This window comes from Tursiops truncatus, chromosome 11, assembly GCF_011762595.2.
Source record: "Tursiops truncatus isolate mTurTru1 chromosome 11, mTurTru1.mat.Y, whole genome shotgun sequence".
Taxonomy (NCBI): Eukaryota; Metazoa; Chordata; class Mammalia; order Artiodactyla; family Delphinidae; genus Tursiops; species Tursiops truncatus.
The window spans coordinates 85,763,293-85,830,028 of NC_047044.1; the positions used below are offsets into that span (position 1 = coordinate 85,763,293).

Here is a 66,736-nt window from a genome sequence, read left to right on the forward strand (position 1 = left end):
TATTATGTGGAGCTGGGAGGTCTCTTGTGGACCAGTGTCCTGAAGTTGGCTCTCCCATCTCAGAGGCACAGCACTGACTCCTGGCTGCAGCACAAGAGCCTTTCATCCACACGGCTCAGAATAAAAGGGAGAAAAAGTAGAAAGAATTAGTAGAAGTAGAAAGAAAGAAAGAAAGAAAGGAGGGAGGGAGGGAGGAAGGAAGGAGAAAGGAAGGAAAAAAGAAAGAAGATAAAGTAAAATAAAATAAGATAAAATATAATAAAGTTATTAAAATAAAAAAATAATTATTAAGAGAAAACACGGATGGATGGAGCCCTAGGACAAATGGTGGAAGCAAAGCTATACAGACAAAATCTCACATATAAGCATACACATACACACTCACAAAAAGAGGAAAAGGGGAAAAAATCATAGATCTTGCTCTCGAAGTCCACCTCCTTAATTTGGGATGATTCGTTGTCTATTCATGTATTCCACAGAGGCAGGTACATCAAGTTGATTGTGGAGCTTTAATCCGCTGCTTCTGAAGCTGCTGGGAGAGATTTCCCTTTCTCTTCTTTGTTCTCACAGCTCCCAGGGGCTCAGCTTTGGATTTGGCCCCGCCTCTGCGTGTAGGTCACCGGAGGGCGTCTGTTCTTCACTCAGACGGGATGGGGTTAAAGGAGCCGCTGATTCGGGGGCTCTGGCTCACTCAGGCCGTGGGGGAGGGAGGGGCACGGAGTGCGGGGTGGGCCTGCTGCGGCGGACGCCGGCGTGACGTTGCACCAGCCTGAGGCGCGTCGTGCGTTCTCCCGGGGAAGTTGTCCCTGGATAGCGGGACCCTGGCAGTGGCGGGCTGCACAGGCTCCCGGAAGGGGGGTGTGGATAGTGACCTGTGCTCGCCCACAGGCTTCTTGGTGGCGGCAGCAGCAGCCTTAGCGTCTCATGCCCGTCTCTGGGGTCCGCGCTTTTAGCCGCGGCTCGCGCCTGTCTCTGGAGCTCCTTTAAGCAGCGCTCTGAATCCCCTCTCTTCGCGCACCAGGAAACAAAGAGGGAAGAAAAAGTCTCTTGCCTCTTCGGCAGGTCCAGACTTTTCCCGGACTCCCTCCCGGCTAGCCGTGGCGCACTAATCCCCTGCAGGCTGTGTTCACGCCGCCAACCCCAGTCCTCTCCCGGCGCCGCGACCGAAACCCGAGCCTCAGCTCCCAGCCCCGCCCGCCCCCGGCGGGTGAGCAGACAAGCCTCTCGGCCTGGTGAGTGCCTGTCGGCCCTGATTCTCTGTGCGGGAATCTCTCCGCTTTGTCCTCCGCACCCCTGTTGCTGTGCTCTCCTCCGCGGCCCGAAGCTTTCCCCCTCCGCCACCCGCAGTCTCCGCCCGCGAAGGGGCTTCCTAGTGTGTGGAAACGTTTCCTCCTTCACAGCTCCCTCCCACTGGTGCAGGTCCCGTCCCTATTCTTTTGTCTCTGTTTATTCTTTTTTCTTTTGCCCTACCCAGGTACTTGGGGGTGTTTCTTGCCTTTTGGGAAGTCTGAGGTCTTCTACCAGCGTTCAGTAGGTGTTCTGTAGGAGTTGTTCCTCACATAGATGTATTTCTGGTGTATCTGTGGGGAGGAAGGTGATCTCCGCATCTTACTCTTCCGCCATTTTCCCGGAAGCCCTCATTGTAGTTTTGATTTGCATTTCTCTAATGATTAATGATGTTGAGCATTCTTTCATGTGTTTGTTGGCAATCTGTATATCTTCTTTGGGGAAATGTTGTCATAAGGTTTTATGATAACTAAATGAATTGGCAACTCTAAAGCTTCTAAAACTGTGTCTGGACTATAGCAAGTAGTATATAATGTGTATATGTTGTATTATTATCTCCAGTTATATATAGTTTTACAAAAATGGTGTCACATTTTATGTAATATATTAGGGTTTGTGTTTTTCTAATCTGGTCATAGCCCTTTAGGACAATCTGCGTCTACATGCTTTTCTTGTATGTTGGAGTCTTTGAGAGTGTCCAATCAATAAATACCAATAAGTACCAGTGCCCCCCCCATCCTAACTGTGAATCAATTGAAAAATAAGAGACACGTATGACACACAGATTCCAAAACATCACTTCTAGCACTGACAAGCTGATGTGAGGGAATGTGCCTTATTTCTTCTGGCATGCAGGCTTTCTTACAGTTAACCTCCAAATAGATCAACCTCCCCACGTCAGCCAGAATTCTCCACATGGAGTGAGTGAGGGTATGGAAAGGAAGGACGTGTCATGCTCATGGAATTCCATCTATATAGAAGGAAATAATAAGAATGAGGAATAATAATATTATCCTTTTCCCTTTTTCTCCTCCCACCATGGAAAAGTTTTCCTTCTGACTTTAATGTACTGTTTTTACTCTGCTTGTTGAAGCATTTTAACAAAGCACTTAGTGGTAATTGAGACTATGTATCTCGAATTTCTTTGGACATTTTCCCCACATATAACTTAAATAAGAAAGCTAGATATACCTTGGTAAGTTAATAATTGGTGACAATGGCTGTGTTTTACCTGATGCGAAAGCAGTTGGTTAATATATCTGACCAGTTAAAAATCAGTTGATTTGATGACAAAATCTTATTTGGTATCACATAGAGATTGCAGGGTCTGCATATGCAATGTCAAGAGCTGGCCAATTATGCAAACTAGTTAAATCTCCTGAATCTTCTATTACTGAGAATAAAAAGAGCATTAAGGATTGAAGGTATAATATCAGTAACATCAATAGGTACCCTTCACTGAATGTTGATTGTGTGCTAGCATCATATTACACACTTCTTATGTATTATCTTATTTAATTTTATTGCAACTGATTGTTGTTGTCGTGGTCACTTGTATTGGGCCCTCTGATCCTTTCTGTCCTCCATGGGACTGACTTCAGAAAATTAAAATTTCCAGGTTCCCTGATTTCCAGTTAGGTTGTCAGTGGGAGGTATTGGTGTGAGACTGGGGTTGTAGAGGGGAAAAGGCATTTCTCCAGCTCCATGCATTAAGTGGTGCCTCTGGCAGTGGCTCGAGCTCCTGCAACTCAGCCCTTTTCCCTTTCTGATACATTCACAGGAGTGAGAGAGACTTGCCACTGACATAAATCTCTGCGTTGTCCACCGTCTGCCCAGTTTGGCTTTTTAACTCTTCCGATGCCTTTAGAACTAGTTTCCCGTAATTAAATCCTCTATTGAACTACCTGTCATGGGTTCTGTTTTCTTGTCTGAACCTTGATTTATGTAAAGGTAGAGATTATATTCATTGTATGGGTAGATTAAGTGACTTGTACAGAATCACACAACTAGTTTAAAAACAGGCTTTCAGGACTTCCCTGGTGGCGCAGTGATTGAGAGTCCGCCTGCCGATGCAGGGGTTACGGGTTCGTGCCCCGGTCTGGGAAGATCCCACATGCGGCGGAGCGGCTGGGCCCGTGAGCCATGGCCGCTGAGCCTGCGCGTCCAGAGCCTGTGCTCCGCAACGGGAGAGGCCACAACAGTGAGAGGCCTGCGTACCGCAAAAAACAACAACAACAAAAAAAACAACAACAAAAAAAACGGAAAAAAAACCACAGGCTTTCAAACCAGTAGTGCCTCCTTGCGAAGCCCAAGTCCTTAAACTACTATGCTGTATCGAAATGATATTCCAAGTGAATGTCCAAATGAATACTTTTCATGAATTGCTTATTTTTATTACTTAGTTCAAATTGTCTGCATGATGGCACGAAGCAGCTATTATTATCCTTTAATTGTCTCTCTCTCCCATTAGCTTGTGAGACTGCTTGAGAGCGAGCACATATGTTATTCATCTTTGTAGTCTTAGCACCAACTACTGTGCTTGGAATGTAGTAGAGCCTTAATAAATATTTGTGGAATGAATGAATAATAATCACTGTCATTTACAGAGCGACTATTTCATTCCAGCAAGCATGCTAGGGGTCTTATGTAAAATTTATAACTCAGTCTTCATAACAATCTTGCAAGGTAGGCATAAATATTCCAACATCATAGGTAAGGGAAAATAGGGTCAGAGTTTAAACAATTCACAACTAAACTAGAATTAAACCCAAGCTAACTGGGCTTTAAAGTCTGACCTTTTGTCTACATCTAGCTGCTTCCATTAGTATGAAGGAACAAATATATAAATAATTGGGTTGGAAAAAAATCTAACATCTTATTGGATTTCCAGTTATTAGAGGAACTTCATAAACAGGTGAAGTCTTATCTCTATGAGAAAAAAGAGGAGTTCTGTATTTTCTTGCCATAATTAAATGAAGAAACAAGTTTTTGTATCTCAAACTACGCCTATTCAGGCAAAAGGAAGAGAAATTGGGATAATAATCTGAAATATGAAATGGTTTAAATTGCCAATGTGGAAAACATTGGCTATTCCCATAATTACCTAATCATTCTCTAGAGTTACTTGGCATGAGATGTAACCCTGATGATATTCACAACTAGCTCTCCTAAAGACTTAGAAGTCAGGTTTTAGCTTTACTTTTCCATGTCTTGGTTTATTATCCAGCACGAGCCAGTAATTTTCCAAAGTACCTGGGTAGGTATTTTTATTGCTGGATTGCTGATGATGGTTTTCACTTGTGTTTCTGTGTGTTCCATACTTTGCTTTGCACGGTAAAATCATATGCATGAGTCTATGGCCCAGTTAAGTTTCTCCCTTAGTTTTACCAGAGTGATGCATTTCTAGTAACTCCTCTGAGCTTGGACTTAAAATAATACCTATATTTGTAAGGCTGATTTGCAGAATCCATGTCTTATTCTTTGATTTCTGATGAAAAGTAACTAATAGAAGCAAAATAATTTGGTAGGCGTCATACAAAGAGTCATTGTTAATTCTCCACGTGCTTCTTTGGCACATACTTGCTTGGTTTGGTATTGGTTGAAATTATTTCAGCTGGATACCACCAAGAGGCTGTTCTCTTCTTGCAGAGCTAGGAGCCAGTTGAAGATTCTGGAAATAAACAATTTTCATAAGATCTTTGCTGGCGTGACCCTGTCTTTTTTCCCAGGGAAAGGATGTTCTCCTAAATCATCTTCATGTATGTACTACTAGTTTTGCCATGATAAAGTAAAGCCTTTATTTTGTTAATTCAATAGGAGAGATTAATATAAAATTAAATGTAGGCATTTTCCCAGGTGATTTATAATCATAAAAGCTATGTCTATGTATTTAATACTAGGGAAAGAACACAAGAAGACCGTTTATTTGTTTGATAAAAAATTGTATTCTCTTGTCGTTGAGTCACGTCATTAAGGACTGGAAACCAAGGGGTGTCAAAAACCCCAGAGTGTTGCTGTTGCATGGGTGTAGAGTTTCAGTCATGCAAGATGAAAAAGTTCTAGAAATCCACTAACCAAAAGTGTGCAGGGAGTGAACAATTCTGTAATGTGCTTTTACCACAATTAAAACAAAAATAAAAACAAACACAAAAAGCAGAGTCGTGACCAGTAGACATGGAAGAAACCCGACTACATTTGTGCTGAAGAATTACCTGCTCCCATCTGAATGTCGAGAAGGAGTTAGAGAAATAAACTGATTCTCTGCTTCATAAAACTGCAGCAAGTCGTTTTCATTAGCAGTGATGACTGATGGAGATTGTCGGTGATGCTGTGATCCCAGGAGCAGAAGTCACCGTGTAAACAAAGCTGTGCTGACAAAAGGGGACTGTTCACAAAGCTGACACTAGCGCGGCGTTGAGAATATGAAGAAACAACGTGTGCATTCGCTGATTTGGGGCCAAAGTGCTCAGTAATGATTGTGACATTAACTATTGGAATTTAGAAATTTTAAGTAAAAAAGAATAGATCTTATTCATTCATTTATTTATTTTCCTCCGCTAAAATTTTTCAAAAGTATCTGAAAAGCTAAAATGTTTTCACTGTATAAGTTGGCAAATTAAGGAAAGTTTAGTGTTAATTGAATCGCATTTAATTCTTTCCAAGTGCTTAGCTTTAAACACTACAGTGAAAAGACAACTGTTTAAAAACTTCTTTCAGGGCTGGAAACACATTTTGAAACAAACCTTTGAGACATGATGATAAAACCTGCACAATATCACAATGCATAGAAGGAAAAACAGAATTCCCTGATGTGGTGATTTTCTGTGTTACCAACTCCAACTTCTATGCCTCCTCAGGTATATAGGAAAAATAGGCATTTAGAATAGGGATTTTTTTTTTTTACATCTTTATTGGAGTATAATTGCTTTACAATGGTGTGTTAGTTTCTGCTTCATAACAGAGTGAATCAGTTATATATATATACATACGCTCCCATATCTCTTCCCTCTTGCGTCTCCCTCCCTCCCACCCTCCCTAACCCACCCTTCTAGGTGGTCACAAAGCACCGAGCTGATCTCCCTGTGCTATGCGGCTGCTTCCCACTAGCTATCTATTGTACGTTTGGTAGTGTATAGATGTCCATGCCACTCTCTCACTTTGTCACAGCTTACCCTTCGCCTTCTTCATATCCTCAAGTCCATTCTCTAGTAGGTCTGTGTCTTTATTCCTGTCTTACTCCTAGGTTCTTCATGACATTTTTTTTTCTTAAATTCCATATATATGTGTTAGCATACGGTATTTGTCTTTCTCTTTCTGACTTCCTTCACTATGTATGACAGACTCTAGGCCCATCCACCTCATTACAAATAGCTCAATTTCGTTTCTTTTTACGGCTGAGTAATATTCCATTGTATATATGTGCCACATCTTCTTTATCCATTCATCCGATGATGGACACTTAGGTGAATAGGGATGTTTTTAGCCACTAAGATGAGTGAAGACAACTTTGATACCAAGAGGAATATGTTATCTCCCTCTCTTATCTTGACTGGGTAGCTATATTGAGCTCTAATATATTGAAATATAAGCAGGCAGGAGCGGGGGAAGAAAAAAACATAAGGGAGAGAGATTGAGTTCTAAATGTATGAGAAGGAAAAACTGAGAGCAGTTGAGAGGTTTATGATAAAACCAGAGGTATTATAGATGAAGACCAAAAAATAGCAGTTTCCACTCTTGAAAAATTATCCTATTCTATGGGTTTTTCTAAAACTAGTGTTATGTACTTGCACTATACTTAAGGTGACTTGGAATTTTATGGGAGGGATTTCAGCTTGAGTTCATTTGTATTGTCATTCAGAATTGCCAAGAGTGGTCTCTCATAATTTTCACTTATGACCTATGGATTTTTTCACCACTTACATACCAAACAATTTGTATTTGATCATACACTGTCCAGTTCTATTCCAATGTGTTTATTGAAAAGTTTTACCTTTCCCAATAAAAGTATAATTTCCTGGGGATCTGGGTCCAAGTACCTTTCACAGAGCCTTATACTTCTCTACCTAGTTTATATTGTCTGTAGGACAACTTGTCTGTCTTGTTCACTGCTGAAATCCTGTGCTTAGCACAATGACTGGCATATAGTAGACTTCGGGTAGATATTTGTTGTCTTCATAAAAGAATGAGTAAAGAGAATTAAGCTCATACATAATTGTTCAGTGGCTATTTCCTTAATGTGTATAGGGGAGTGGGATTCAGGTTTTAAAAATTAGTGCCATTTGGGATATTGTTAAATGGATATTGTTCAGAGGATTTTAATCAATTAACCCTGGGGATACTGTTAAGATAGCATCTGGCAACTGGAAGTAGATTTACTAGATTAAATATAGTCAGAGTGAAATACTTTGGTATTAGTACAAAATATTGCCCTAATTTCAAGAAACGAATAGACAAAATCTTTGACAAAGGGTTAGTAGAATTTAATAGAGTTTAAATCATCTTTTTGTTTTAGATATAAGACATTTTACATATAAAAATGTGTACCTATATATTATATATACACATAGACACACATATATCTGTATTTATTATATATGTATACATATAGGTTTCCACTTCTATGTTTGATCTTCTCTGAAACCTCACTTCTTAACTTGCAGGATTCTTTTCCAGATCATAGAATTATTTGTTATTTTTACTTAAGCAATTTCCATGATTAAAATTCCATGTCTCCCCAGGTTTCCGTGAATCAGCAGTGCCCCAGAAAGCGTTTCGCTTCCTGAGACTCCAGGGAAGTCTTGGAACACAAAGAACTTGAAGAGGGAGCCTGGCCAAATAGAGATTTTTGAGCCTTTGTAGCCTTGCTAAAGCAGATTATTAGTACAAACAAAATCAAAGTCTGTGTGTTCCTAAAAGCAGCATTTTCATGTAAGTCCAAGGAACTCACTTTAGTTTTATTTGCTTTGGCTAAAGAAATGAAAAGCTTTGTTTTAACCACGTGGGCACTATTTTGCAAGGGGATCATAACAAATTGTTCTAATCTTTAATTTCACTAAAGAGTTACTACAGTGATTTGATGTAACTTTTTCAATGGAAAATTAACAACTAAATCTTTTTTAACGTCATTGTTTTCTAGATATGAATCAGAAGCTTCCTAGGTATTTTTGTAACACAATGGATTCTGATTCTGTTATTCAGATTCAGTGTTTTCTTCAAAAGAATGACGCTTTATGACTTTGCCAGCAATTTAATAGATTTTTGTCTTCTTAAAAGAATAGAACTAAGAAATATCAAGATTTAAAGCATAAATACCTTGGAACACTCAGAAGAGCAACATGGGAGAAACTGAGAAAAGAATTGAAACTCATAGAATAAGATGTCTTTCCAAGTTGAAGGTATGGACTGCTTTGTGTGGATATATGTGTATGTACCATATATATATTTTTAAACCGAGACCTTGTAAAGTTGCTTATATCTTCATGTATTAATCTAATAATAATGTCATACTACCTGATATATTGATAAGTTCTTGCTTTAATGAAGGTGGTTTGTAACTGAGGGTGTGTCTAAATAGGATTATTGATTCAGGCAATTTCAGCAGAAATAATGTTGAGGGATTTAAATGGAAGACAGGATCTTAAACACTTTCAAGTACACATTATATGACAGTAGGATTTAATTTCCTGGATTAAAGGCCAATTTAATGTTCACCCTTCTGGGGCTTCTAAGTCAGAGGAGTATGGAGGTCTCTCCTGGAAAACGGTTCACTGGACAGAAATGCTTTGTTGATCTGTATTCAGTGATGCCTTCACAATGACCCACTAAAACAAATGTTTACTTCAAGCTCTGGCAACATACCAATCATTCTTTATAAGAAAAATGCCCATTTTGTTAGCGGTTTCTGGTATTCTTGACTATTTCAGAGCAAATTCTTTTTGCGTAGCCTCAAAGCTGTTTTGCCTTCAAACAAAATTTAAATTTATTTTAAACCAAGGAATCTGGATAATTGTCTTGATTCCACAGCTAGTGCCTGCAAGTGGTTTCCAAACTATGACACTGCCACCAGTTTCCTTCCTATCAAAAGTTTGTTTTCTCTTTATACATGTGTAGGAAAGATCTACACATGTACTGGAAAGGGGAGAATCATGATATAGAGCTAGAAAATTACTTTTGCCTGAAATGCTCTGTTAATTATATATTTTTAAAATCCCCTTAAATTATTCCTAATTCTCATGTCCATCTCCTAACATTGAGGGGTTAAAAATAAGGACTGAGGCCCAGGCTTGGTTTATGTCGAGTTCAACTACTGACTTGCTGTGTGACCTCAGAGAGGTTGCTTAACCTCCTTGTGGCTCAGTTTTCTCATCTGAAAGGGGTAACAACAGTACTCATCTCATAGAATGTTTTTCTTTTTACATTCTTCAAACAATGACTGGAATATTGTAAACATTCAATAAATATTAGCTATTATTAATAATAGCATTTGTGGATAAAGGTCAAGTATTATTTATAAACAATTGGTCCTTAATTTTTTATGACTGGAGTTTGGCAGGACTAGATATTGATCTGAAATGAGATAGCAAAATACTGCAAGCACAAGTTTATCAGGTAAAAGTAAGAGACAATTGCTTCATAATTAGCCGGGTTTCTCTGTTTCTCTGACCTTAGACATATGCTCATTAAGCAACATTTTTAGAAGGTATCAAAGGACTGTCTTCAACAAATTTGCTTCAAACTCTGGGACATTATTAAAAGCTGGTAGGACTAGCTTTATAAATATAGAGGTTATTTTGCACTAGACATGAGTCACAATAGCCACTGGTTGCTTTCACTCTATGAAGAAAACCATACAGGTTAGGAAGCCCATCTAAATGTTTCAGGAAAAGCACTGGGATCATGATTTATCTCGTTTCCTTTCTTAAAGTGTTAAATAAAAGAAATTATTCTCTCAAACATGATTTGTACTTTATTTGATAGGCCTTGCTTGCTTTTAAATATAAAATCTGAATTATAAAACCATGTGAAAATTGTTTACTCTCAACAATGTGCTCTGAAAAGATTTACATTGTGATGAGAGACAGAATTTCTACAACTGGTATTTAATATAAAAGGATAAATAGCTAGAGATATAGTTATACTATCTTGGCAGTTATGTAACGATATGAATTTTTTTTTTTTTGCGGTACGCGGGCCTCTCACTGCTGTGGCCTCTCCCGTTGCGGAGCACAGGCTCCGGACGCGCAGGCTCAGCGGCCATGGCTCACGGGCCCAGCCGCTCCGCCGCATGTGGGATCTTCCCAGACCGGGGCACGAACCCGTGTCCCCTGCATCGGCAGGCGGACTCTCAACCACTGCGCCACCAGGGAAGCCCCACGATATGAATTTTGACTCATATTGAGCTTGATATTTAAATTTCCCAGGTCTTTTCCACATACATTTCTATTCAGATTTCCCCAAACTAATTGGTGCCGATAACTTTTGGCTTAGTTGTATTTAATCCTATTGAATTTCATCTTATATTCAGCTTACTTTCAGCAGCGACTACTTCTTCAAGATGTTTTTGAATACTGATTCTGTCATTCATTCAGTAAACTTGTACTGGATGCCTACTGTTTGTGAGGCATTTATTAGACCCCAAAGATACGAAGGTAAATAATATATGGATGCTATCATCGAGTTGTTCACAGTATAGTGAGGGAGAAGGTTATAGGCATCCAAACACATAAATAACGTGCACTGTGGGGAATTCCCTGGCAGTCCAGTGGTTAGGACTCCGGGCTTCTACTTCAGGGTCAAGGGTTCAATCCCCGGTCAGGGAACTAAGATCCCGCATGTCACGTGGCACGGCCAAACAGATAAATAAATAAAGTCCTTAAAAAAAAATAAAGTGCACTGTGCTGAGGGCTGTAATAGAGGCAGGCGCACAGCAGCGTGGGGAGATAGGGAGTGAGTGGCCAAGGCTACCTGGGAAGTAGAAAGACAAGGAAGACTCCACGATAGAAATAATGATAGAGTTGAGTTTTAAATACTGAGCATATATTTATCAGATGCACAGGTGAAGAAAAACATTGCAAGTGGAGGACCACCTGTAAAAGAGATGTAAAGTGGCATGGTGAATTAAAAGAACTATAAATAGAACATTATGTTTAGGGACAAGCGGCAAGGGATGATAACAAGGTATATACGAGGTTTTATTTGCCATCTAAGAAGTATGGATTTTTGTTTATGGGAAGCCACTAAACAGTTTCAAGAAGTGGAGTCACATGCTAAATACGCATTTTATTCATCTGTTTGACAAACATTTATGAAGCTCCAAATTAGTGGTGGCAGGAGGTGTAAGGGAGATTGGAGGTGGGAAAGACTAGAGGAGACTAAGAAATGATTGCAGTTGTCTAAGATAAACTTTGTATACATTTGAGAGATTTCAGCATCTGGGTGGTAGTTAAAGCCATGGGAATAAGTGAGATTTCCTAGGAAGAGCGTATATAGCAAAAAGTGGAGGGTATGAGACAAAAGCCTGAGAAGAGAAGACCGGATAGAAAGAGTCTAGAGATAGGTGGAGATATAGGTATGCATGGGGGGAGGGCAGGGAATTTCAGGAAGAAAAGAATGATTAATGATCTTAAATGACTCGGAGATATCAAGTTAGCTGAGGACTGAGAAGTACCTATTGGATTTGAAAATCAGGAAGTTGTTTATGACTTATAGAGTAGCTTCAAGAGAGGCTAGACTGAAGAGTGAGTGGAAGGTTCATGTAGGCAATGAATCTAGACTATTCTTCCAAACAGCTTGATGGTAGCTGGAGCTACCATCAGGGATGAGGGAAGATTTTTAGGACAGAAATGTCTTGGATATATTTATAAGTTAGTGGGGAGAGAGAGAGTAAAGAGTATGAGGATGAAAATAGAGGAGGGGGTCAACAATTGATGAATCAGGATTTCAGCAATGGGAAGAATGGATTCCAGACCATGGCTGGAGGGAGTTTCTTATACAGGAGGAGGGATACATCCTTTTAAGATGGGAGGGAAATTGGAGGGGTAGGGAGGGGTAGATTTGAAGGTGAAGTTGCTGAGATCATTTGCTGGTCAAGAAGAGCATGGGGCTGAGTTGGAGACTGACAAAAAGAAAAGATTGTGAATAATCTTGAAGGGAGTGTACAAAGTGCATTATAAATTGTGGGGTTGGTTCAAGATTGAGAAATTGGAAGATGGAGGGGTGAGGATTTTATAGATATGAGTGTACTGGCTGGAGAGTAAATCGAATGGTCTCTCAGGATGGAAGTGTCATCAGGAGATGGAAAAGCCCTATGGCATAGGATTAGGGACTACCATTCAGGCTGACATAAATATATTTATCTATAATTTGTTGATTTTGAAGCAGTAATTAATCTACCTAACTTATGATTACCCAGTATACAATGCTCCTTTTTCAAATCCCTCACTAAGACCTAAATCTTTTCACTTCCAACTTAATAAAACTATCAAAATTTTAACTTTTTAGTAAAACCATACTACTTTCTGCTGATCACAATGGTTCTATCTGTTAAGTTGTCCTTGATTTTTTTTGTTACAGATGGTGTCAGCCTGACTACTGTCTGGAATTATATCAATACCTAGGAAGTGTGATTCAATATGCAGAAATTTATTGTACTGTATTCATATTCGTTTATCATAGCAAGTACCTGTTCAGTTTAGAAACATTTTTGTATGGTTTATAATTAAAATATTGCTTTAAATAAATTAACTGGCAATGAGTAGCAATAGAATGTTGTATAAATTGCATATTACTTTGTTCGAGAGAACTTAAGCAAATTTGCTACAGAAATAATATCTTTGTGTAACGTCACATTCCTTTTTAAAAATTAACATACACATATTCTTTTGTACTACAGATAGTGTTGCAATGCTGAAGATCAATTTAAATCGTTTGCTACATGTTATTTAGAATGATTACTTGCTTCTGTGTGTGTATAAGACGTGCCCATAAAATAATGAGGCTACAAATGACCTACACAATTCAATATCACTAATCAATTAGTCCCACTTTGGATTTTCAAAGAGAGAACATAATATGGAAGACCAGAAGAAGAGATCACTTTAAAAGCTTCTTCCAAATACAAGAGTTACTTGAGCTGGAGACAATCAGTCTTTTGGTAGAAGATATTTTGCCAACGGGTGGCAAATGTGCAAATTCAAAAATAAATTTTTCATATGTTTTCTTGCACTTTTTTTCTCCCTAGATGTTTCTGTTGGCAATAACATGTGCGTATGTATCCAAAACACTATCCGGATCTTATATGAATTCCATGCTCACACAAATAGAGAGACAATTCAACATCCCAACATCTCTAGTTGGATTTATTAATGGAAGCTTTGAGATTGGTAATGAATTACTTTTCCATTACTTCTTTTTATACATTATTTTATCCAGGGAGCTAGTCTGAATTTTACTCTCCTTATTTTCCGCTTTGTACCATTTAATGTATTTTCTAAAATGACTTTGTTCCATTTAATGTATTTTCTAAAATGACTTAAATAGCCTAGCTATTGCATTTAATGTATTTTCTAAATGTATGTATTTAATGTATTTTAATGTATTTTCTAAATGTAATGTATTTAATGTATTTTCTAAAATGACTTAAATAGCCTAGCTCACTTTCGAATATGTTGAGAAACAATTCATTTCAATATTATCCCTGAATAACACTTAAACATCGTCACATATCCCGTCACGGGACTTTTTATTCTAATAGTCCTTTGGTTAGCTAGCATGAGTAGCAGAGTGTTTAGAGTACTAATATTTAATCTATTATTTGATAACCCTTAGGGCTTTATTTTCATGTTTAGAAGATATCATGGGAAACAAAGGAATCTGTTTTCAAAAAAAAAAAAAGCAAATATTTTTCTTCTCCTATTGTTTCTGGGAGGTTGACAATTCTCCTTTCTAAGTGCAGAGGGAAGAAGAAACAGCTCTCACATCTCGCTGAATTTATTTCAGAAACAGCTTTTAGGGAAGAATAAAGCCTTTTCTTAGGCTCTGATTTTTGTGGCCGACTGGGAAGATGTGAGGACAGAGAGAAAGAATGAAGGAGGGAAAGATTTCTTCTGTGAACAAACCCGCAGAGAAATACAAATGTCACTCCTTTACAGTTTTGTAATGGCTTTTACTTCCTTCAAGATGAAAGTTGCCTTTAATATTTTTAATCAGTATCTGAAAGAAAAATTAGGATGGGATAGAGGCAAGACTGAAACAGGTGATGCTTGATCTTGTCTACTAGCGCTCAACTCTCTCAGACCTCATTCTGTGCCACCCGTTTGCTGGCTCTGGAGATCCTGGCTACGGAGTCAGAAGTCACTCCTTGTAGAGTCCCTGTGTAAACTCACCTCGCAGTCTAATGGAGGGCATAGGTGCCAAATAATTTAACTGAATGCAGTAACATTGGTTACTATTGGTGACATAGGTATATGCAGTGTCCTATAGGAACACAGAGGAGGGACACAACCTCACTTAAGGAAGATAGGCTCTTGAAGTAAAATGTTTTCTGGGTGACGAAACAGGGTTAGATAAGTGTGAAGAGAATTCCAATAGAAGAAGAAGCGTAATGTTGAAACAGCATGGTAGTTGTGTAGGAAGCAACATTCAGCCCAGTGTTATGGACTGGCCACACTTCAGGTGGCAATTCCTAGAATATAGGTCTGGAGAAATGGGCAGGGGTGAGAAATGGACTATTGGAGAGCTTCGTGTGTGTGTGCTATGGAACTTACCTTTTATCCTCTAGGTAATGGAGAGTCACTAAGAGATTGGCAGAGGTTATTAACATTTCTGTGTCAAGGACCTCTTTGGCAATCTGATGCCATATAATCTCAGAATAATGTAATTGCGTAAAATAAAAACCCTAAGGGTACAAAGGAAGTCAATTATACTGGAATAAAATTATAAAAATACTAAAAGCAGGTTATATAATAATACTTCTTACCATCACATTAAATAACAATATCTACACTAATTTTGAAGTAATCATCAGTGTCAATAATATTTTGAAGTATCTGCAACAGCTGTTATGTCGTATGCAAATACCTGTAACTTCTGTTGGTGATAATTGATGACAAAATCATACATACTGTTAATACTAATGTAGTTTGTGTCTACTTTCACAGTCAAAGGAAATGCTAATATTAAGTTACTGAAAATAAAGATGCAATTTTTTTTCTCACTCAAGTTCATGGAGCACCTGATTTCTATCCATGGACTCGTTTGGGGTTTATAGATAGCAGGTCAAGAACTTCTGTGAAAAGACATTGTGAAACAGAGCTCTCCCTCAGGGCAGGGGTTGCGTCCTATTCATTTATTTCATGCATCCCTAGCACCACTCCCAGTATTTCAGATATTTATTATACAATAAATGCTGGATAGTCAATGATTGGGTGAGGCTGTTAATTTAGACTTTGTTCATACTAATTGAAATATTCATTTTTCACATCAATTTTTTCTAGGAAATCTTTTGTTGATTATATTTGTGAGTTATTTTGGAACTAAACTGCATAGACCTATAATGATTGGTGTTGGATGTGTGGTTATGGGCCTTGGGTGTTTCTTACAATCACTACCTCATTTCCTCATGGACCGGTAAGTACTGCAGTCTCTGATGATTTCTTTAGGTGCAACTTTCTGCAGGAAATAAGCTTGGATTTCTTTCTAGGAACAATGCTCCTAAAGACACAGAGCGCTGTAATAGAAACTGCAAGGTTCAGATTCTGTTCCACTCGCCTGTTCTGTGCTCTTAGCTGCCTGGCTTCCACTTACACGTCAATTTATGAAATAGAGATTTGGGACAACTCTTTTATGGAGTTCAGTCTGATGAAAAGATTCTTAGGACCTGGCAAGGTTTGGGATTACTCCTTTCTAGGGACTATTTAGACACTTCTAATTACAGTTGAGTTTCTGTTTAATTATGGGTCACGAAAGGATAGACCAGTGTGAAGGTTGATTTTCATTTTAAATTTTTATCAAAGTAATATGTGTGCAAAATTGTGAAAAGTAAAATTATATTGAAAAAAGCATTGTCGCACACCCCTTCAACATTGCTCATGTTACTCCTCTCCGGAGGCAACTACTCCCGACTCTTCTAGCTCTTTCTTCTTCTATTTGCTTCCATATTTCTAAGTAAATGTTTATCCTTTTAGTTTTTGATACTTCAGTGTTCTATAATATACATATTGACTTCCTACTATAAAATCATACTCACTATTCCATGTGTGTGACTATGTAAATGTTTTTCGTATTTCAGCTGAACCATGCTGTTATTTTCCCTTTCTTATATCACTTTTTATTTTCCCTGGATTTAATAATTCCCTCATTTTATATTTGATTCATTTTCTTTTTATGTCTCACTAATCATCAGCAAATTCTTTACCGGTAGGACAATGTCTTCTCAATATAGTCGTACATATCAGAGGGTTTCATTTTTGTCTTTGAGATCCCTCTCCTGTCATCATCAATTTTCCATCTGCAGTCTGAACTGGGAACTCTCCAGGCCTGCTGCATGGCTGCTTTGAAATTTTCACTCACCATTCTCTTTGGGAATTTGTTTTACCTCTTTCTTCCATTCAGTTATTTACTTCCTGGGTAGTAGTATCTTCTCCTTTCCTTTTCATTCTTACTCTTTTTGTGGAAAATGTCATCTAATAGGTTTCTGAAAAAGTGTGCAAGGAAAGTAATAATTTTAAGACCTTAAACATTGGGAAATATTCCTGTTCTACTCCCATACCCGGTGACAGTTTGGATGGTATAAAATTCTGGTTTGAAGTTTTTTCCCTAGGGATTTTTTTTTTTGCGGTATGCGGGCCTCTCACTGCCATGGCCTTTCCCGTTGCAGAGCACAGGCTCCGGACGCGCAGGCTCAGCGGCCATGGCTCACAGGCCCAGCCGCTGCGCGGCATGTGGGATCGTCCTGGACTGGGGCACGAACCCGTGTTCCCTGCATCGGCAGGCGAACTCCCAACCACTGGGCCACCCCTTCCCTAGGGATTTTGAAGACATCATTTCCAATACTTTCTAGTTTCCAGTGTTACTCTTGAGAATCCTATACCATTCTAACCCCTGTGACCAGTTTCTTTTCTCTAGGAGCTGTTGGGATTTTCCTTTAAACTCCAGAATTTGAACTCATGATAATCATGTTGGTATAAATGATTTTCCTTTATCGTGCTAGGTGCTTTCAATCTGGACATTTGTAAAAGTTACTTGTATTGTTTCTTTGATAATATCCCCCCTTCTTCCACCCCTCTACTTTCTCTTTCTAGAACTTCTACTTGTTCTTGAATATTGTTACATCCTGAGTTAAGCTTATAGTTTTCTCATCTTTTCTCTCCAGCTTTCTACCTCTTTGCCTTCTTGTTATTTTTAGGGGAGATTTCTAAAGATTTTTTGTTTTTTTTGATGTGGACCATTTTTAAAGTCTTTTATTGAATTTGTTACAATATTGCTTCTGTTTTAGTTTTCTGGGTGTTTTGGCTGCGAGGCATGTGGGATCTTAGCTCCCCAGCCAGGGATGGAACCCGTACTCCCTGCATTGGAAGGCGAAGTCTTAACCACTGGACTGCTAGGAAAGTCCCTGGGGGAGATTTCTTTATCTTCCAAACCTTTGAATGGATTTCTAACTTTTGCTCTCATATTTTTAAGTTTTAAGGACTCTTGTTCTTTGAATGTATCTTTTTAGGGAACATCTTGCTCTTACTTTAAGAATGCAATGTCTTTTCCATCTGCATTTCAAGTGTACAGTTTTTTATTTGTTTTGTCTTTGTCTTTATGTTATAGGCTTCCTTCATGTATCTGGCGGTCCTTGGTTAGCTATTCATATTTGAGAGAGAGGAATAGCAACAACAAGCTAACCAGAAGTTCTGTGGTACACGTGTAGGACGTGGTTGTTGGAGGGCTTCTTCCCAGCACAGGGACTGGGTGTTTTAGAGATGGCTCAGAACTGTCCATAACCTGTCAGTTAACTCAGGCAGGGATTCTCCAATCTGTTGCCTGAGGCATGGCAGCTTGGCTACCAGCCAGGTGGGAGTGGGAGTCTCTTTTATCACTATGTAGATTTTTCTTTTACTTAATATCCCCAGGTTTTAGTATGGCCTCCTATCCTCAATGTGCTTGTCTTGACTCTCTGCAGTCTAGGGCCATGTTCGTTGGGATGGTGGAGGGTGTCTATTATAAGGGTTTAACTGTTCCTTATACACACTTTAAACCAATCCTCTGATTTTTTTGGATCATACCCACTCCCGCCTTTAGAAGTATCTTGTATCCTGCCTGAAACTTTCCAGGGATATGTGGCACATGTTTGGTTCCTCCCCTGCAGGCACGCACTTAGGCTTGTGTTTCTCATATTTTCTAGTTCAGTGACCACTCATCTCCTTTCCCGTTTTCAGAATCTTTATCTTCCTGTCGAATATTCAAAATCTCTTTCTCCTTGTCAAATCTTCCATTTTCTTTATCCTTGTGGCATTATGCCTTTTCCTTTACTATTTTATAATCCATCAACTGTCATTTTGCTGAAGTTTTGGGGATGAATGAACGTTGAATGAGTTATTGGGGTTTAGTGGATAAGTTAAATGAAAATGATATGTTATCTTCTCAGGTATTTCTGAAGGGATCATAAGTGTTCAGGCAAAGAGTTTTACTGTCCTTTTAGTTCCTATCCTGTCCAAGACAACATCAAGTAATATTCAGCTATTATTTACATTTCTTTCCACTCCCTGCCAAAGGTGTTATTTTTTTTGTCTGAAGCTGGCAAGTCTAATGGGATCATGGATATGGAGAGAGAAGCCTTTGTCCACAGTTCACAGCCACTCTGTGACCATGACTGGACAATTGTTCAAAGGGGAAGGCATTTTGACCCTTTTTGTTATGTTCTATAGCATAGAAATCAGAACTATCAGTGACATACAAGCATAGCACTCTTTAGCTCATTTGGAACTCAGAAGGGCAAGGTTGTCTGTGTGTGTGTGTGTGTGTGTGTGTGTGTGTGTGTGTGTGTGTGTTTTGTTTTGTTTTGTTTTTGGATTTCTCTTATCTACTAGAAATATAGAAACCAGTCCAGCATAATTTCTACCAAAGAGAGACTTAGCTGGACATATTTTCTTCCATTATTGCAACTTATAATTTACTTTCTGTGAAAGGGAATGGGATCTTGTGGTAATTTGCCTAAGATAATATGGTCACAGTGTATTAACCCTTTTGTCCTTACGAGAAGAGAAAAACTCATTACATTGCACTGTCACAGTGTTTGAATCTCCAAAGTTCTCTCATTATGATGGGCAAATATTTTGTTTTTCTTGGGGATTGATGAATGCATGAAGGGATTATTGTTTGAATTCTCAGAAAGTGGGGTATATTTTTTACGAGCAAACCTCAGAGGATCCAAAGTTGGAAACTTGTTTGTTGTGTTGTTTTTCCTCCCAAAGCTTTATCTTCTTTATTATACTTCGTAGAGTCTATTATTTTTCTTCCTTTTAGTTCCTTATCCACAGCAATTATTTCCAGGAAATGATCTCCTAAAAACCACAAAGCATTGATGTTAGGTAATCTAAAGGATAGACCATACATATGCAGATAATTGAAAGCTGGCTGTCAATGAATTGCACATTTTCGTGAGTGGCAAGTTCTTTTTGATGATATCAATCTATGATGACTGGGTGGCAAACATGAAAAGACATCTGCTTTCCTGGGTTTGGATGTTGTATCTTAAGTGAAGCAGGAGCATCTTCACAACGCTCACATTGTCCTCATTGGCTCCTTAACACAAATGTGTTTTCCCTGTGTTCATACAGATATGAATATGAATCTACAGTTTCAGTTTCTGGTAATTTGTCCTCAAACAGTTTCTTGTGTATGGAAAACGGAACCCAGAGTTTCAAACCAACAGAAGATCCATCAGGTTGTCTGCTTCATTTTATTACTTTAGTTAATTTGTAACTGAACACTTTCTGTGGAGGGTTTTTGAATGAGTTACTGGGTTTGGTTAAGTAAGGTAGAGGAACAAAAAGATATTTTTTCCCCTCTAAAGGATTTTAGAGGGGATCATGGAGGAGAATAAGGAAGAGGAATGGCTAATAATAGAAAATGTAATGCCTCTTATATTTGAATATACCTATTAAGACTGCCTTGTCTTTTTTTTTTTTTTTTTTTTTGCGGTACGCGGGCCTCTCACTGTTGTGGCCTCTCCCGTTGTGGAGCACAGGCTCCGGACGCGCAGGCTGAGCGGCCATGGCTCACGGGCCCAGCCGCTCCGCGGCATGTGGGATCTTCCCGGACCGGGGCACGAACCCGTGTCCCCTGCATCGGCAGGCAGACTCTCAACCACTGCGCCACCAGGGAATCCCGCCTTGTCTGTTCTTTAAAATGGTTATTTAAAAATCAGTTATTTAAAAATCAAAGACATCCACCCAAGGGCCACTGTAAAATTAATTCCTTAGAGGAAAACATCTTAGAAGGATGGGTTTATACTGATGATTTGGTCTATACAATTATCTAAATAGGAAACAGAGGTAGAAACAAAGTTCAAAAGATTTGTGTTATATTATTGATATTCTATAGCAGAGAAAGCAGGCAAGTATGCTATAGTTCTGAATAGTCTCTTTCTTCTGAACTAGGAACTTGTCTTTTTTGCCCAGTTGTCCCTCTTTACCAGAGACTACTTCCTAATCCAGCACGATAGTGTACAATAATGGTGTTTCTTCCAGGTTCTTGCAGTCCCAGGCACCAGCATACCTGCCTCTGCCCCTTCATGTGCTAAAGGACCTATATAATCTGGTGATACTTAGTCTACAGGTGACCCTGTTAATTTACCTCAGACCAGAACTTCTTTTCCTGTGATGGGCACATTTTCAGGCTGGATTCATATTAGTGGAAGTTACGGTGGTTCCTTAGGCTGGGAATTTCACCGCCAGCATGGGATAAGAGGGAATCAAAATAGTTCAAATGAGTATAAGAATAGCTGTCTCAGAAACTCTAAATCAAAGGAACCCCCTGGGGAAGCAAAAGAAAACAGTGACATCAGCAATAGCCCGCGTTCTCTCCTTGAGTTGGCTTTTGCCAAAGAATGACTCAGGTCCTGTTTCCTATTTTTCCTAATGTGCATTGTAGTAGATAAACAAAACCTTCCCAGCTGGGTGTCTCTCCAGGGAAATGTGTTGATTCCTTAATCACCTGATATTTTCAGTTTTGCCCTAGAGGAAACCTGGAGTTTGCCTATGATCTATAGACATAAACATTGTGCTCATCATAGATAAAAATATGAATACCCAGCAACAGAGACTATGATTTTCTGGACTGGGAATGACTGAGAGATAGCCTCACAAGAAATTTTGAGACTCAGCTGTGTTCAGAACCCTCACATCTGTGGGTGGCACAGTTTACTAATCATCGGGAAAATGCAAATCAAAAACCACAATGAGATATTATCTTACACCTGCCAGAATGGCTGTCCTTAAAAAGGTAACAAATAACAAATGTTGGTGAGGATGTAGAGAAAAGGGAACACTTGTACGCTGCTGATGGGAATCTAAGTTGGTGCAGCCACTATGAAAAACAGTGTGGAGGCTCCTCAAAAGATTAAAAATAGAACTACCACAGGATCTAGCAGTTCTACTCCTGGATATATATATACATATCTGAAAAAACCAAAAACACTAGTTCAAAAAGATACATGCACCCCAATGTTCATAGTAGCATTATCTACAATAGCCAAGATATGGAAGCAACCTAAGTGTGATCAACAGATAAATGGATAAAGAAGACGTGGTGAATACATACACAGTGGAATATATTACTCAGCCGCAGAAAAGAATGAAATTTTGCCATTTGCAACAACATGGATGGACCGGGAGGGTATTGTGTTTAGTGAAATAAGTGAGAAAAAGAGAAATACTGTATGTTTTGACTTATATGTTGAATCTAAAAAATGAAACAAATGAATAATATAAGAGAACAGAAACAGACTCATACGTGCAGAGAACAAACTAGTGATTACCAGTGGGGAGAAGGGTGGGAGGAGGGGGGGAAAACAGGAGGAGGGGATTAAGAGGTACAAACTACTAGGTATAAAATAAATAAAAGGGTGTAATGTACAACACAGGGAATGTTGCCAATGTTTTATAATAACTTTATATGGAGTATAATCTATAAAAATATCAAATTACTATGTTGTACACATGAAACTAATATAGTATTGTAAGTCACTGTACTTCAATTTAAAAAGAAGTTATTTGGTGATCACAGTATACAGTGGGCTCTATAGAGAAAATGTGATTACTACTCAGTTAAATATTTTTCATTTCTATAAAGTAATTAGAACTGTAGAGAATTCAAAACTCAGTGAGCCTCTTACATAAATCTTATAAATATAGTCTCAATTCTAGGGAGAGATATTTGTGTTTTTTCCTCTCCTCAGAGTTAGTATATATATTGGGTAGCACTTATAACAGCTAACTAAGTTTAGTAGTTGCTGGTAAACTAACTCTCTGGAGGGAAAAAAAAGCCTTGATTTTTAGTGTTTGTCAATTTCTGTGGTGTAAATACTCTCATCAAACTACCAGCATGTTATCACTAAATACTGAATTGGGAAGAGATGTATATACTCATCTCTCCCCAGCCAGTAGGAACTGGCTCCAGCGTACCACTTATTGTTGGCCATACGTAAGTACTCTGTCAGAAAGTGCAAAAGGGGTGTCCCAGTGAGTCATTGCTGGCATAGTACATTGTTGGCAAGGTGCCATGGTCACATAAGAACTGTGAAATGCTTACCTACCAAAAACTTAGAATTAAGTATTGCTAATATTTCACTACCAAAACACTAATGTAATGTCTTTTTTTCTTTTAATGCAGAATGTGTGAAGGAAGTTAAATCATTAATGTGGGTATATGTACTAGTTGGAAATATTATACGTGGAATTGGTGAGACTCCCATCATGCCTTTGGGTATTTCCTACATAGAGGATTTTGCCAAATCTGAAAACTCTCCTTTATATATTGGTGAGTTGGAAAATCTGCCTTAGCCTCTTTTCAGGACAGTAAGCTCCTTGAGCATGGATATTAGTTATTTATTTGGATGCTTAGTGAGGAACAGAATGATGAGCACAGTGCTTTGGCACAACTGGCCCTCATTTAAAGTTTGTTGAATGGAGCAATTATGGGCTGACTCCAAATAAGCCACTTTGCTAAACCTGCTTTTTACTATTGAAAATGCCATTAATCTAGTGCCCCTGGAGTTCTGTTTGACTCCTCCATTTGCTGGGCACTACTCTATACCCAAGCTGTTAAGAGATTTAGCAATGTTTTCTCCAAAATGTCTCATGTTCAAAACCTTTCTCACTATTTTCATTACTTCTGTTTTTGTTCAGGTCTTCATCACTTCATGTATATGTTATTATAATTTCTATATTGGTCATTTTATCTGTAGTATTTATAATCAATTTCTTATAAAAATTCTTGCAGTATAATTTTTCTTAACTATTTTAAATATCTCTTTAATGTTGATGAAACATACTGATTCTATCTATTAAATATGAGCTCTTTACTTATTACTAGATCTGCACTCAGTTTATCTATTTAGTTTCCTATATAGTTTCTCTTTATCACAATTTCTTTATAATAGCCAGGCTGTTTCATATTTTTCACAAATATCTGTCTTCATAATTTTGGTAATGTTTCCTGAAAATTCATTTTCTAAAATCTATCAGTATCTCCCACAATAGGCAACTTAAGATCCACCTTGTATGTTGTCTTACAATCTCCTGAATATTCTTAATTTATTATGCATAACTTGCTTATATTCCTTAGTTACTCCATCTGTTGTTGGTTATAAAATCATAACTTTGAGTACAGAGACGTTTTTGTGTTAAAGTAGAAATATCTTTCTAAAACCAGAAAAGTCAAAGTGGGTGAGAGAAGATAGTAACAGAGCTACATGTAATGAGGAGATTAAAATATTTAGGAATGATTATCCCAAGCAACTTTGGGTGATTTTGATGACTCACTGATTTTGCAATAATCTTTTTCAGTGTTTTTCTATTCAGTCTTTGAAATCCATTCACATGCTTATATTGAAAGATTACAGAATGCTCACCTGCAATAAATTAGCAAACACCTTGTTAAAATATGTGTTTCTTTTTTCAACAAATATTAGGGTATATAACACATAGAAACAATGGATAATCTCTACATGTATTAAGATGAATAAGACATTGTCCATATAAAGTTTAGTATATAAATAACTACATAATTATATATCAATATAATCTGATAAATATGTGTATAATTAAATTTGAAAATCAAAGTAATAATTATTAATTAATAATCCGTGTATAATTAAATAATTATAAGTCAATTAACTATACATCAAGAAAACAATTCCATGTATGGCTCTGGAGTTTAGGAGAGAACATAAAAGCTGGACATGAAATTTAAGAATCATCTATACAGAGACAAAAAATAAAATCAAGAGGGAGAAATGAGGTTGCCATAGGAGGTCAGATGCTACATAGTGAGGAGCCCTAGGATAAAATACTAGGGAATACTTCTACTTAAGTGAATAGAGTAAGAGGAAGAAAACTCAAAGAAGGGGTAGTCATAAGGTACAAGACTAAGACAATAAATGAATGTATAGTTTTGTATCAAGTGGTAGATTTGGGAGTGAAGCTTTCCTGAGGAATATGCCACAAGATATTTATCATAACATAGCATTTCTTTAAAAATCCTCCAAAAATATGACTGTGGAAGGCAACAAAAGAATTTTGCTCTATACTGTGACTTTCTTAATAGTAAGATCCCAGCTGTAATACTGAAGGAACCATAGAATCAAAATATCCACCCATGATACAGTAGTGATAATTCTATTCCAATACCGGACACAGTAATAGTTTACTCACAAGCCACAACAAAACTCACCGAAAAAGGCCATCACTTTAACCAGTCTCTAATACCACAAGAGAAAATGGCTTTGAATCATAATAGGGACAGTCCCACTAATCTCATCTTTTTTTTTTTTTTTTTTTTTTTTGCGGTACGCGGGCCTCTCACTGTTGTGGCCTCTCCCGTTGTGGAGCACAGGCTCCGGACGCGCAGGCTCAGCGACCATGGCTCACGGGCCCAGCCGCTCCGCGGCATGTGGGATCTTTCCGGACCGGGGCACGAACCCGTGTCCCCTGCATCGGCAGGCGGACTCTCAACCACTGCGCCACGAGGGAAGCCCCATAGAATTTAAAGGTTCCCATTTCCTTAGTTTTATTTCAAAATTATTATTAAGGAATGAAGTCATACATACACACTGATAATTTTAAGTAAGTTAGTCTTTCATAAGAGAAAAGGAATATTTTCATCTTCGAGAAGGGTGTTTGCACACAATATGGTCACCCAGCTGCAGCCAGTCTCTTCTAGCTGCAGATCTTTACCTGTAACCGAGTGTGAAAGAGAATTTGGAGGCTTAGAGAAAGTGGCTTCAAATTAGGAGGCTCCTGTTTCAACATTTAAACAAACATCCTTGTTACTTATACATACACCAAGTTTAATTTTCCTACAGATTGAACACATAAGGCAAAAATATCTAAGGTAAAAACAATTCAACCTTCAGACTCTTCATGGGATTAGAACTCTTTATGTGGGTGTATAACTTTATATTTTCCTTTATTTTTAGGGTTTATAGAAACAGGAGCTATCATTGGTCCTTTGATTGGACTTTCGTTAGCGTCATTCTGTGCAAATGTTTATGTTGACACTGGATCGGTGAACACAGGTAACTCCATAAAATCTATTTATACAGTGTCTAAAGTACACAAAGCATCATCAGGTATGTTACCACATTTAATTGTTACTTTATCTGACCCTCAGTTAGATAGAATCTCCACTTTCCAGGTGACCAAATTGAAGTTGAGGAGTTTAAATAATTTTCAATATTTCAAACCAGTGAGGAGAGCAAGATACAGTGCTGATCTTCTGACTCAAAATCCAGTGCTCTTTCTACTGCACTAATCATATTTCTTGTTTTCAAAAGATTTAAGCACATAGGTTTGAATTCTTTTTAAATCAAGCAATCATTTGAGGATAATGAAATAGAATTTGTAGCTCTTTAATATGTACCTATTTATAAATTCCTTACATGATAGGACAGATAGTCAAACGAGCTTATTGCTAGACAGTATTGTAACACCACATATTTTCAGACAAGTTTTATCAATGTCTGAATTATATGCAATTTCTGTACTTGGATAGAACCTGACAATTATAATTGTAATAATTTTCTATAGTTCATAAAGGAAATGATGACTCAAGCTAATAAAAATTGTGTGTATCTCTTTACAGATGATCTGACCATAACTCCCATTGATACTCGTTGGGTTGGTGCATGGTGGTTTGGCTTTTTGGTTTGTGCAGGGGTGAATGTGCTTACTGCCATTCCTTTTTTCGTTTTGCCCAAAACGCTTCCAAAGGAAGGACTAGAGGATATTGCTGAGACCATTAAAAATGACAAAGAAGAGAAACAAAGCAAAGTCAGGAAGAAAAGCGTTGGAATCACTAAAGGCAAATACAAACATTTTATATTTTACAATTTACTTTTTATTTTCTATAGTCATGTCTGTATCTTAGTCTATTACAATATGCTAGGCTGAGTTAAAACAATTTGTCACTGACAGTCAGCAGTCAATAATGTCTAGCTGTGCTACTACAATAATGTTTTCCCATGCTACCACATGGGAGTGAATGATATAGTTTAGAACCTGACTTAGATCAGCATTTATATGAAATTTTATGTCAATCTGGGTACTCAATAAATAAATAAATAAATTAGGTCCCATCTGCCTTAAAAAATCTATTTTACAGAGAGCATAGGTCTAATTAAAAATGAAACTCAAACCAAGAACAAAAGGAGGAAAAAATATACGCTAATCCAAATAAGTACCATATAGGTCTGAAACCAAAAGTATTAGCTGAGCTGTGAGCTTCTTGGAAGTTAAGGCAGAAAAGAAAAAAGGCACCTCAATTATAGGTCATATAATTATCTATATTTGAGAGTGGAAAGGATAACAATTCTTAAAGAGAAATTGTTGCCCGAGTAACAAGTTGTAAAAAAAAGAAAAAATTATATGATGTACAATACAGGTAATATTGAGTCACATAGTTGTTTTCCAGCAAATTCAGGAGCATATTTCATGTAACAGGTTTTTTTTTTTTTGGTATAGATCCTCAATAAAAGCTCAAAGCATAATTTACAGAAGGCGTATCTATGGGAAACTAAGTAAGATAATCTATGTATAGTATTCAGGAATACTGGTTCTCAAACTTGGCCACATATTGGAATCACCTAGGGAATTTTGCATGGAAAAATTTTGTAGTATTACCCAGAGGTCTGATTTAATTAGTATAAGGTATGGCCTGGGCCTTGGAATTCTTAAAGAGTGTCCATTTGGAAGGTGGTGGGGGGCTTAGTTTCCTTACCTCAAAGATAGGGATAAAATACTATTTATTATTATAAAGTTGTTGGGCGAAGGTAAAAGGAGTTCTGACACATATTACTATTATTACTGCTTACTAGTATTATTATTGTTGATGTTGCCACTTCTACTGTCACCCGTAAATTATAATATCAATTTGCACAGAATTTTTAGCAGTTACAAATTCACTTAAACCACAATTGAACATGATTTAATACTTCTCATATCATTAGGAGCCAATTCAGAATCTTACAAATTCTCAGAGTCCTTACGATTATATTCACAACACTTGTCAAAGGGCTGGTATGGACGGGTAGGGAATTTTAACACAGAATATCATTTATAGTCTGCAAGATAAACTAGGAAAGGGCTTAACTTAGTATATGACATCTAGAAAAGAAATTGAAACTACTGAGACTCATCTATTAGGAGAGTATGTCAACAAACATGTGTGACTTCAAAAGCTCCAAAGAGCTGTGAACACAAGTCACTTCTCTGCCATGTACTTTATTCATAAATATGAATTCTGCAACTAGAATTCATTTCTTTGCATTAAACTATGCTTCCTCCTCTTCCAAGTTGTTTACTGATTGATACTTTGCTAGATTGGATTTTAGGCTGTTTATTAAGCAAACCAGGATAATACACAATAAGCAAGGAAATCAAGGCAGACAACATGAAGATAGGAAAAGTGAAAAGGAACTATAAGTGAGACTTTGACCCAAAATGGAGACAGTGTGACCTAGAACATTTGCTAGAGCTGGCCACAAATTTGGCTCTGAGCTTTGTCTGTCCACACAAACAGGAAAACATTCGGTTAACTCATTCACATGGTCTTTAATATATAGCAAATGAATCAGGATCTCAGGGAGCGAGACCTGGGGGTTGGTATTTTAAAAGACTGTGAACCGTTAGAAGCAAAGAAATGCCTAGTACTTGAGAAAATTTATATGTCATGAATTTCCACATCTAACTACATTTTAAATGTTCAGGAATGATTAATCAATATGTGAGTGTGAACTCCTTTATCAAATTGTTTTCCTTCCTGGCCTTAGAGGACAGAACAGGAGAACAAGCATCTTTCATTCTAGATGATCTCTAGAGAAGAGAGGATATTAGTACAAGTAAAAGAGAAGGATAGGGCTTCCCTGGTGGCGCAGTGGTTGAGAGTCTGCCTGCCAAAGCTGGGGATACGGGTTCGTGCCCCCGGTCCGGGAAGATCCCACGTGCCGCGGAGCGGCTGGGCCCGTGAGCCACGGCCGCTGAGCCTGCGCGTCCGGAGCCTGTGCTCTGCAACGGGAGAAGATGAGAAAGAAATGGTGTGAACTCGGACAATATTTTTGTCATGTAATAGTTATACTTTTTCCTTAAGACATGTTAGTAACTTAGTGAAGGTAAAACGACTGTGTTCTGATCCCTTCCCACTCAGCTGCCTCACCGTCTTGCAGAAGCTACCAAAACAATGATACAATTTTAGCTTTCAAGGGGCAAAAAGAATCAAGAAACACAAGTGCATTATAAAACAGGAAAACATACTTTAGAGGGGAGGTTGATGTTTCAGAAAAAGTCAATCATAAAATGCAAAGCCAAGTTTGTATGACACTGTTGTCATCCTTTCCTTTCAGATTTTTTACCATTCATGAAAAGTCTTTTGTGCAACCCAGTTTACATGCTTTTCATACTAATAAGTGTGCTGCAATTCAACGCATTTGTCAATATGATCTCCTTCATGCCTAAATATCTGGAACAGCACTATGGAAAATCAGCTTCAGATGCAATCTTTCTCATTGGTATGTTTGTTCTTCTCTGCAATTGTAGCCTACCTTTTTTCCCATGAAATGGTGAACAGTGTGATGATGGGTCTAGGAAACTCCTCAATTGAAATCTGTTAGGATATTTTTGCCTCTGGTAATATCCCCCCGTCTGCTCTCCAGGGAAATCAAGAGAGGGTAAGGAAGGGAAGAAGCCAGAAAATCCTGGTTTTCTTCTTTCTTTTGCTCTTTTTGTAGTCAGAGTGCAAATCTGAAATATTTGTGGGAAGTTCAGGGAATGTACAAGTTAGATACAATTTTCAGATTGGTAATTCATTTATGTAAAAAGGCAGACAGAGTTAATGCATCAGGAATTTTGTTTCACATCCAGGTTTTACTTTTTTGGCTCCAATTCATGAATTCCGTGGTTTCTAATTTAGTTCCCTGGCTCCCCTGGTGTTTTGAGATGTCTCTGCAGCCCATACATTCTGATTTTCCTGCAACCACACTAACCTCGGTGGTTCTACTCCACCCTGAGTTTCTCCTGGGATCTTCTTTACTGTTTTGAAAAGAGAATTTCCAGATTACATGTACCCACATCACCTAGAGTGTTTGTTAAAAGTTCAGATACCTGGGACCCATCTCAAATATACTAAATTAGACTCTCTGGAATGGGACTTGAGAATGGATATTAAACAAGCTCTCCCAAGAGTGTGATTCAGTGAATAGACCCTGGCACTGTAAGGACGAAACCTAGGGCTGTCTTTTCCCTTTTTTGGGGGGGAGGATTGGGGGAGGGAGAGTGCTAGTCAGTAGCAGCAAGACATGAAATGTAAAGATACTTGACAATCACAGGCTCAGCAAAGTACCTCTAAAATACCTTGAGCTGAGTCAAATTCTTAACAATCAGAGTGGGAATAAAAAGCTGCAGAATCATACAAATCATTCTGTGTATGATTATATAATACTGTATATGTTATATACAAATCATTATATATATAAAATCCCACCCGAAAGAATGGAAAGCAATAAATGACTGGTCGACTTTGACTTGTCACTTCTACCTAGATCCTAAGAAAAGAGATATAGACCATGATCTCTGCATACAAGAAATTTACAACTTACTGCTATTAATTAAATGAATGACAATGGTAACAGTCTTCCAAAATATATTTCAATGTTGTGGGGCATTTAAAAATCTCTCTGTATGTAATACATAACTAAGTGGGGATAAATTTAAATTAGGCTTCTTCACTATGAGTTGGACCTAAATGGTTTTTTATGTGAGACATATTAGATAAATGTGTTATCATATTTTTTCCTTTGCTAAGTCACTTTGTACATAATATTTTACTTGCATTTATAGGTATTTATAACTTACCTCCAATATGCATTGGATATATAGTTGGTGGTTTAATTATGAAGAAGTTCAAGATTACTGTCATACAAGCTGCCCACATAGGATGTTGGTTATCTTTAATTGAGTACCTTCTCTATTTTTTGTGTTTTCTCATGATCTGTGATAATTCTTCAGTTGCTGGCATAACCACCTCTTATGAAGGGTATGTTGTTTTCTAATGAATGTCATACTCTGTCAAAAGTTAATAACATATTTTCTACAGTGATTACTCATGACCAGATTATTTGCTAATTGGAGTTAATGACAGGAATTTGTGGTCTTTCTCCATCTTATTAAAGAGGTTGGGAATATATCACAGAGTTAGTGAGCTTATGATTGCGTGTGTGTGTGTGTGTGTGTGTGTGTGTGTGTGTTTGTCTTTGTGATATCCTAGTAGATAGTAAAATGAATATCACAGGAACTAGTTATGGTTTTAGGTTGTATTAGGATGTGTTATTCATACATTTTATACAACCATAAATAGGTAAAATTAAGAGTTGACTATACAGTCTCAATCACCTTTATATGGTTCCACGATGGGCTTAAATTTAATGTAACTGAATCCTAATACATGATATATCGATGCTTATATAAATTTATATATTTTATTTGTATAGGTATATCTATATTGTTGAATGGTTTTAGATTTGCATTTTGAGGGTTACCTGGGTTCACAGGAAGGTTTTGCATAGTGATATGAATTTTTTAAAGTAATTTGTAGGACATATCTAGATAATGGAGTGATTAGCTGAAATGAAGAGCATCCTAAAATGATCCCTTTAAAATTACGAAGGACTATACAATTGGAATAATATTAAATATATAATCATCAAAGTAATTTTATATATTATCTTATTTGAGTCTTGCAAATTCCATTTAAGATAGCTGTTGTTATTTCCGTTTTACAGATGAAGAATTGAGATTCAGAGAGATTAAATGACAAAGGGAGTCATGAAAAACCTCTTCAACTCCATCAATATATAAAAATAGAATTTAAAATTGGTAAAATCTTAAAGATTATCTCCATCTCCAATTATCCTGATTCCCAGAGCAAATATGTAAAAAGGCGTAATCTAGTCATGAGTCAGGACTTTAATTCAGTTTCTAGACTCCCATGCTAGCGTTCTTTTCATCATATTACATTGAACATAAGAAAAGTAATCTTGTTAGACCTTTAGATCTGTTTTTAAATCGAAGTATAGTTGATTTACAATGTGTTAGTTTCAGGTGTACAGCAAAGTGATTCAGTTACACACACATATATAAATATATATATATATTTCTTTTTCAGATTCTTTTCCATTATAGGTTATTACAAGATATTGAATATAATTCCCTGTGCTATACAGTAATTCTTGTTGTTTATTTTATATAAACTATTCATTTTTTATACAATTCTATTTATTTTTTTATAGTGTATATCTGTTAATCTCAAACTCCTAATTTATCCCTCCCTTCTTTCCACTTTGGTAACCATAAATTTGTTTTCTTCACCTGTGAGTCTGTTTCTATTTTGTAAATAAGTTCATTTGTATCATTTTGTTTAGATTCCACCTAAGTGATATCATATGATATTTGTCTTTCTCTGTGTTAGACCCTTTTTAAAAAAACTCTTTTTCCCTGGTTTTATTGAGATATAATCGACAAAAAACATCATGTAGGTTTAAGGTGTATAATCTGATGATTTGATACATTATATATTGCAAAATGATTATCACAATAAGGTTAGTTAACACATCCATCACCTCACATATTTACAGTTTTGTGTGTGTGTATGGTAACTTTTAAGATCTACTCTCTTGGGAACTTTAAAACATACAGTATTGTTAACCATAGTCACTAGGATGTACATCGTATCCCCAGAACTTATTCACCTCGTCTCTGCAAGCTTGTCCCTTTGACCACCTTTCCCCATTCCTTTTCCTACCTCGCAGCAACCACCAATCTACTGTTTCCATGAGTTCAGTTTTTTTAGATTCCACAAATAAGTGAGATCATGTAGCATTTTTCTTTCTCTTTCTGACTTACTTCACTTTGCATAAAGCCCTCAAGCCTCATCCATATTGTTGCAAATGGCAGGATTTCCTTCTTTTTCTACGGTGGGTGATATTCCATTTTGTGTGTGTGTGTGTATATACATATACCACATTTTCTTTATCCATTCATCTGTCAATGCACACATAGGTTATTTCCATGTCTTGGTTATTATTGTGAATAATGCTTCAATGAACACAGGAATAGAGATATCTCTTCAATCGTCTATTTTCATTCCTTTGGATAAATACCCAGAAGTGGAATTGCTGGATCATATGGTAGTTCTGTTTTTAATTTCTTGAGGACACGCCATACTGTTTTCCACAGTGGCTCTATCAATTTACATTCCCACCAAAGGTGCACAAGGTTTCCCTTTTCTCTACATTCTTGTCAGCATTTGTTATCTCTTTCCTTTTGATAACAGACATCCCCTTAAACATCCTAATAGGTGTAAGGTGATATCTCATTGTGGTTTTGATCTGCATTTCCCTGATAATTAGTGATGTTGAGCACCTTTTCATTTACCTGTTTGGCTGTTTGTATGTCTTCTTTGGAAAAAAATGTCTATTCAGGTCCTCTGCCCATTTCTTTTTATATTCTTTTTTTTTTTTTTTTTTTCTGGTACGCGGACCTCTCACTGTTGTGGCCTCTCCCGTTGCCTCTGCCCATTTCTAAATTAGATCATTTGGTTTTTGTTATTGAGTTGTATAAGTTCTTTATATTTTGGAAATTAACCTCTTATCAGATATATGATTTGCAACTATTTTCTCCCATTTCGTAGGTTGCCTTTTCATTTCGTTGATGGTTTCACTTTCTGTGCAGCAGCTTTTTAGTTTGACGTCATCCCACTCATTTATTTTTCCTTTTGTTACTTGTGCTTTTGTTGTCAAATCCAAAAAACTCATTGCCAATACCGGAGTCAAGGAGCTTACCCTTTATGTTTTCTTCTAGGAGTTTCATGGTTTCTGGTCTTAAATTTAAATCTTAATCAATTTGAGTTGATTTTTGTGTATGGTGAAAGATAAGGATCCACTTTCATTCTTCTGCATGTGGCTGTCTGGTTTTCCTACCACCATTTATGAAGAGACTTTCCCAACCCTATTGTATATATTCCCGGCTCCTTTGTTGTAAATTAATTGACATACATGCACAGGTTTTTTTTTTCTGGGCTTTCTATTGTGTTCCATTGATCTATGTGACTGTTTTTATGCCAGTACCATACTCTTTTAATTACAATAGCTTTGTAATATGGTTTGAAATGAGGAAGTGTGATATTTACACCTTTATTCTTTTTTCTCAAGATTCCTTTGACTATTCAGGGTCTTTGTGGCTGTAGGATGGGCTCTGTGGCTGCCCAGGCTCTCTGGCCAGGCATTCTGGATGGAGGGTAGGACTGGAGGCTATACTTAGTAGTTGGGTGGAGCTCCATGGCCAGGGTGGCGCATTGACTGGGAAACCAAAGCAGGCAGAACTGCCAACCGAGCTCTCTGGCCAGATGGGGTCACCACTCAGCTCTGCAGATGGGCAGAGGCACTAGCTGGGATCCCTGCTTGGGCACTGCTGCAAGCAGGAATTCAGTTTACCAAGATCTGACTGCTGGTTGCTGTAAGTCCTTCCCCCTCTCCTTCTCCAGTGGTCAAACCCCCCAGATTCTCCCAGTGATCCCCTGTGGAAAGATCTGAGTGGGCCTCCTGGAGAGCATTCAACAATCTGGGGGCACTGGGCTTTCTTTTCCCACTGGAGGAACCATAGGCTTAGGGGGACTTGTCTTGATGTGGTGTTGTGCTAGCCAGGGGGAGGGGCAATCTGCTCAGAGTGTTATTGCTCCTGTTATCCTTCTAAGGTCATCCTTCTCAGTCTCTGTGGCTCAGGAGGTGCTTCAACCTCACAACTGTGTTCTGGGATTTTCACAGTGGTGTCTTGTTTATGGATAGCTGCTAATTGGTCTTCTTGATGATCACTGAACACTTTTTATACTAGAAGAATATATTTGTCTACTCAAGTAGTTGTTTCTGGAGCTAAGTGTATTATATACATTATAAATTGCACTTACAGACTTTGCTCTTACAGATTTTGAGCCCTTGAGATTGTTTTCATAAAATATGATCTCTCTTGTTATTTTCCACCATGTGGACCAACACTGGGATTTGTTCATCTTCATTTTTGAGTTCTAATTAATACCTGGAAAAATACTTTCTGTGTAGTAGGTGTTCAGGTAATGCTTGTTTATTGGCTTTTGTTTACCTGAAAGAAATCATTGAAAAACTGGCTGTGGTCACCAAAGTAAGGTGTATTTTCTTGCAGAGTTATAGTATCCAAGCCATACATTGACAGTTGGAAGATTTATGCTTCTATTTTGGGAAGTAGAAGAAATATAATTGGGAACTGAGCTGAAAAGAAAAAGAAAATGCTCTTTTTCTTTTCTGAAAAGAAAAAGAAAATGCTGAAAAGAAAAATAAATGCTCTAATATTCTTTCAATATCCATGGCATTATTTTAAATCATTTCAGAGTGCAACAAGATTTACATGTGGGAAATGGCATCCTTGCTGACTGCAACATGGATTGTAACTGTCCAACTAAAATATGGGACCCTGTATGTGGAAACGATGGTTTGTCATACATGTCAGCTTGTCTTGCAGGTTGTGAGACATCCTCTGGAACAGGAATAAACATGGTAACACATCTTATTGGCCTTTTATACAGAACTTTTGTTTTATGCACTGCATTGGCACATTCCAACTATGAACTGGGTCCATATTTGACAAAAGTAAAATTAAAGTCTTTCCTCAAAACAAAATTATAATTTTTTTTGTGGAAAAAATAAGTTAATTTCTATGTGCTCACTTAATTTATCTTATACTTCCTAGATCTTCTTTGAATTCTTCTGCATGTCTGAGCTCTGACCTTTAATTTCATAACAGTTGACATTATTACTTAATGTCATTTAAAAATACTCTAGACTGAAAAAAAAATACTCTAGACTGAGATAAAGTAGGCAGTTTTGCTCTCAATTATCCAGTCAATCTCTTTGTTGGGTTTTTTTTTTCTTTTTTCCTGTGTATATGTACACATGTACTTTCTGTGTTTTTACATCGTGACAGCTTTTTAAGAAGATAGAATTGGGCATGTTTTCTTGCCTAAAAAATGTCACTTATAATGTTGGTTGGTGATCAAAATAAAATACAAATTTTGATTTTTTTTTATTTTATTGCTGGGTCAAAACTTATACAAAATTCTAACGTTTATAATGGTTAGTTATTCATTTATTTAAAACATCTTTATTGGAGTATAATTGCTTTACAATGGTGTGTTAGTTTCTGCTTTATAACAAAGTGAATCAGTTATACATATACATATGTCCCCATATCTCTTCCCTCTTGCGTCTCCCTCCCTCCCACCCTCCCTATCCCGCCCCTCTAGGTGATCACAAAGCACCAAGCTGATCTCCCTGTGCTAGGCGGCTGCTTCTCACTAGCTATCTATTTTACATTTGGTAGTCTATGTACGTCCATGCCACTCTCTCACTTTGTCCCAGCTTACCCTTCCCCCTCCCCATATCCTCAAGACCATTCTCTAGTAGGTCTGTGTCTTTATTCCCGTCTTGCCCATAGGTTCTTCAGGACCATTTTTTTTCTTTATTCCATATATATGTGTTAGCGTACGGTGTTTGTTTTTCTCTTTCTGACTTACTTCACTCTGTATGACAGACTCTAAGTCCATCAACCTCACTACAGATAACTCAATTTCGTTTCTTTTTATGGCTGAGTAATATTCCATTGTATATATGTGCCACATCTTCTTTATCCATTCATCTGTTGATGGAAACTTAGGTTGCTTCCATGTCATGGCTATTGTAAATAGAGCTGCAGTGAACATTGTGGTACATGACTCTTTTTGAATTATGGTTTTCTCAGGGTATATGCCCAGTAGTGGGATTGCTGGGTCGAATGGTAGTTGTATTTTTAGTCTTTTAAGGAACCTCCATACTGTACTCCATAGTGGCTGTATCAATTTACATTCCCACCAACAGTGCAAGAGGGTTCCATTTCCTCCACACCCTCTCCAGCATTTATTGTTTGTAGATTTTTTGATGATGGCCATTCTGACCGATGTGAGATTATATCTTATTGTAGTTTTGATTTGCATTTCTCTAATGATTAATGATGTTGAGCATTCTTTCATGTCTTTCTGGCAATCTGTATATATTCTTTGGAGAAATGTCTATTTAGGTCTTCTGCCGATTTCTGATTTGGGTTGTTTGTTTCTTTGATATTGAGCTGCATGAGCTGCTTGTAAATTTTGGAGATTAATCCTTTGTCAGTTGCTTCATTTGCAAATATTTTCTCCCATTCTGAGGGTTGTCTTTTCATCTTGTTTATGGTTTCCTTTGCTGTGCAGAAGCTTTTAAGTTTCATTAGGTCCCATTTGCTTATTTTTGCTTTTATTTCCATTTCTCTAGGAGGCGGGTCAAAAAGGATCTTGCTGTGATTTATGTCATAGAGTGTTCTGCCTATGCTTTCCTCTAAGATTTGATAATGTCTGGCCTTATATTTAGGGCTTTAATCCATTTTGAGTTTATTATTGTGTATGGTGTTAGGGAGTGTTCTAATTTCATTCTTTTACATGTAGCTGTCCAGTTATCCCAGCACCACTTATTGAAGAGGCTGTCTTTTCTCCACTGTATATTCTTGCCTCCTTTATCAAAGATAAGGTGACCATATGTGCGTGGGTTTATCTTTGGGCTTTCTATCCTGTTCCACTGATCTATATTTCTGTTTTTGTGCCACGACAATATTGTCTACAATACTGTAGCTTTGTAGTATAGTCTGAAGTCAGGGAGCCTGATTCCTCCAGCTCCTTTTTTCTTTCTCAAGATTGCTTTGTTTATTCGGAGATTTTTGTGTTTCCAAACAAATTGTGAAATGTTTTGTTCTGTGAAAAATGCCAGTGGTAGTTTCAAAGGGATTGCATTGAATCTGTAGATTGCTTTGGGTAGTATAGTCATTTTCACAATGTTGATTCTTCCAATCCAAGAACATGGTATATCGCTCCATCTATTTGTATCATCTTTAATTTCTTTCATCAATGTCTTATAATTTTCTGCATACAGGTCTCTTGTCTCCTTAGGTAGGTTTATTCCTAGATATTTTATTCTTTTCATTGCAATGGTAAATGGGAGTGTTTTCTTAATTTCACTTTCAGATTTTTCATCATTAGTGTATAGGAATGCAAGAGATTTCTGTGCATTAATTTTGTATCCTGCTACTTTACCAAAGATGCTGGTAGCATCTTTAGGAATCTCTATGTATAGTATCATGTCATCTGCAAACAGTGACAGTTTTACTTCTTCTTTTCCGATTTGGATTCCTTTTCTTTCTCTTCTCTGATTGCTGTGGCTAAAACTTCCAAAACTATGTTGAATAATAGTGGTGAGAGTGGCAACCTTGTCTTGTTCCTGATCTTAGTGGAAATGGTTTCAGTTTTTCACCATTGAGGACGATGTTGGCTGTGGGTTTGTCATATATGGCCTTTATTATGTTGAGGAAAGTTCCCTCTGTGCCTACTTTCTGGAGGGTTTTTATCATAAATTGGTGTTGACTTTTGTTGAAAGCTTTCTCTGTATCGATTGAGATGATCATATGGTTTTTCATCTTCAGTTTGTTAATATGGTGTATCACATTGATTGATTTGCATATATTGAAGAATCCTTGCATTCCTGGGATAAACCCCACTTGATCATGGTATGTGATCCTTTTAATGTGCTGCTGGGTTCTGTTTGCTAGTATTTTGTTGAGGATTTTTGCATCTATGTTCACCGGTGATATTGGTCTGTAGTTTTCTTTCTTTGGGACATCTTTGTCTGGTTTTGGTATCAGGGTGATGGTGGCCTCGTAGAATGAGTTTGGGAGTGTTCCTCCCTCTGCTATATTTTGGAAGAGTTTGAGAAGGATAGGTGTTAGCTCTTCTGTAAATGTTTGATAGAATTCATCTGTGAAGCCATCTGGTCCTGGGCTTTTGTTTGTTGGAAGAATTTTAATCACAGTTTCAATTTCAGTGCTTGTGATTGGTCTGTTCATATTTTCTATTTCTTCCTGGTTCAGTCTTGGAAGGTTGTGCATTTCTAAGAATTTGTCCGTTTCTTCCAGGTTATCCATTTTATTGGCATATAGTTGCTTGTAGTAATCTCTCATGATCCTTTGCATTTCTGCAGTGTCAGTTGTTACTTCTTCTCTTTCATTTATAATTCTATTGAGTCTTCTCCTTTTTTTTCATGATGAGTCTCGCTAATGGTTTATCAATTTCGTTTATCTTCTCAAAGAACCAGCTTTTAGTTTTATTGATCTTTGCTATCATTTCCTTCATTTCTTTTTCATTTATTTCTGATCTGATCTTTATGATTTCTTTCCTTTTGCTACCTCTGGGTATTTTTTGTTCTTCTTTCTCTAATTGCCTTAGGTGTAAGGTTAGGTTGTTTATTTGAGATGTTTCTTGTTTCTTAAGGTAGGATTGTATTGCTATAAACTTCCCTCTTAGAACTGCTTTTGCTGCATCCCATAGGTTTTGGGTCATTGTGTTTTCATTGTCATTTGTTTCTAGGTATTTTTTGATTTCCTTGTTGATTTCTTCAGTGATCTCTTGGTTATTAAGTAGTGTATTGTTTAGCCTCCATGTGTTTGTATTTTTTACAGATTTTTTCCTGTAATTGATATCTAGTCTCATAGCGTTGTGGTCAGAAAAGATACTTGATACGATTTCAGTTGTCTTAAATTTACCAAGGCTTGATTTGTGACCCAAGATATGATCTATCCTGCAGAATGTTCCATGAGCACTTGAGAAGAATGTGTATTTTGTTGTTTTTGGATGGACTGTCCTATAAATATCAATTATCTCCATCTTGTTTAATGTATCATTTAAACCTTGTGTTTCCTTATTCATTTTCATTTTGTATGATCTGTCCATTGGTGCAAGTAGGGTGTTAAAGTCCCCTACTATGATTGTGTTACTGTCAATTTCCCCTTTTATGGCTGTTAGCATTTGCCTTATGTATTGAGGTGCTCCTATTTTGGGTGCATAAATATTTACAATTGTTATATCTTCTTCTTGGATTGATCCCTTGATCATTATGTAGTGTCCTTCTTTGTCTCTTGTAATAGTGTTTATTTTAATGTCTATTTTGTCTGATATGAGAATTGCTACTGCAGCTTTCTTTTGATTTCCATTTGTATGGAATATCTTTTTCCATCCCCTTACTTTCAGTCTGTATGTGTCCCTAGGTCTGAAGTGGGTCTCTTGTAGACAGCATATATACAGGTCATGTTTTTGTATCCATTCAGCCAGTCTGTGTCTTTTGGTTTGAGCATTTAATCCGTTTACATTTAAGTTAATTATCGATATGTATGTTCCTATTCCCATTTTCTTAATTGTTTTCGGTTTGTTATTGTAGGTCTTTTGTGTCTGTCCCCAGCGGCTAAGGTTTGTTCAGTGGGTTGTGTAGGGTTCCTGGTGGAGGGGAATAGTGCCTGTGTTCTGGTGGATGAGGCTGGATCTTGTCTTTCTGATGGGCAGGTCCACGTCTGGTGTGTGTTTTGGGGTGTCTGTGGCCTTATTCTGATTTTAGGCAGCCTCTCTGCTAATGGATGGGGTTGTGTTCCTGTCCTGCTAGTTGTTTGGCATAGGGTGTACAGCACTGTAGCTTGCTGGTCGTTCAGTGAAGCTGGGTCTTGGCGTTGACATGGAGATCTCCTAGAGATTTTCACCGTTTGATATTTCTTAGAGCTGGGAGGTCTCTTGTGGACCAGTGTCCTGAACTTGGCACTCCTACCTCAGAGGCACAGCCCTGACACCTGGCTGGAGCACCAGGATCCTGTCATCCACACAGCTCAGAATAAATGGGAGAAAAAAATAGAAAGAAAGTAGAAGATAAAATAAAATAAAGTAACATAAAATAAAATAGTTATTTAAATAAAAAATACTTATTAAAAAGTTTTTAAGTCATAAAAAGTAAAAAAAAAAAAAAAAGGAAGAAAGAAGAGAGCAACCAAACCAAAAACCAAATACACCAATGATAACAAGTGCTAAAAACCATACTTAAAAAAAAAACAAAAAAAAACTGGACAGACAGAACCATAGGACAAATGGTAAAATCAAAGCTATAGAGACAAAATCACACACAGAAGCATACACATACACACTCAACAAAATAGAAAAAGAGTTAAATATATATATATATATATATATCGTTGCTCCCAAGGTCCACCTCCTCAATTTTGGGATGATTCATTGTCTATTCATGTATTCCACAGAGGCAGGTACATCAAGTTGATTGTGGAGCTTTAATCCGCTGCATCTGAGGCTGCTGGTAGAGATTTCCCTTTCTCTTCTTTGTTCGCACAGCTCCGGGGCTCAGCTTTGGATTTGGCCCCGCCTTTGCGTGTAGGTCGCCTGAGGGCGTCTGTTCTTCGCTCAGACAGGATGGGGTTAAAGGAGCAGCTGCTTCGGGGGCTCTGGCTCACTCAGGCCGGGGGAGGGAGGGGTACGGAGTGTGGGTTGAGCCTGCGGCGGCAGAGGCCAGCGTGCCGTTGTACCAGCCTGAGGCGCTCCGTGCATTCTCCCGGGGGAGTTGTCCCTGGATCCCGGGACCCTGGCAGTGGCGGGCTGCACAGGCTCCCCGGAAGGGGGGTGTGGATAGTGACCTGTGCTTGCACACAGGTTTCTTGCTGGCGGCAGCAGCAGCCTTAGTGTCTCATGCCCGTCTCTGGGGTCCGCACTTTTAGCTGCGGCTTGCGCCCGTCTCTGGAGCTCCTTTAAGCAGAGCTCTTAATCCCCTCTCCTTGCGCACCAGGAAACAAAGAGCGAAGAAAAAGTCTCTTGTCTCTTCGGAAGCTCCAGACTTTTCCCGGACTCCCTCCCTGCTAGCCGTGTTGCACTAAACCCCTTCATGCTGTGTTCACACGGCCAACCCCAGTCCTCTCCCTGGGATCCGACCTCTGCAGCCCGAGCCTCAGCTCCCAGCCCCGCCCACCCCAGCGGTGAGCAGACAAGCCTCTCCGGCTGGTGAGTGCCGGTCGGCACCGATCCTCTATGCCGGAACCTCTCCGCTTTGTCCTCTGCACCCCTCTCGCTGTGCTCTCCTCTGCGGCCCCGAAGCTTTCCCCCTCCGCCACCGGCAGTCTCCGCCCGCGAAGGGGCTTCTAGTGTGTGGAAACCTTTCCTCCTTCACAGCTCTCTCCCACTGGTGCAGGTCCCGTCCCTATTCTTTTGTCTCTGTTTTTTCTTTTGCCCTACCCAGCTACGTGGGGGAGTTACTTGCCTTTGGGAGGTCTGAGGTCTTCTGCCAGCGTTCGGTAGGCGTAGGCGTTCTGTAGGAGCTGTTCCACATGTAGATATATTTCTGATGTATTTATGAGGAGGAAGGTGATCTCCACTTCTTACTCTTCTGCCATCTTGAAGTTCCACCTTCCAAATATTGATTCTTATTGAAACCTGGGAACATAAGAATTCAAAAAGGGTTGACTTTGTTCTGTTTGTGAAATAAACTATATTTTTTGAAATAAAACTTTGTTTATTGGTAAGTAAACATTTCAACTGAGCATTCTGAAACAAATTTTATTTGTCATATTTAGCATGTGGCAAAACAGCATGTGTTTCTAAAAAGCATGACTTTTAGGCAACAGAGCTATTGCAAATGTACTCAAATTTAGAAAGAAATACCCTTTTTCGGAAACCACCTTCTATGTTTTGTTTCACGAGATAATCCTGAGACACAATAAAGGATATGAGAACAAAGGGAATAAACTGTCTATCTTGACCTAATTGGGCATGCAGAAAATATTTGAGATTTGTATTCAAAACTTTCCTTCCTTAAATAGGATAATATATTATTTTTGACAGGTGTTCCAAAATTGTAGCTGCATTCAAACACCAGGAAATTCATCTGCAGTTCTTGGGCTATGTGACAAGGGACAGGACTGTTCCATGATGCTCCAGTACTTTTTAATCTTGTCGGTGGTCAGCAGTTTCATCTATTCTTTATCTGCCATCCCTGGATATATGGTTCTCCTGAGGTACAAGAATTATTTTCTTTATTTAGATTTATTTTTGGTTATTTAGTAAGGGAGCTTTTTCTAAGAAAGCCACTTAAGTCCACAGTATCTAAGAACCTGGTGCTCTATATATACCAGTTATTAAGATTTTCCCATTAAGCATTGTTGAATTTTACCAGATTTTAAAGTTAGCAATAAAAATGTTTATCTGTTGGTATTTCCCTCCCTATCTTTCCTACCTTATTTCTTAGAGTTAAATTAGTGAACCTCTCATTGTTTAACACAAGAAGAGACACATTTATATTTTAGGGTAAACCATATGAAATGATCATTTTCCTAGTACAGAGTGGTTGCCTAGCTGTCATTTCTTATAGTTCAACCTATAGGACAGCAGAGTTTAAAGCTGTCGGAAGTCTCAGGTTCACCAATTACTACCCACAGGGCAAAAGGCAGGTCAATTGATCTTTCTGAGCTCCTTTTATCTTTAATTAAAAAATGGATATATAATGAATGCTCAACTGTCTTATAAGGCTACTGTGAGACACAAACATTGAAGGGCTTACTGAAAATAGGAAATTGCAGAGCTAGGATTCAGACTTAGGTTTATTACATGTATTTTTCCAATTACAGCAGCTTCATGCCTTGTAAACAATTCTAAACATGCCTAGTAAGCAAAGTGCATTGTTTTCTCTTTTCTTCATCTTGAAGCAGAGTTAAGTTGATCATAATTCTCAGTTCATAGTTTATCCTAGGTGAGGTAAGGTTTCCCTCTTGTTTTATTTCACTTTATTTTAATTTTTTTCATTCCATTCCCCACTTCCTGTTACCACCAACATCTATATTAATATGATAGACATATGTTCTTAAATACGTATTTTCCTTTGTAAAATATTAAGTTTTTTGTGTATTGTGTTTTATATTCACACAGATAGTGTTGTGCCATAAATTTGTTTTGGTTCAAAAGGCACATGAATACATAAATTCACCAAGTACTGCTAGTACTTATGAGTTATTCTCGTACCATAAATGCATGGGAATTTCTACTTCCTTATAGCCTCACCAGCACTTAGAATTATTGAACTTTCTGACTTTGACTCTTCCAATGGGTGTAAAATGGTAGCTCACTGATGTTTTAATATGTGATTTCCTAATTCAATGAGTTTAAGAATTTCTTCAAACTTTTTTCTAGCTATTAATGCTTCTGCTTCAAGATGCTTATTCATTATTTTTGCCCATTTTCATTATAATTCCTATACTTTTCTTGGTGAACTATAGACATTAATGAAATATTGTTTACTTGCTACAATTATCTTTTCCTGGTCTCTCATCTTTCCTTTGAATTTTTTCATAGTATTTTTTATGAAATTAAATCCTAAATTTTGTTGTAGTGAAATCTAACAATTTTCTTGCCTTAGGGTTTGTGTATTGGGGAGTCACATTTCAAAAGGGTTCCCATATTCCTAATTTATAAAAGTATTCCCCTAAATTTTATCCTACCAGCTATACAGCTTTACCTAGTTCTTTAAGTCATCACAAGTCTATCTTTATGTGTGGCTCAAGAGAGAGAGATATTCAGTGTTATTTTTCTCCAAAAAATTAAGTAGCTTTCCCAGCATCATAGCACAAATGAGAGGTCTTTATTCCATTGATTTGTGGTGTCATCTTTATCGTACTTAAAGTTTTTATATAACATGGGCCATTTTCATTCTTATTCTGTTCCACAGTTTATTTGTTCTCATACCAGTGACATTGCATATGTTAATGTCTCATACAGTAGCTCTTCCTCACCCACCCAACACTTTCACCTTCACTCTTCCTTTATTCTTTTCTTCCTAAATTGATTTAGCTATCAATGCATGGATCTTTATACTCACATATGAATTTGATTGTATGGATTCTATATATTAATTGGAGAAACTCTGACATCAAATATTTGTGAACATGGAATATTTTTCCATTTATTTGAAATTTCCTTTATAGATACTACACACACACACATATAATATGTATATACACACACAAAATGTCACCATGTACAATTGCAAATATATATGTACCCATATATATCCAAACATACATATATGGACATGTACTTATTTGTAATTTAACATGGTGTTATTTTCTTTTATATTTTCTAGTTGGTTATTGTTGGTTTAGAGGAATGCTGTTGATTTTTTAAAGTTTACTTTTTATCCAGCAACTTTTCTTATTTTTCTAATAACTTGTTGATTTTGTTAGGTTTTCTATGTAGAAATATGTGCACATATGGAGAGTTTTATCTCTTCACTTCCAAACCTTACACATCTTAGGTTTTAAAACTTTTCTTACAGCATCAGCTTGGACCTCCAAAACTGTGTTAAACTATTTGGTGATAGTGAGTATTCTTGTTCTTTTCTAATTTTAATGGAAACCATGTAAAATTTTTCCATTAAATATGATGCTTGCTATAGATTTTTAGTATGAGTTTTCATCTAGTTTCTGAGTTTTTAATAATAGAATCAGTATTCAACTATCAATATATTTTTCTTCATCTAGGAAAAAATTTACATATAATCTTCCAACTCAGTACTTTTAGTGTAGTGGAAAAAAGTGATAGGTTTTTTCTACATTGAACTGCTTGCATATCTAAGAAAAACCATACTTAATCACAATATTTTTTATATATGATTTGATTTAGATAATAATTTATTTAAAATTATTATATCTATGTTGATAAGTAAAACGTACCTTTTATTTTCTATTGTTTTTTGTTTGTTTTTTTTGGAATCTTTCTAGGCCCACAAAATAAATTAATAAATTTTCTATTTTTAAACTTCTGGAACAACTTGCATTAAATATCTGTTTGTTGAAAGTTTTATGAATTCACCTGTAAAACTATTTGTACTTTGGGCTTATTTGGTCAGTGATACTTGGTTATTATTTTCATTTATTTAATGTTAGTGTCTATTCACATTTTCCATATCTGCTTACACCAGTTGTATACTTGTTAGTGTATGGTGTTTATAATATTCTTTTATCATTCTGATATTCTCTGATATATATATATATATATATATCAGAGAATATATATATATATATATATATATATTTCTTTTTTAAAGAACCAGTTTTTGGCTTTGATAATCTTTATTTCATCTATTTCTGCTCTTTATTTTATTTATTTAAAAATTTTTTTCCTTTTGGGCTTGCTTTATTTTTCTTTATTCAACTATTTGAGTTTAACACTTAGATAATTTGCTCATTTTGATTAATGTAAATAAAATCATACATTTCCTTGCAAGTATTGCTTTAGTTATATCTGAACTAGTATTTTCCATGAAGCTTACTTCTAACTCTTTTGTAATATCTTTTATGTTTGCTCCACCACACAAAAATTTATTTATGTGTTATATAATTTCCATATCTATGAGAAATTTCTGTAGGTATCCTTTATTATTGTTATTTCATTTTCATGTTCAGAGAATATAATCTGACAGATGTGGGGTTTGGGGGGAAATATTGAGGCTTTCTTTGGGGCATAATGCATGTTCAATTTTTGAGTGTTTCATGTGTTTCTGAAAAGAAAGTGTAACTTCTGCATTTTGGATATACAATTTCCATATTTCTTGGATTGAAGTTAATCACTGTGTTATCTAAATTTTGTAGATCTATGCTTGTTTTTGGTCTGCTTAATTCAACAGTTTTTTGAAGATGGATGTTAAAATCTTTTAAAATTGCTGATGTATTTCTTCCTATAATTCTGTCAGTTTTTTAATTTATATATTTGGAGGCTATATTGTAGGATGTAAATGTGTCTTTATCATTATACTTCTATTATTAGCAGCACTTAATTTTCTTCTTTATCTTTTAGTCATTTCTTTCATGCAATTCTATTTTGTCTCTTATTAAAATTGCAGTACTGGCTTTCTTTTGGTTCACTGCTTCCTGTTACACCTTTTTCCTTCCCTTTCTTTTCAATCTTCAATCTTCTATTTCACTTTATAGACAATATGCTAGATCTGATTTTGTAATTTCAGATTGGTGAGTTTAACCCACTTATATTTATTGTAATTAATGTGATAGGGCTCTTTTGCCACTTTATTTCATATATTCTATTTATTTGACTTTTTGCTTCTGTTTTTGCTTTCCATTGTATTTATTGGATTTTCTTCTGCTGCTTTAAAAGTCAAATCTTTCCAATGGCTAGCCTGATTATTGAAATTCTTAGCTACATTTCTGTTTTACTTATCAATTTCAAAACTTTTCAGTAATAATATCTACTTTCTATTAAGATGAATACTTAATCATGCTCTCATATCTCTTCATATCTTTACTCTCTTCCTCCAGCTCTTGCCAAGATCACATTGTTGGATTTAACACCTGAATTTTTATGGATATACTTATGCTTTTCTCTATTTTTGTGGAATCTTCCTGGATCTCCTACCATGATGGTATAGGGATGCAACATCTATGCTACTCTGCCAGTTTTCAAGAACTATTTTAATTTCTCTCAGCATTTTCCCATAATTTGAATTTTAATTTTTCTTTCTTATTTCTGGATTCTAGAATTAATGTTGTTATCAATGTCAAATAGTGACAGCATTTGGAGAACAGTTTAAACTGTTTACAATTTCTTAGCTATAAGGATTTCATACTTTTGTGAGATCATAAGGTGGTATATTAGAAATAGAGGAGAAAGAAAAATTCTTCAGTGAAATTTAAAGGCCCTATTTTCTGTATTAAATGGTAACTATGGGAGCAAGAGGGTCATGCTAGGTCTCCTGGCTTTTCTTACTTCCTTCTCAGTAAAATCCTTGATGCTGTCTAAATAACCTACTTGTTAGATAGATAATGACCAGATCAACTGTATTTCAGTCTATGATGCTGAAGAGTTATTTGAATTGGTAAAATATTTATGCCAAGAAAATGCCAATAATATGATGTTTTTGCTAAAAATGTACTACGTCCTTTTGTGAAGAAAGCTGCTTTCATTTTCTCAGCTTTGAGTTAATCAAAGAAGGGAAGGGAATACAGAGGAACTCTCCAAGTGAATTCTTGGAGCAGGTAGCCATGCTGCTGATGAAGTGAGTGGAGCACAAAAAGTGCCATTGGGGAATTATAGTCTTCATTTCTACTCATAGGAATTTCAGGCAACAGTGAAAACATCAGGGAATTTCTGGAGAGAATGGAGGAATCTATGCCACTCTTGAAAAGATACCAAGTCACTTAAAATATGTTTGCTTTGGATTTTTTTCATCACTTTCCTTTGAAAATTTTTATTCTGGGTTTCTTTTCTCCTTACATTTATTTTTTTAAATTCTTGGCTTTTCTGTATTTTGTTAATAGAAATAATTTAAATACACCTAGGTTGTACTGTTCTTGTTTTAGGCTAAAGTTTTAACCATCAGAATCAAGAAATACTATTCAAGAAGAGGATAGTGGGGTAGAAATCAGCTGATATGAAACATTTTCTTCCTTGATAACTTTATGATAGAAATGAATGAGCAAAAAGTGATGGATAAAATGCCAAGGACCAGAGGTGGGGCTCCTGTGAAGGTTATGAACTGGATAATCAGGCCTTGAATAACCAAGACCTGAGCAGGCAGGAAAATTTTCTAAGGCTCAGTGTGTTACTAGCACACAAAGAGTTCTTTTAAGAAACTGTGGTAGATTTTAAATGTCTACTTTTTAAATTTATGAATTCATTTATTTTTTAGGTGTATCAAGCCTGAAGAGAAGTCTCTTGGTGTGGGATTACATGCATTTTGCACAAGGGTATTAGGTAAAAATAGTTATTTTTCCCAACATCACATCAGACCACTATTAAATACTAAGTAGATGAAACCACTCCCTCAGAGTAACAGTCTAGCAAATATCCCTTCTGCTTGTAAACAGCACTTTGTAATTAGTGTGAGAATGAAGAACAAAAAGAAATAGAGAACTTCTCTTTTTTATTTGAAAAAGACCTATCTGACCTTAATTCTACTTTTCATCAATGCAATTTGAAAAGCAAAGGAACAGGAAATGCTTTGTTAAAGTATAATGTGCATGTGATTGGCCCAAAACATTGCAGAAAAAAAATGTAAAGAATCATTAATTCAGTGTTTTTCTCTACTGATGATTTTTATTTTGCATTTATCCTTCAGATTACTTATTTTTTATAATCTAAAAACTTTACAGTAAAAGTAACTTCCAGTTTCTAAAAGTAAAATTTAAAGCAATAGATGTATATTTTGTTAAACTTTATTTGTTCTATGAATAAAGTTAAAATGTTTCCAAACAAAATATATCTTCTTACCTTGCTAATGGATTCTTCTTTCTCCCTTTTAATTGTAGCTGGAATTCCCGCACCTATATATTTTGGAGCTTTAGTGGACTCCACATGTTTACACTGGGGTACTTTGAAATGTGGTGAGTCAGGGGCATGTAGGATATATGATTCCACCAACTTCAGGTAAAGATAATTTTTTAAATTGCTTTCTAAGCATAGGCAGTGTGTAAAACGGTACCATTCATATCTAACATTTTCTTTGTCAAGGGACTAGATTACTTTTGCCTTTGTTTCCAGAATAGATAGTGGTACTGTATCTCCAATTCTTATTTATATACTAGAATTTTATTTCCTCAGTATTTTCAAAGTACTTGATAAATATAAGCATGGGTGGCTTTCAAAAGCTTGTTCCTTAAATTGGTTGCAATCAATATATTGTTGAAGGTCATGGCTGTACAAAAGCTACCTATCTAAATTATATTACTCTCAAGTATCCCCATTTAATCCTACATCGTTTCAACATCTTACTAGGTTAAATCCTTACTTCCTTTCACTATCCACTTCTGAGCTCTAAAATGGTATTTTTTCTCCCTTATTAAATTTCACTGGCACAATATTCTTCATGTCTCTTAAAGCTTTATTTTTTTTTTAATAACAGACCTGATTTTGAACAAACCTCATATGATAATATTAACCTGTTTTTTAACAAAACTCTTCCATTTTTCTCTTTTTATGTTCACATTCTTTTCCATTTGGAGACCTGGATTTTGTTTAAATTTATATTAATTTCTCCTTATGGGGCGGTAAGAAAACTCATTTTCTAAAAATGATTTAGCATTATTTAAAATAGTCTAAGGTCTTCTCTTGATCAGTAAAAGGATATATGTCAAGAACTGTGAAGAGAGCAGACAGAATGTGATTCATGTTTTCATCAGTTCCCCTTTCCCCTAAAGTTCCACAGGGGTAATATGGAGGTGGGCACAGATACATACTGTGCATGCAATGGGTTTGCATCACAATTGAGGAAAGCCAAGGATCCCTAGTGTAGGTTGGCCCCATCCTGCTGCTTTGATTCCTGTTTATAGTAGCTTTGATTAAATGATATTTCAGACAAAATTATTATATTTGGTACCATCCTCTGTCAGTCAGGTGAATTAGAGTGACCAATGAAGTGTACTCATGAGAAAATTCATCAGAAACTAATACAATGTAGAAACAAGAGTTACATGTTGATAGACAGTTCTTCATGGGTTCCTTGAATTTTGGCATATCTTGTCAGCAGAAGCTTTTGTTCTGAACTATCTTTTCAAAGATGTTTGAACAGTAAGTGACTTTGGAAGATAAAAATGGTCTTTTCCTCTGGAGCAGAGTTTTCTGTCCAGGATGATAAAGGTAACATCCCCCTCTGGGGCAAATGTTGGCAGATTTGCTTGCAACCCATTTAAATGATAGGGATTTCCTAAACTCAGGTTGCTTAGCTGTGACCCGAACGCAGTGTGTGCACAACATCCACCTGGGTCTCCTGTGTCCCCACTTCGGGACTTGGGGGGTGAAAACTAACCTGAACATGAAGCTTGTGCTGATTGCTGTAAAAAAGTCCTTTGTCTCTGACCAAGGAGGCTTGTACCTTCTGCCAGTTTCCATGCAGCTATGGCAGGCTAACTTGTTAGCTTAAAATCCAGGTAAGATCTAGGACTCTTTTACAATTCTTGAGAACAAAATACTGATTAACTTAAAAATTGGCCAAAAATGTAAGGATGATCACTTCCATTTATTACCATCTAATGAAAAGTGGGGAAAGGATTAAGGAAAATTTGATGGAAGTAAGGCATAGGAAAATAAAAACACACAAAATAATTGAAAATAAAGCCTAAATATACCAGGTTTCACAATAATTGTAAACCAATTGAACTCGCTTCTTAAAAGATAATGCCTTTCATATTGAAGTTTTCCAAATTCCAGCTACATGTTGTTTACAAGAGAGAGCCTAAAAATACAATGCAAAGAAAGGTTGAAGATAAAGGTCAGAAAATGTATACCAGACAAATATTAAATCAAGCTTCTGTGGTTATATTAATGACTGTAAGACAAAGTAGAATTTAAAGTGAAAAGAATTAATAGAATTAAAGAAGGGTATTACTTAATAATAAAAAAAGCACTTCACCAAAAATATATAACAATCATGAATCCATATAAATCTGTCAACATAAACTCAAATATATAAAACAAAAATTCACAAAATTACAAGAAGAAATCTACAATTAGGAAAATTTCAACACACTTCTACAACAAGTGAATATAAAATACAGATGAAAAATTAGTGAGAATATAGAAGATTGAACCATCCAATTGGGCAAAAATTATCTATTGGTAGATATATCGTGATTTTTTTTTTTTTATTTGCGGTACGTGGGCCTCTCACTGTTGTGGCCTCTCCCGTTGTGGAGCACAGGCTCCGGACGTGCAGGCTCAGCGGCCATGGCTCACGGGCCCAGCCACTCCACGGCATGTGGGATCTTCCCGGACCGGGGCACGAACCCGTGTCCCCTGCATCGGCAGGTGGACTTTCAAACACTGCGCCACCAGGGAAGCCCTATCATGATTTTTTTTAACCCAACTAACAGCAACCATGGGAAAATAATGCAAACCTCATTGTAAAAGAGATTTAAAAAGAAACCCTTTTGCACGTTATTGCTGTGATTCTAAGGACGGAATAAGATACAGATACACCCAAGAACTAGACCGAGTGATCTACTCCCTCTGTGATTATTCCCAGTATCACTATGAAAAGAACTAGGAAAGGCCTAAGAACCTGGGGGACAGGTAAAAGCAAAGGGAGAATGATCAAATTTGGAGGAGTAAATACAGAGAAATAGAACAGCAAAGAAAACCAAAATAAACAAAGAACAACAACAAAATACTCAAGAAGAGCTTGTAAACTGAAATGTTAAAATACATGAATAAATCCAACAGTAAGAAAGACAAGCACATAAACTACCAATTGAAACATGACTTGATTCCAGATTAAATTTAATCTAATATAAGAATCTGACAAAGACTTTAAAATAAGTATGTTTAACCAGCTCGATAGATTTAAAAATAATAAATTGATGGCATAATGCCCATTAAAAAATGAATAAGAAATTATGAAAAAATTCTAGCAGAAATAAGAATATCAAAAAGAACTCTTGGAAATATTAGAGATTAAATGGATAGCAGTGAAATAAAAAGAATCCTAAATACATAATAAATTTCAAGTCAACATAAGATAAGAATTGGTGAAATGGAAGAGAGTACAGAAGAATTTATCTAGAATGTAAATCAATGATTTGAACTGATTCAACAAAAATGAACTACATAAGTAATGTTAAAGACCAATTAGCAATTAAAGGATATATCTCAGAAATTTTCTAGAACAGAGAATAGAGGAAATGGCAGAGATAAAAAGAACTAATGGCTTAGAATTCGTTAGAATTTAACAGAGTCATACATTTTCAGATCAAAAGTGCACCTCAAATGCCTAATGGAATAAATTAATAGACATATCAGAGTGAAATTACAAATGCTCAAGATAAAGAAAAAACATGAACACTACCCAGAGAAATAAACATGTGGCTTATAAAGAAATAACAATTAGACCAATAGCAGATAGGTCATCAACAACCATAGATCCTAATATCTTTATGATCCTTATTGCTTTGGGTTTGGGTTGAAACAAAAACACAAACCAGAGAGCAAGAAATAATCAAATGTGACTACGTATAAAATTTTTAAAAATGTTTGCAACAGAAAACACCATAGACAGTGAAGAATGATAGAACAGAAACTGGAAGCATCTGGAACTCTCATACACTGCTGGCGGTGAATAAAAACTATTGAAAAGAACTTTTGGGCAATATTTACCAAGCTGCATCCTCTAAGATGCTTACACGTATTTTAGAGAAACTCTTGCTCACATGCACAAGGAGACATGGCAACAAAGGTTTGTTGCAGTTTTGTTGATATTTAAAAACATTTGAACAAAAGTGTCCCACAGGAAAATGGATAATAAGCCGTGGTGTGTTTGCTACGGAACTCAGGTTCAGCTGCTAGCCACTCAAAAGCCAATACACTGAGAGGCAGTGTCAGTAGAAAGGAAAGGTGCTTTAGTCAGAAAAGCTGCCAATCTGGGGAGAAGGTGGACTCGTGTCCAGAGACCAACTCCGAAGATTCTGCTTAGCCATGACAGTTTTTAAAGGAAAAAGTGTTGGGGGGGAGGGGGAGGGTGGGAAGAATCTCAGTGAATCATGGAGGCAGGAGATTGTTCTGCATCATTCCCACCGAGTGCAGACTGGCTGACTGTATCTTCGGATGTTATCTTGCCTGAATGATCTGCCTGCAGGATTGCTAAGCAAGCTGTTGGGAGCAGAGAGCTAACCATTCTTTATCTATTTAATTCTTCACTCTTACTTCTTTTTAACTAGGAAAAGAATCAACAGGCTAGGCAAAGCATGGTGTGCGTTAAAGAAAGCGTTAAGTCAGGAGTTAGTTTTAATTGTTTAGTGATTTCATTCCTATAATTAGGGTTTTAAAGTTAGAGGGGGACAGAAATGGGTAAACAGGAAAAGGGCAGAAGAGTTGCTTTCATGTTCATACATCACAGTGTTGTTCAACAGTTAAAAATAAATGATGTAGAACTACATGTATGAGCCTAGTTTTAAAATGGTGGGCTGATAGAAAAACTTTCAAAATAAAAATATAGTATTATGCCAATTATTTAAAATGTAAAAATATATACAATAATTGTATAAATTATGAATGGATACATGCATACTTTGTAAAGCTATAAAAATAAACTAGGAACAAAATCCATAAAATTCAACATAGTGTTACACCTGGGATGGGTTAGAATGTAGTAGGATCACAGGAATTAAATATTTTCTTTTAACCTGGTCTGAAACAAAAATGGCAAAATTTAATCATTTAAAAAACCTGCATGGTGAGTACAAATATGCTTAACTCTTTTTTTCCTGAATTCTTGAAATGTTTCCTAATAAAAGAAAATTTTAGAAGTAGAACATGAATATAAGAAGCAGAAATTAATAAATAGACTACACACCATAGAGGTAACCCCAAAAAAGCTGTGTTTTCTAAAAGATTGAAATATAATAATAACAATAATCTGGAAAGGCAAAGAAAGAGAAGAGGCATAAATAAACACTATTAGGAACTAAAAAGGAAATGTAAGTACAGATACTTAGGAATTTTATACATAATAATTTGGAAACACGTTAAATAGTTTTCTAGATTAATATGTATTATCAAATTTTACTATAAATATATAGAAAACATGAATATTTTCATAGCCATTTAAAAAATTTGAATCAGTCAAAAATTCTCATCTTCCAAAGACATCAAGTCCGGAAGCTTTTAAGGCAAGTATTACAAACCTTCAATGAACTGATGATTCCTGCATTATACAAGTTATTCCTAGAAACGGAAAAAGAGGGAAAATTTCCCAATTCATTTTACAAAGCTAGTGCAACCTTGATATTGACATTAGACAAGTTCAGTATAAGGAAAAAAGTATAAGCTGATTTTACTTGTAAATATACATGCAAAAAATTGTCAAATTGAATCCAAAAAGATATAAAAACTAACAAATAGAGTTTGTTATAGAATTATAATAATAATCTTGGATATTCTGCTAATTACGTACAGAAAAATGATTTAGTGATATTTTACAAATTCACAACTAAAACTCTGAGCAAACTCAAAAGAGGAGAAAGAAACTTCCTTAACCTGATTAAGATCATCTAAGAAAACACAGGAGTAAATATTATAATTAGTGGTGATTTTTGGAAGCATTCTTATTAAATATTGAAATAAAACTGCTATCCCTGTCAGTATTAAATTTAAGTTGAGGAGTCTATTCAATGTAAAAAGATAAAATAAAAACAGTAACAAAAGATTAGCAAAGAGGGAAATAAATTTCGATCATCTGGATAAAAAATCCTAAAACTCATTTTAACAAACATTAGAATTCATAAGTGAGTTCATGAGGTTAATTCATAAGGTTGACGTGCAAAACAATTAGCTGCTGCTCTCCTTATGAGAGTAAAATATTAATAATTAACTATATGCAAAACTATAAGTTTTAATATGTTTTAACTTTTTTTGATAGATACATCTACCTTGGATTGCCAGCAGTGCTAAGAGGATCAAGCTATATTCCAGCCTTTTTAATCCTCATTATTTTGAGGAAGTATCGTCTACCAGAGGAAAATGCCTCTTCAGAAACTATGCTTGAGGCCAAGTTTACAGGGAAGGAAAATGAGGGCAAAGAGACGGACCAAAATTCCAAAGTTTTGAATGATGATGAATTGAAAACTAAACTATAATGCTCTTTTATATCATGCTTCGCAGAATTGGAGAACACACTACAACTTAATTGTTTTTAAAATCAATAGAGGTACTTACTGCAGGTAATATTTCCTTGTCTTTAAGAACCTCAACATTTTTCTTTACTCAAGGTAAAAAAATGTTCACTAATGGTATTTCTGAAGGAACAGTGGCATTTGAGATTTTCCTCAGAGGGACATTTATAAACAACCTTCAAAGTAGGATATTAGAACCAGCTTTATTTTTATGTTAACTTGTTAAAACAGCAATTTCTCTTTTCACTCATGCAAAATAAGGGCATATTTCCCAAATCTTTTCCACATGATGCTAAAAATTTCCTATTATGAAAATCTATTTAATTCCATTGAATTTCTGCTTTGATATCAGGATTATTTCAAGACTGAAATTCTTATCTTCTTATGTGAATATTTAAGTATTTTATTCAAATTTATCACTTCATGTGAAAGAAGAGTAAATCTTTTAAATCTATTTTGGAATTGTTCTTTACCTCTTCCTATTCATTCCAGACATGATTCTTTTAAAATAGATTACTCACTAATATGCCATCACTTGATTTCAATTCATTCCCTGCTTTTTGACTCATGTCATATATTTGCTCATTTTGTTCAGAGTACTGACAAACTTAATCAGGTAATTAAAAATCATGTAGCAAAGATTGTTGGATTTTTTTCAGCAATTCAATGGCAACTGAACTCTCTCTTAAAAACAAATGTCTAAGTCAAAGTGTGAAAGGTCAATATTAGAAAATCACTAGTCCTTTTTTTTCAGTATTTTTTAATTAATTAATTTATTTATTTTTGGTTGCATTGGGTCTTTGTTGCTGTGCATGGGATTTCTCTAGTTGCGTCGAGCAGGGGCTACTCTTGGTTGCGGTGCGCGGGCTTCTCATTGCAGTGGCTTCTCTTGCTGCAGAGCATGGGCTCTAGGTGCGTGGGCTTCAGTAATAGTGGCACGTGGGCTCAGTAGTTATGGCTGGCGGGCTCTAAAGCGCAGGCACAGTAGTTGTGGTGCATGGACTTAGTTGCTCCGCGGCATGTGGGATCTTCCCGGACCAGGGCTCGAACCCATATCCCTTGCATTGGCAGGCGGATTCTTCCCACCAGGGAAGTCCCGAAAGACACTAGTCCTTAAAGGCTGTTTGTATTGCCAGATGTTATCCAAAAAATCAATTTCCCAGATTCAGGAGGCCTCCTTAGTCTAATGTTTATGTCACCCAACGTGTCCTAAGTTAGAACACAAACACAAATTTTCTTTATGTCCTCTTAGAGAATGAAGTGTTTAAAAAGTAGCTTCTGTTATGGAACTGAGGTTAAGAAAATTCAAGATGTACATTTAAAACTAGATCTACCCTTATTATTATTTTGTAGCTTAGGGATACAATAAAAGTATGAAAGGATTTTAGAGACACAAGAGGCCTTATGGGTGATATGAAGTTTCTGGTTCAAGAGAATAGAATGAACAGCCATGTTTATCTACTTCTTATTCTCCCTCCCACTGAAAGGACAGTCAATATAGATGCAATGATAGAACTCCCTTAAGGGTGAGGAAGATGTGGAGAGGGAGGATTGGAGAAGTGGTTGTCAATATACTCTGATTATTTATGTGTCATATAAAGGGAATGGGAGTGTCTCCAGGGATAGAACAGGGTGGCAGGAGCTGTCATTCAGGATGCACTTAGAAGGAGCCTGGGATGTAGGTAGGAACCTCTGAGTTGAAAGTTCAAAGAATACAAGTTAGACAGAAAATAGACCACAAGCTAGACAGGAAATAGGCCAGTTAACTGAGGGACTGTCTATGTATACTTTGCAGACCAATATGATTTCCTGAGAACTGGATACATCATTTAAGGAAAAAGCAACAGAGAGGACTGGGTAGAACAGGTTTGGGGGGGGAAGATTTAAGAGTTCAGTTCTCTGCTCACGAAGTCTGAGACTTCATCAAGACTGTGATTCAAGACAGGAACAGTGTTGACACTGGAGAGAGGAGCTAAAACCATTGGAAGTGAGGAGTTCCAACTCAGGGGACGTGTGGCAGATGAGGGACAGTTCTGTGTTAGGGTCAGATGACATGAAACTTGGAGCTGCTTTATTTGGGAAGGGAGGAAATGGGGAGAATGCTCTGGAAGCTAAAAGAGGAGCAAGAACTCACCCTATATCCAGAGAGTTGTGAGAAAAAGTCAACAGTTACCACATGAGATGCTTTTGGGGGAAGCATTGTCCTCAGGAGAAACCCAGATTTTGGTGAGGCTGCAGCCGTGAAGAGAATGCTGGTTTATGAGTTTGAGAATATGGACAGTTTTGGAGATGAGGGACTCTGAGTTCCAGGGGACAAACTGAAAGGGGGCAGATTTCAAAATTGGAGTCTGAGAGAAAAAGTTGATAAGAGGTATATGGAAATTAGAGAATGAAAATTAGAAGAAGGGGAATGAGAGATCATCTGGAATTCTGGGACTTTTTAGGTAACTGACATAATGAGGTTAGTCCTGATAGATTTCAAGACAGATAGTGTTGGTGACACTGTGAGTGTCAAAATTAGGAGGGGTCATGACTGGGCTTCCTCATGACCCCTTGTCATGGAGGCAAACTGGAGAATCAAAATCTTACTTGAGTACCTGTGGGTCTTTCTTGACTTCTATTGATGGGTTTAAGTTGATCAGAGAAAGCTGAGTCTTAACTCTGTGCACAGTTCACCCACTTGAATACCCTCAGTGGAGCAGGGTAGGCCCAGAGAGACATGATTTTGCACCCAGTGTCTTGGGCTCACTCTTATCGCCTGCTGGGAATGATGGCATTTTAGTCTAGGGTTCTCTCTAGACACTTCTTGGTGGAGGAAAGAAAATCAGAGAAAGTGGGTATTGGAGTGCTCTGTGACCTCTCCTGACCTCTGTTGTTCAAGTCCATGAGGCCTAGGGAAGTCAGTTATTATTCTGAGCATTTGTCCTCCCTCAGGATAGGGTAGAAGTAAAGGCACAGCAGACGGAAGTAGAGGAGAGAAACAGCAGGAAAACCGGTAGTGGGAAGTCTAGGATTGTTCATTGTCTTATTTAATACTGTGAGGAGTCTAGGTTTATGGAATTAGAAATGGTTTAATATATTATTTATAATTCTCAATATAACTGATATTTATGGGAACTTTAAAAATAAGTACATAGAAAAACCACAAAAATTGGGAAAAAACATGAAGGAGGAATTCTTCATATTTTATAGCATGGAGTTAAAATATATTTTAAGCTTAATAAATTTAGATAAAATTGGCAAACACATCTTATCAGAACTGCTGAGAAGTGGTTGTCTGTGTAGCGTTGGAAGCAGGAAGAAAAGCAAAGAACAATGCATTTGCCTTTCCTTTTTGCCCCTTTTGTACTCTGATTTCTTTTCTCTTTTGCATGTAAAATACAATGAAAAAAATTTCATAAAGAATACACATCAGCAAAAACAATAATAATAAAAGAAATAAAATAGGGCATTTTATAGAAAGGGAAGAACTGAGTCCTCCAATTGTGAGATTTTCAAAGGTTCTCCAATGGGTGTTCATTTATTTACTTATTATTTTAGTTTATTTTTTAACATCTTTTATTGGAGTATAATTGCTTTACAATATTGTGTCAGTTGCTGCTGTATCACAAAGTGAGTCAGCTATACATATACATATGTCCCCGTATCTCCTCCCTCTTGCATCTCCCTCCCACCCTCCCTATCCCACCCCTCTAGGTGGACACAAAGCACTGAGCTGATCCCCCTGTGCTATGTGGCTGCTTCCCACTAGCTATCTATTTTACATTTGGTAGTGTATATATGTCCATGTCACTCTCTCACTTCGTCCAATGGATGTTTATTGAGCAATTTTTTTCTTGTTTCTGTCCTTTGTTCTAAAGGATATGTGTCTTGGTGTGTGTATGTAAGGAAGGTGGTGATGAACTAAGTTGTAGGCCTTAAAATTCAAGTGGGTGTCATTTTATTAGGGTGAATAAATATATACAGAAAACAATGACAGAATGACAAATAACAGCACAAGGTAATTTCAAACCCTATGGACATATGGTGAGTCACTAAGTAATCAGAGATTTTTGCAAAAACTTCCCAATCTGTTTTTGGGAAACATTACAGAAGCATGCTAATTGGTAAGGGATTTCTTTCCAAAAGAAGAAGACAAAGCTTTCTAGGAAGACATTTTGCCCTTTTTCCTTCTTCCTTCTGGAACTGAAGATATTAGGCCTCAAGGAGGAGCAAGAAGCCATCTTGCCACCAAGAGGCAAAAGCATAGGGATGAAAGATGATGAAACACGGTGTAGCAGGAAGACAGTGAGAGCCAGGCCACCAGCAGTGGAAGGGCTGAGTTTTGCAGGCTTTTAAGTTTACCAAATGTGAGAGGAAGGCCTATAAAAAATTTCAAAATGATGAATACATAATAAAATTAAAAGTGATAATTTACTTAGAATGAGAACAAAAAAATCACAAGTTCCATATGATATGCTTTCAGACATGATCATGATTTCTTTTTTTAAAAAAGCACTACTGCAAACATTAGAGTTAAATGGGATATTTAATTTTAATAAAGCTTTCCTGCTGACGTTGGGAGTGAGAAGGAAATGGCTACTATTGCCATTTCTATTCAACATTATGTCCTAGCCACAGAAATGGGAAGAAAAAGAATTAAAATTTGTAAGGATAAGAAAAGAAACAAAAAATAAAACTATCAGTGACACGTTTGTATTGCAGAAAATCCACAAGTTACTATAGATGAGCTATCAACGTGATTAAGTGAATTTTAAGAAAGTTCACTGGTTACAAGGGCAGTCCACAAAATCAAATGCAGCTGTTCATATATCAATAGCAATTAGGAAATGATATTAGTAAAGCATATTATTTAGTGTAGCATCAAAAAAACACAAAAAACAAAAAATAAAACCACATTGAAATCCTAGCAATAAATCTTATTGTGTCTAAGACCTCTATCCCCAATACTGCAAAGCAGTATTCAAAGAAATTAAGACCTACATCATGTTCATTTATTGAGAGATTTAATATTTTAAGGATGTCGGTTCTCCCAAATTTTATCTATAAGTTCAGTGAAATCTCAGACAAAATCCCAGTCGTTTTTGAAATGTGGATATTGACAAGATTAATTTGGCCTTTACATGGAAATGTAAAGGGCCAAGAAGAAATCAAAGCAATCTTGAAGGGTAAAGTTGGAGAAGCCCACCACCAGATGTTAAGACCTATAAAGCTAAAGGAATTAAGCCAGCGTGATATTGACAACCAGTCTCCCATCCCTGGTGCCACTCTCTTCCTTGCAGAGACTTTCTTCACCCCACACAGAGTCCAACACCGTGTGCTGCTGGGCTGCTCTTTTCCTACCTGGAAACCCTTCTCACCCTTTTCGGGTTCCAACACCTCACATCCAGCCTTCACTCTGCTCTCCCCCACAGTGATGTCTTCTGCACCCTATTCAGGTCTGACACCCATGGCAGGGTGCCCCATGTGTGATGTCCCCCTTATACTCCTGTGATGGTCGGTGCTGTGTGTCAACTTGGCTGGGACATAGTATCTAGATATTTGGTCAAACATTATTCTAGATATTTCTGTGAAGGTCTTTTTTAGATGAAATTAACATTTAAATCAGTAGACTTTGAGTAAAGCAGATTACCTTCCGTAGTGTGGGTGGGCCTCACCCAATCAGTCAAAAGCCTTAATAAAAAAAGACTGGCTTCCCCTGAGGAAGAAGAAATTCTCCCAGCAGACTGCCTCTGGACTAAAACTGCAACACCAACCCTTCCCTGGGTCTCTAGGCTACCCCCCTACTATCTATCTATCTATATCTATCTATATCTATCTATCTATCTATCTGTGTATCTATATCTATCTATATCTATCTATCTATCATCTATCTCCTCTTGGTTTTGTTTCTCTGGAAAACCCGACTAATAGACCCTTCCTTGGATTCTGACACCTATGCTAGACTATCCCTCTTATGGACACTCTCCTAACACTGCTTGGACTCCTGGGCTTTTACACCCACTCAGGTCCCTGTAGTTCCCCTTAAACAGCTTTCCTCCACCTGCACCTACCTACATACCTACTTTCTTGGCCCCATCTAATGGCTCAGGATTGAATTATTCTGGAAGGAAAAGGACAAGACAAAGAAAGAGAAAGAAAAGAGAAGACCAGGAAAGGAAGGAGGGGAAGAAAACAATTGAATATTTGATAAATTTTAGAAAGTGAATATTATGTTGGATGTTATGTATCCAGAGAGTAGATGCATATTGCTAAGTGTATTTTACACTAAGTTCACCTATGTCTAGGTCGAGATTAATAAGTGCTATTACACAACATTGTAGCCTTGAAATTTATGTTGATTTCCTATTACCTCCTGCTCTAGGATGAATAGAAACAAAGAGCTTCTTTTATTGATTGTATATTTAAAATGCTTTTCCATTTGTTCAACCACATAGTAGGCATAAGAAATCTTGGAAGTGATTTTTTTAAATTTATGAACCATGTATCTAATTTTTAAATTTATTACTCGAGAGATTTGTGGATCCAACAAACAACTGCCTGAGATTGTTTTTATATTTTTAAACAAGGCACTTACTTTCCTTTTAACTGTTCTCAAATTTATAGCCTGTTATATGTGTATATGACTTATATATGTGACTCATACAGGATACAAATTATAGAAATGGCCCAAGTAGTACTCAGAGCTTTATTATAAACAAAGCTACTGAAGTAAAGCCTGGTGTGTGATAAAAACAAAATATGAAACTTTTCTTGCAATCAGCCCTAAGAAAAATTCAAGCAAATGTTACTTTAAAATCAAATGGAATAAAATAAAAAGGAAATCACAAGACTCTTCAAGCCCTCAGATGTCTGTAATTCCTATGTGTATGGCTATTAGCATAACTGATACCATCTTGAGCACTAACAGTTTCTCCTGTCCTTCTGCTGACTCTACACAGGACTGTATTGTACAGTAAATCACTTCTCTGTCATGAGGGGATTCATGGTTAATAGACACTGTTTACTAATCATTAGGAACAGGTAGCCTTTAGTCCCCAGTGATGGAAACCTTCCCTGACGTATTCTCAGCATCCACAAGACTAGTTACCCATTCATAAATCTTGACTTAGGAATGCCCGTCCTCTTTCCAAGCAACTACCCCTTTCCCTAGGTCAACTAAAATCGTCCCAGTGGCCCCTTGGCAGTGTGAGTGCAGCTGTGAACCCTTCTGGATCGTTGTCTGCCCAATCCTATCGTGTGAATGTTACCCTATAATAAACTGATCCATTAATTATATCGAGCTGCCTGCCTTGTTTTTTGGTTTCAAAATGCCTTCTCAGTTCAGTGGGCATTTTTCATTCCTTCCACCCTCCAACACTGTTGAAGTCAATTTCTGAATAAAATAATAACTTAACATATCCTAATGATATATCAAGCTTGACAGATTCAAAAGACATCCTTCACGAATTCAGAAAGATACATGCACCCCAACATCCAGAGCAGCATTATTCTCAATAGCCAGAATATGGAAACAACCTAAGTGTTTATGAATGAATGAATAAAGAAGAGGTGGTATATATATATATATATATATATATATATATACACACACACACATACATACACACACACATATACACAATGGAATATTTTTCGACCATAAAACGAAAATGAAATCTTGCCATTTGTGACAACATGGATGGGCCTGGAAGGTATATTATGCTTAGTGAAATAAATCAGAGAGAGATAAATATTGTATGTTTTTCCTTATGTGAGGAATCTAAGAATAAAACAAGTGAATGAATATAACAAAACAGAAACAGGCTCACAGATACAGAGAACAAACTGGTGATTACCACAGGAGAGAGAGGCGGGGGGAGGAGCAAAATAGGGGAAGGGGATTAAGAGATACAAACTGTCAGTTATAAAATAAATAAGTCACGGGGATGTAGAGCACAGGGAATATAATAAATATTTTATAATAACTTTGTATGGTATGTAATCTATAAAAATATCAAATCACTATGTTGTTCACCTGAAAGTAATATAATATTGTAAGTCAACTATACTTCAACAAAAATATACATCCTTCACCAGTATCATTTTTGATAACTAAATGAAATGACAGCAATAGAAATTATGAAGGGAGGGGAAGAGAGAGAGAGATTCTTCCCAAAGTAAAGATATACTATGCTGAGTTTCTTAGAATGGTTAGTATGGGGGAAGACATATTTAAGTGGCTTTAATATGTGTGGAAAACCTCATTCTTTTCATAGCTCTGCATGTTTCCTTAAGACCTGGGAGAAAAATCCCTTGCAGACCCAGCATAGTACACACCTAATAACGTCTAGCAACTTCGCCACATTGGAAATATTCTTGTAGTCATCCCAAACATCAGATGTATTTGCAAGATTACACCTTTTCTTCCACCTTTATTCTTAATGGCGTTATTTGTTATTTTCTTATCAGTTGTCTGGAGACTTTATATTAATGAACAGATCATAAGAATATGGGAGATATTGCTGGGTGAACATCACTAGAACTCTTTATGCACAGGTGCTAGGGATAAATCTTTGGGTAAAAAATCCAGCATAACAAAACCAGACTCACTGTTTTAAAAAAATTTCTAGTCAGTCTTAAAACATTCAACTGAGAAGATAGAAGGAACTCAATAGAAACAAAATAAAAGACTTCTTGCCTGATGACTTGGCCCTGTGGAATGAGTGAGTTTAGGAAAGGTCTATTTCAGAATGATAGCTGTACTTAGAATTGTTTACCAAATAGATAATTTCCTAATTATTGGAGAATCTATTGACTAGCATCAGGTGAGGGAAAGGAAGAGAGGTACTCTCATATAAGTCAACTAGGTCTTGAAAATTCCTAAAGTTAACTGAAACACACTTTCCTTTACATCAAGGGAATAAAAGTGAGACTTCTGGTTTCAGCTCAGACATTCAGAGAGCAGGAAACAGTATTGCATCCATACTCCTATAATAAGAAAAAGCTGGAAAAAATGTAAATTACAACTTTTCTTGAACCCATCAGTGAGCTGAGGTTAGTGGATAAACAGCTAACTGGATAGCTAGAGTCAGGATCCCACAGGGAGAAGCAGGATTTGAACATTTACTGACTTGGGGCAGAAACCACTTAATACCAAATAAGTCAGTACAAGATTCAGATGGAAATTTTTAATGAGTTGCTAAAGACCAAGTGTGGGTTGGCATGAGAAAGTGAAGCCCCTGAAGGTGGCCAACAGAACGGGGTTCATACCTCTTGCAGCTGATTCCTCCAGAACCTCCACCAGCCATTCGGGGGAGGTTAGAGAGGACACCAGGGGTGCCAGCTGGGGCAGAACAGCAGCTCCTTTTCCCATTCTGCTCACACCAGTCTCCCTTTTCTCCTCTAAGGAATGGAAGCTTTTCTCTTCAGTGGGGATGATCAACAAAAACTGTAGCTTGAGGGTGCTGGTGAAAACTCCTGCAGCTGAGAAGGAAAGCAGGAAGAAAAGCTCCACTCCTGGGAGAGGGGCACGTCACCCGCAAACGCTGGTTTACCCAGTCTGCCTGTCTCCCTCCTCCATACCCACGTCCACCCATGGTAACAAGCATACAGAGACTTCCCTGGTGGCACAGTGGTTAAGAATCCGCCTGCCAATGCAGGGGACACGGGTTTGAGCCCTGGTCCTGGAAGATCCCACATGCCGCGGAGCAACTAAGCCCGTGCGCCACAACTACTGAGCCCACGCACAGCAACTACTGAAGCACACGCGCCTGGAGCCCTGCTCTGCAACGAGAAGCACCGCAGTGAGAAGCCGGCGCACCGCAATGAAGAGTAGCACACTAGAGAAAGCCCGCGAGCAGCAACGAAGACCCAACACAGCCAAAACTAAATAAATAAATTTAAAAAATATATATATATTTAAAAAAAACCCAAGCATACAGTAAAAATAAAAGTGGGATAAATTGGGGACAGCAGCAAGAGACAGATTGTTTGTGGGTAACAGGGCAAAGGGAGAACCAAATCCACATGGGGAGTAGACCCTAAATACAAGGTTTCCCTAGAGGAATTTGAAGCCCTTGATGCACTAAGGGTAACCACAGCAACAACAAACTTCAAATCCAGCCCCACTCCTGATAGAAACCCCATGCTACAGGCCTAGTAGAAGGAAAGATATGCTCATCTCCAAGTAGGAAAAATATTTACCTCTGTATCAACTGTCCTATACTACATTTATGACCTTCAACAAAAAATTATGACATAAAAAGGTAATAAAAAACACAGTCTGAATAGGCAAAGCAATCATCCAAACCAAACTCAGATATAAAACAGAGTACAGACATATTATTAGAATCATTAAACAAATGAAGGGTTTTTAAAGATGAATGTGACTCAAAGGAACATTTTTACAGAGGGTTTAAAAGTATAGAATCATTATTGGTAAGATCAGTCTTAAACAAAATGGGGAATAGACAAAAGATTTTTGGTGCTAATCATCTCACTTTTCTGTTACCTTTGCCCTTGCTTTCTGAATATCTTCATTGTTTTCCATTTCCACTCCTTTTAAAAACCTATTGCTTTAAAATGATTAGAATCTCACTTCTACTGTGAAGTACCTGATAAATATATGATCTCTTCCAATTTAAACAAAGTCTCAATTCAAAGGTATAAGCTTCTAAGGATAGAACTTGAAACAGCCTCGAGTTTAACAATGGAGACTGGTTGGGAGTCAGAGGTGTGTCTGTGGGTTTTTGTTGTTGTTTTTTAGTGATAATTTTTAAATTTCTACCTTTCAACTACTTCTACCAACACTCCCTTTACAAAATATTTTAGTCTTATAAACTATGACAGTCAGGTTTGGAGTTGGTGTTGGGGAAATCATACTGCTTGTCTAATCATCTTCTTGGTTTCCAGGTGGTGAGCAAGTCTACTTAGGAAGGGTAGAAGGCACGCAAGAGGAGAGTGACAATGGCCACTGCCAAATTTGTTGTGATAAATTCTCAATACTTTTTTTTGGAGGGGGTAAAATCTCCAGAAATATATATGTTGAAATTGAAACAGAGAGACTAGCATGGTCCCTATGAATGAGATACATGAAC

The 66,736-nt window shown here is 36.9% G+C and overlaps 1 protein-coding gene across 1 annotated transcript; it reads left to right on the forward strand.

Moving 5' to 3' along the window:
• The first annotated feature begins 8,083 nt into the window (after positions 1-8,083).
• Positions 8,084-60,365, forward strand: SLCO1A2 (solute carrier organic anion transporter family member 1A2). Its single transcript, XM_019938230.3, has 15 exons — positions 8,084-8,214; positions 8,565-8,681; positions 13,526-13,667; positions 15,780-15,912; positions 20,109-20,215; positions 23,164-23,310; positions 25,970-26,068; positions 26,635-26,853; positions 29,390-29,554; positions 30,882-31,077; positions 35,458-35,623; positions 42,841-43,013; positions 48,689-48,753; positions 49,308-49,425; positions 55,406-60,365. The coding sequence occupies exons 2-15, from the start codon at positions 8,622-8,624 to the stop codon at positions 55,620-55,622; spliced, it is 2,007 nt and encodes a 668-aa protein (XP_019793789.2). The 5' UTR covers positions 8,084-8,214; positions 8,565-8,621; the 3' UTR covers positions 55,623-60,365.
• The last annotated feature ends 6,371 nt before the right edge of the window (positions 60,366-66,736 follow it).

Excerpts from the sequence above, each read along its gene's own strand:
- SLCO1A2 (XM_019938230.3), top strand. The coding sequence starts at position 8,622 with ATGGGAGAAACTGAGAAAAGAATTGAAACTCATAGAATAAGATGTCTT. Across the intron at positions 29,555-30,881 it reads AGATGCAATCTTTCTCATTG|GTATTTATAACTTACCTCCA; the intron begins GTATGTTTGTTC and ends TTGCATTTATAG. Across the intron at positions 31,078-35,457 it reads ATAACCACCTCTTATGAAGG|AGTGCAACAAGATTTACATG; the intron begins GTATGTTGTTTT and ends AAATCATTTCAG.